The following is a 72089-nucleotide window of genomic DNA, read 5'->3' as shown; positions in this document are numbered from 1 at the left end:
TATACGAGTTCCGTGGGGAGAACTGCCTCTGCTCCATAGACTAGAGCGAAAGGTGTCTAGCCAGTGGCTCGATTTGGTGTCGTCCTGATCGACCAAAGAACCACCGGTAGCTCCTCGATCCAGTTTCTTCCGCACTTGTGCAGCCTGTCAAAAGTTCTGGTCTTGAGCCCGCGCAGCACTTCAGCATTTGCTCTCTCCGCTTGACCGTTGCTTCTCGGGTGAGCAATAGAAGCGAAGCAGACCTTGGCGCCAAGATCTTGGACGTACTGCATGAAGGTGCGGCTCGTGAATTGCGTACTGTTGTCGGTGATTATCCTGTTAGGGGTTCCGAAGCGGCAAACAATCGACCTGAAGAACTTGACTATTGACTGTGCTGTCACCTTCCTCACTGGTTCCACTTTCGGCCACTTTGTGAACTTGTCGATTGCAACGTACAAGTACTCAAAGCCCCTGACTGCTCGGGGAAAGGGGCCGAGGATGTCGATCCCCCAGACCGAAAATGGCCAGGATAAAGGGATCGTCTGGAGAGCTTGAGCTGGTTGGTGTATCTGCTTGGAATGGAACTGGCACGCTTCACACTTGGTTACTTGTGCAGTTGCATCCTGGAGGGCTGTCGGCCAAAAGAAACCTTGCCGGAATTCTTTGCCGGCAAGTGCTCTTGCGCCAATGTGGTTACCACATATGCCTCCATGTATCTCTGCCAACAGCTTTTGTCCATCTTCCCGGTGAATACACTTCAATTTCACACTGTTGAGTCTTCTTCTGTACAGTGTCTTGTCGACAAACTAGTACATACTTGACTGCCGGGCTACTCTTTCCGCTTCTTCTTGCTCTTCGGGAAGTTCTCCTGTTTGAAGGAAACGGACAATCTGCTGTGCCCACGCTGGAGCTTGTGGCTCGACAACAAGGACTAAAGGCAAATCTGCTGCTGCGGGAACATCCGCTTCTACGGCGAGAACCTGCGGTTCCGCCGGAGCTTGACGTTCCCCGACAAGCTTGCTGGAGCAAAACTTGTCGGGAGTTTCTGCTTCAACGGAACAAACCCTAGGGCTTGCCGGAGCAGATTGCTCCTCAGCGCAAGGTAAATCTGTTGCTGCGGGAACGTCCGCTTCTACGGCGAGAACTTGCGGCTCTGCCGGAGCAAAACTTGTCGGGAGCTTCTGCTTCAACGGAACAAACCCTGGGGCTTGCCGGAGCAGACTGCTCCTCAGCGCTCTTGGCGTTGATCTTGGGGACCTTCTTGGCGGCGGCTTCGGGAAGCTCTGCCGGCAAATAGTCACCAGAAATCAACTTCCTCTTCTTGCTCTGTCCAGTTGATGGCGTTACAGATGGTTGAGTCAGCTTGAGCACAAAGATCCCTGGTTCCACAGGTAACTTAAGTGCGGCGCGCTTCGATAGGCCATCGGCAATGGCGTTCTAAGCTCTTGGAACATGGTCCATCTGTAGGCCGTCAAAGTGCTCTTCTAGCTTTCTCACTTCGTCGATGTAGGCTTCCATCAACGGACTCTGATAGCTCTTGTTCACTTGGCGGACGACAAGCTGCGAGTCACCCATGACAATGAGCTTCTTGATCCCAAGGTCTGCCGCGATCCTGAGACCGGCAAGCAAGCCTTCATACTCTGCAGTATTGTTTGTTGCTTGCTCCTTGGGAAAGTGCATCTGGACTACGTATTTGAGGTGCTCTCCGGTGGGTGCGACAAGCAGCACGCCGGCGCCAGCGCCTTGCAGCGAAAAGGCACCATCAAAGTACATCAGCCACTCTTTGCTTGCTTCTTTGATGGGGATGCTCGTTTCAGGAATTTCTTCATTTGGTGTTGGCGTCCATTCTGCTATGAATTCTGCCAATGCTCTGCTTTGGATAGTTGAAGTACTCTCAAACTTGAGGCCAAAGCTTGATAGTTCCAGTGCCCACTCAACAATCCTGCCTGTCGCTTCTGGATTCTGTAGTATCCTCTTCAGCGGAAAATGAGTGACAACTGTGATCTCATGTGCTTGGAAGTAATGGCGTAGCTTTCTCGAGGCCATGAGAAGGCCGAAAAGCAATTTTTGCATGCCAGAGTACCTTGACCTAGCCCCCTGCAGAAGGGAGCTGACAAAGTAAACTGGGCGCTGCACCATTCTCTTCTGTATATCCTCGCGCGTCTGCGCAGATCCATCCTTGTCGGGGCCAGAGCTTGTCGGGGAAGCCCCCTGCTTGTCGCTGGATGCGCCTGCCGTGGCTGCTGGCTCGTCATCTGCCTCCCTCTCTGCTACTAATGCAGCACTAACCACTTGATTGGTTGCCGCTATATACAGCAGCAACTTCTCTTGTGGCTTAGGTGCGACAAGTGTTGGAGCGGAGGACAGGTATCTCTTCAAGTCTTGCAGCGCAGCCTCCGCTTCCGGAGTCCATTTCATTGGACCTGCCTTTTTCAATATTTTGAAAAACGGCAGGGCGTGCTCAGCAGACCTAGAGATAATCCTGCTGAGAGCAGCCACGCAACCGGCAAGTGTTTGTACATCCTTGACGCGCTTTGGTACTTCAATCTGCTCAATGGCCTTGATCTTGTCGGGATTGGCTTCGATTCCCCGCTGAGACACGAAGAACCCGAGAAGCTTGCCGGAAGGGACTCCAAACACGCACTTCTCGGGGTTGAGCTTGAGGCTGATCTTGCGCAGATTTGCAAAGGTCTCGTCTAAATCTTGAATCAGAGTTGCCTTGTCCTTGCTCTTGACCACTATGTCATCCATGTAGGCTTCCACATTTCTGTGTATTTGTGGCTCAAGAGCGACATGGACTACCCTTGCAAATGTTGAACCAGCATTTTTTAAACCAAAAGGCATCCGTATGAAACAGTATGTGCCACATGGAGTAATGAATGCGGTCTTCTCCTCATCCTCTTCTGCCATGAAGATCTGATGGTATCCTGAGTATGCGTCAAGAAATGAAAGTAAATCACATCCGGCCGTGGAGTCAACAATCTGGTCAATGCGCGGCAAAGGAAATGTGTCTTTGGGACAAGCTTTGTTAACATCGGTAAAGTCGATACAAAGTCTCCATTTCCCGTTCGCCTTGCGCACGACTACACGATTGGCCAACCACGTAGGATGGAGCACTCCTCTGACAAGGCCTGCTGCTTCCAACTTCTTGATCTCTTCTGCGATGAATTCTTGGCGCTCCACTACTTGCTTCCTGACCTTCTGCTTGACGGGCCACGCATGAGGACAAACGGCAAGATGGTGCTCAATTACTTTCCTGGGAACACCGGGGATGTCAGACGGTTGCCACGCAAACACGTCGACGTTCACCCGCAGGAAAGCAATGAGCGCGCTTTCCTATTTAGGGTCGAGAGTGGCACCGATGGTGAAGGTACCACCAGTGCCGTCCTCCTTGGCGGACACCTTCTTGGTCTCTGGCGGAGCTGCCATTGTCTTCTTACCCTTGCCGGTGGAGCTCGATGGTGAGTCCTCGACGGCAGCGCAGCACTCCGAAGAGGTGCGCTTGCCGGAGTGGGCATCAGAACTCTTGCCGGACTTGGTCTTCTTCTTCCCCCCGGGAGCTTCAACGGCAAGTGACTTGCGATCTGTTGCGGCTGCCGCTTCCCGGTAGATCTTATCGGCGCAGATAAGAGCATCCTTCTTGTCGCCAGGGACAGAGATGACGCTTATCGGGCCTGGCATCTTCAGCATGTTGTATGCGTAGTGAGAGGCTGCCATGAATTTGGCGAGTGCTAGACGGCCGTGTATCCCATTGTAAGGCAATGGAAAATCAGCAACGTCAAAAGTGACCCTCTCAGTCCTGAAGTTCACCTCGCTGCCAAATGTTACTGGCAATGTGACCTTCCCCTTCGGCTTGCTCCTTCCCGGGTTGATTCCTTGGAATGTGTCGGTCTCTTCAAGCTCGCTGTCAGGGATCTGGAGTTTCTGGAGTACAGCGGAGGAGATCAGGTTCAAGCCGGCCCCGCTGTCAACTAGCATCTTAGTGACCTTGAGGTTGCGGATAGTTGGTGAAACCAACATCGGCAAGCACCCGACCGTAGTTGTGCGATCAGGGTGGTCCTCAATATCAAAGATGATAGGCGTGCTGGACCATTTTAGAAGCTTGCGTGACTCGACAGGAGGTTCTGCCGCATTGACTTCCCGCACCCACTGCTTGAGTTGGCGGTGCAAAGTATGCAGAGAAGCACTGCCGTCAACGCACAAGACCTCTGTGGCTTTCTGGAACTCCTGCTCACTGGTCTCGACATCATCCATGTCTTCGTCGTCGTCGTCGTCTTCATCCTTGTCGCGGCCGCGGGGAGGTCTGTCTCCTTGCCGCTGCTTGGCCTTGCCGCGGCGTCCTCCCCGGCCGGCGCGCTTCTTGCCAGATTCTCCGGCGCCTCCTTGGGCCCTCTCTTTGTCGCGTCGCTCGTATTCAGCCTTTTGCTGCTGGACAAGCTGTTCGACCTTCTTGCAGCTCTGGAGGTCATGGCCCTTGGTGCGGTGGATCTTGCAATACTGCTTGTCGGTGCCGTCCTGCTTGTCGGCGACTGCCACAGCATGGCAGTTGGTGCATGCGGCAATCTCCTTGCCAGAGCTACCAGCTTTGGCTTTCTTGGCGCCACCTTCGTTGCCGGACTGCTCAACGACTAGCACATCTTTGCCTTTCTTCTTCCTGTTGTTCCGCAGCCGGTTTTTCTTTGCCGGGGCAGCATCCTCGCTGTCAAATCCCCCTGCTCCTGTATTCTCTCTGGGGAGTTTCCTCCCTTCCTCAGCACGTGCACACTTGTCGGCCAGGGCATACAGCTCACTGACGTCTCTGATCTTGCACATCGCCATCTCCTCCCGCATCCTGCGGTTACGCACGTTCTGATGGAACACGCTGATGACCGCGGCAGGGTGGACATCTGGGATGTTGTGCTGTACGCGGCTGAATCTCTGAATGTACTTGCGCAGGGGCTCTCCTTCCTTCTGGGCGAGCAGATGAAGGTCACTCTCTTGGCCATGAGGTTTGTGGCCGCCTGTAAAGGCGCCGACAAACTGATGGCATAGGTCTTCCCAGGAGGATATGGAGTTGTCCGGCAAGTGCATGAGCCAGGACCTGACGTTGGTCTTGAGCACCAGCGGGAAGTACTTGGCAAGGATCTTGTCGTCCCGCCCCCCGGCAGCCTGCACCGCGATGGTGTAGATGCTGAGGAACTCCGACGGATGCGACTTGCCGTCGTACTTCTCTGGTATGTCTGGCTTGAAATTCTTCATGCTGGGCCACTGGACTTGCCGCAGCTCACGAGTAAACGCAGGGCAACCTACCGCGTACGGCAAGCCGCCTGGTTCCCCTGGCGCATGCATGTCGACAGAGGGCCCAGCGCGCTGGTCCGATTGACGCCGCGCTTCTCTTTGGCGCTCGATGCGAGTACGACGTCTTCTTGCTGTCGTTCGTGAAGAACTTGGTGCTGATCGCGACGAGCTCGTGGATCTGATGACGTGGTGGAGTCGCTGTCGAGGTGGATCCGGCGAGTCGGCGATCTTGGCCTTCGGGGTGGAGAGTGCACAGTGGTCGCACCCCCACCAGTCTTGTCGGCACCGGCTCGTGCCTGCCTGACTTGCCGCGGCTGCGACGTGCTCGGCTGCCGTTGAGTGTCGCCGTTGGTGAAGCCGATGAGACTCTGAATGGTGGCCCTCCAGTCGTCGATCTTGTCTACCGTTGGAGGGTAGTCCAGGAGCAGTTGAGCTCGTGCCAAAGCTTCTGCTGGAGTGGCGGGTGGCGGTGGCGAACGGTGCGAGGAGTGGGATATGCTCGGACTTCTAACTGTGTTAGAAGGAGCAGTATCCCGTCCAGGCGACCGTGCCTCGCTCGTGCCAGCATGTTGGCGTGCATGTTGGTCTTGAGCACTCCGAGATCCACCAGCTCGATCTTGGTCCAGCAAACGCATGGTACTATGAGCACCATGACGCTGCCGGTCCCGCGCCTCCTGAGATGGGCGCGGTGCATGTACGGACGCCGAGGTCTTGGAGTGCGCCCGGTCGTTGTGGGAGCCGGCTACGCCGCCGATGGGCAGCGCAGCCTTGTCCTTGGACCTGGCAGCATCGTGAACTCCCTCGTCGACGCCCGTTCTTCCGCCGGCGTCTACCCCATCAGCCGTTTGCTCCGGCGGTGGTGGGTTCGGCGCGGACGGAGCAGCCGCCTCCGAAGCCTTCTTCTTCGGCGGCATGTCGATGAAGATGATGAAGATCTAGCTGGTGTGAACGTCGGATCTGGTTCACACAACCTCGACGCCCCCTGCCTGGCGCGCCAAAGATGTCGGGGTTCTGATCCACGAGCACCTATGGGACCGGCGGACCGAGTCCCTTTCGGTTCGGCGGGGGCGGAGGTCGCACAAAGAGCGGATCGAGGCGAAGCACACGAGCGGTTTACCCAGGTTCGGGCCGCACGGATGCGTAAAACCCTACTCCTGCTTTGTGGTTTGTATTGAGTTCTTGCTCGGGAGCGCGGAGTGCTACAGTACACTCCAGCGGCTAACGAGACCGAGCGTGAGTGTTCTCTTCCTCTTCCAGCCCACCTCCTCTACGTTGCGCATGGGCCTCCTTTTATATGCTCAAGGGGTCATCGACAGGTGGCAACGTAGACAAGGGTAAAAATGGAAAGGTGCTGCGGTAGGTACAGCTACCTGCTACAGTGTATCATACCTAACCCTGACGGCAGGGGACAAGGGCATTAAATGCCCGTCTGCGTCATCTAAATAGTGCAAAAGGGACCGTCAGGGACGCCACCGCTCGCCACGATGGCGATCTTGTCAGCACCGCTTGCCACCGCGCACCCCTGGCTGCACAGCCTCCCGCCACATACGCCTGGAAGGGTCCCAGAGCGACACGTTGGTGGATGTGCTGGAGCGCGGGCGAAGAGTGGTGGCTTGCCGCGGCAAACGCCTTGCCGCGGTCGTTGTCTTGTCGCGTCCGGGAGCTTGTCGCTCACCGGGCCTTGCTGGGACGCGTGGCGCGTTGCGGCAAGTTCCTTGAGATGCCTTGGTTGGCCTTCCCGGCAAGCTCCTCTTGCCGGGGTCTTGTCTCCTTGGCTTGGATACTTTTTTCTTGAATGGCTCCAAAGGAACCACGGAGGACCTTGGCGGTCACCCGGCAAGCCTTGCCGCGGGATGCTGCGACTGCCCGTGCACAAGTTCGGGATACTAAGGTACCCCTACTCTAGTACACTGACAAAGATCTATAGAGATAGATCAAGACGCTTAATTGGACTTTCACAAAGCACATACCTTGATAAAGTTTTGAAGAAGTTCAAAATGGATCAAGCTAAGAAAGGATTCTTGCCTATGTTACAAGGTGTGAAGTTGAGTAAGACTCAATGTCCGACCATTGTAGAAGATAGAGAGAAAATGAAAAGTGTTCCCTATGCTTCAGCCATGGGCTCTATCCTGTATGCAATGTTGTGTACCAGACCTGATGTGTGCCTTGCTATTAGCCTAGCAGGGAGGTACCAAAGTAATCCAGGAGTGGATCACTGGACAGCGGTCAAGAACATCCTGAAGTACCTGAAAAGGACCAAGGATATGTTTCTTGTTTATGGAGGTGACAAAGAGCTTATCATAAATGGTTACGTTGATGCAAGCTTTGACACTGATCCAGACGATTCTAAATCGCAAACCGGATACGTATTTGTATTAAACGGTGGAGCTGAAAGTGCGTTGTATCGAGTAGAGGGGGGTGAATAGGCGATTTTTATGAAAGTCTTCAAAACGTGGAAGTTTCGAAGACAGACGATAGAAATAAACCTATTATCATGCAGCGGAAGGTAGACTACACTAGGCAAACCATAGTCAAGTATTCAATGAAGTGAAAGCACAATGACTAATAGCAGCTAGGTAGTAAGGATCAGGTAGGAGATATTATGAAGCCAAACAGAACACACAGTCACTCAGTGAAGACAAAAGATAGTGCAATCATACAATGACTTCACAAGGATCAACAGTAAGTAAAGGGAAGGGAAAGATGAAACCAGTGACTCGTTGAAGACAATGATTTGTTGGACCAGTTCCAGTTGCTATGACAACTGTAAGTCTGGTTAGGGCGGCTAGGTATTTAAACCTGAGGACACACAGTCCCGGACACCCAGTCCTGAACATGCAGCTCAGGACACCCAGTCCTCACTGTATTCCCCTTGAGCTAAGGTCACACAGACCTCGCCCAATCACTCTGGTAAGTCTTCAAGGTAGACTCCCAAACCTTCACAGACTTCGTTCACCGGCGATCCACAATGTCTCTTGGATGCTCAGAACACGATGCCTAACCGGCTAGAGGATTCACAATCCTCAAGTGTAATAAGTCTTCAGATCACACAGACAAGAAGACTTAAGTGATGCCTAACTCTCTTTGGCTCTAGGTGGTTAGGGCTTTATCCTCGCAAGGAATTCTCTCTCAAAGGCTTCGAGGTGGGTTGCTCTCCAACGACAAAAGCCGTACACCAACTCTGAGCAGCCAACCGTTTATGGTTGTAGGGGGTGGGCTATTTATAGCCACTAGGCAACCCGACCTGATTTGTTCGAAATGACCCTGGGTCACTAAGGAACTGACACGTGTTCCAATGGTCAGATTTCAAACTCACATGGCAACTTTACTTGGGCTACAAGCAAAGCTGACTTGTCCGACTCTGGACAAGATTCGCTCTCATAGTCTTCACTCGAAGACATAGGTTTTGGTTAAGCATCACTTCAGTCATTCTGACTGGTTCTCTTGGACCCCACATAACAGTACGGTGGTTCCTATGAATCAACAAAGAAGAAAAAGAACTACGAAAGATCTAAGTCTTCGAGCTCCATAGGCTTCATGCGATGTCTTCTCTTGTCATAGTCTTCAATGTGAATATCTTCATATACCACCTTTGATATCAATGTCTTCATACATTTTTAGGGGTCATCTCTGGTAGGAAAACCGAATCAATGAGGGACTTCTACCTGTGTTATCCTACAATTCTCACAAAAACATTAGTCCCTCAACTAGGTTTGTCGTCAATACTCCAAAACCAACTAGGGGTGGCACTAGATGCACTTACAATCTCCCCCTTTTTGGTGATTGATGAAAAACTAGTTGAAGTTTTCAACGGGGAATGAGGGAGTCCTAGATTAGGGGGTGTTCGGGTAGCCGGACTATACCTTCAGCCGGATTCTAGGACTATGAAGATACAAGATTGAAGACTTCGTCCCGTGTCCGGATGGGACTTTCCTTGGCGTGGAAGGCAAGCTTGGCGATGCGGATATTCAAGATCTCCTATCATTGTAACCGACTCTATCTAACCCTAACCCTATCCGGTGTCTATATAAACCGGAGGGTTGTAGTCCATAGGCAATCAACTCCATGTACAACAATCATACCATAGGCTAGCTTCTAGGGTTTAGCCTCCTTGATCTCGTGGTAGATCTACTCTTGTACTACCCATATCATCAATATTAATCAAGCAGGACGTAGGGTTTTACCTCCATAGAGAGGGCCCGAACCTGGGTAAAACATTGTGTTCCCTGCCTCCTGTTACCATCCGGCCTAGACGCACAGTTCGGGACCCACTACCCGAGATCCGCCGGTTTTGACACCGACATTGGTGCTTTTATTGAGAGTTCCTCTGTGTCGTCGCCTTTAGGCCCGATGGCTCCTTTGATCATCAACAACGATACGGTCCAGGGTGAGACTTTTCTCCCCGGACAGATCTTCGTCTTCGGCGGCTTTGCTCTGCGGGCCAATTCGCTCGGCCACCTGGAGCAGATCGAAAACTACGCCCCTGGCCATCAAGTCAGGTTTGGAAGCTTAAACTACACGGCTGACATCCGCGGAGACTTGATCTTCGACGGGTTCGAGCCACGGCCAAGCGCGCCGCACTATCTCGAGGGGCATGACCTAGCTCTGCCTCCGGACAGTGTCCTGGAGGCCGCACACGCATCGGTTCCGACCCCTAACTCAGAGCCTATTGCACCAATTGAGGATGAGCGGTTGTACGTCACCTCGAGGGCTTCGATCTCAAAGGCGATCGAGCCGAACGCTAGCCCCGCACTCTGCATGATCCGTGACTCCGAGGATCCGGACTCCTTTCTGAACTCCAAACCCCCCGCGCCCCTGCCGACCGAATCCGATTGGGCGCCGATAATAGAGTTCACCGCCGCAGACATCTTTCAGCACCCGCCTTGTGGCGATATCCTGAACTCTCTCAAGTCTCTCTCCTTATCAGGAGAGCCCTGGCCGAACTACGGTCAGCGAGGATGGGATACAGACGATGAAGAAATTCAAAGCCCACCCACCACCCACTTGGTAGCCACTGTCGACAATTCAAACAACGTTCTCAACTTCGACTCCGGAGACATCGACAGCATGGATGACGATGCAGGAGATACCGACGAACCAACGCCCATAGGGCATTGGACAGCCACCTCATCTCACGATGTGTACATGGTGGATACCGCTAAAGGAAACGACAACGAGGAAAAAGGGGATGGGACGGGAGATCGACCCCCCGAAAAGCAATCAAAGCGTTGGCGTAAACGCCGACCCAAGCCCCGCCTCGACAAAAACCCAGCCATAGAGCAGGACGAGACGGTAGACGACGAGCAGGCCTTAGAGCAACCGTCCGAACAGGGCAACATGGATAGAGAAACCGAACATCCCTCCTTTGGCGAAAACGGCATTCCGGACGACCTCACGCCGAATAAACCCATGGAGCAGAAGAATCTCCACGAGAGGCTCGTTGCAACTGCACGCAGCCTAAAAAAGCAAAAGTGGAAACTAAAAACAGTGGAAGATGCACTCCGGATTAGATGGAGCAAAGTAATCAATACCACAGATAAGTACGGCGATAGTCGCCGCACTAAAAGCTATCCGAAAAGAAAGCTACTGCCTGAATTCGACGAAGAGGCCCTAGAGCCCTCGCATTCAAAAAATGAAAAAGCCACACGGTCAGATAGACGACCCCATAAAGCGGCAAGCGGCGCCGCACGTAAATCGGCATGCGACCCACTTAAGGACTCGCATCATGGCCCAGTCAGGTCCATTTATGGGCCGGGAAAGCAAGCTCTCGTAAGCAACGCTATGAAGCCATCATCAGAATCCGGCACACCCAAATACAGGGGCGCCGCACACCCCCTATGTTTCACCGATGAGGTCCTGGACTATGAATTCCCAGAGGGATTCAAACCCGTAAACATAGAGGCATATGATGGAACAACAGACCCTGGATTTTGGGTCGAGGATTATATCCTCCACATACACATGGCTAGAGGAGATGATCTCCACGCCATAAAATATCTACCCCTTAAGCTTAAAGGGCAAGCCCGGCATTGGCTTAAAAGCCTTCCCAAAAACACAATTGGAAGCTGGGAAGAGCTCGAGGATGCTTTCCGAGCAAACTTCCAAGGGACCTATGTCCGCCCTCCAGATGCAGACAATCTTAGTCACATAACTCAACAACCCAGAGAATCAGCTCGGCAGTTCTGGAATAGATTCCTCACTAAAAAGAATCAGATAGTCGACTGTCCGGACGCCGAAGCCTTAGCAGCTTTCAGGCATAACGTCTGAGAAGAATGGCTCGCCAGACACCTCGGCCAAGAAAAGCCTAGAACAATGGCCGCACTAACAAGCCTCATGACCCGCTTTTGTGCAGGGGAGGACAGCTGGTTGGCAAGGTGCAGCCCCAGCAACCCAAGTACATCCGAAACTAGGGATGGAAACGGAAAACCGCAATGCAACAAGGACCGTTGCTGGACTAAGGACAAACGTCCGAAGAGCATGGCAGTCAATGCCGGATTCAAAGGCTCACGACAAAATCAGGAAAAATCCCCCCCCCAGGATAACAGGGATGATCCATCCAACCTAAATAAAGTCCTGGACAGGATATGTCAGATACACAGTACTCCCGGGAAGCCTGCTAACCATACCCACAGAGACTGTTGGGTTTTCAAACAATCCGGCAGACTCAATGCCGAACACGAGGGGCTCGACACACCAAGGGAAGACGAGGACGAACCCCAAAAGCAGAGCACCAGGAAACAAAAGAACTTCCCATAAGAAGTAAAAACAGTGAACTCACTTCACATAACAAAACGTGCGGTGCCCGTAAAGGTACGCACCACACGGCCCATCCCCAAAGGGTCCTGCCACTGGTTGTCAAAACCGATCATCTTCGATCAGCTAGATTATTCTAGGAATATCAAGAATGTAGGCTGGACTGCCTTGATACTCGATCCAATAATTGGCGGACTCCAGTTTTCAAATGTCCTTATGGACAGTGGCAGTGGACTAAACCTGATATATCAGGATACAATCCAGCACATGGGGATAAACCCAACAAGAATCTGCCGTAGCAAAACCTCCTTTCAAGGGGTAATACCTGGTTCGGACACCCATTGTATGGATTTTCGCTGGCTCGAAGTCATATTCGGCTCTGCCGATAACCTCCGCCACGAAAAGCTGACCTTCCATATCGTCCCGTTCTCAAGTCGATATCAAGCACTACTGGGACGCGAAGCTTTCGCTCGCTTTAATGCAATACCGCATTATGCATCTCTTACGCTTAAGATGCTCGGTCCACGAGGCATCATCTCTTTGAAGGGAAAGCACTAAAGTGCGCCTCCCCAAGCAGAGGACTGTGCGGCCGCTTTGACAGCCCCACAGCAAAATGGCCTCACCAGCCAAAAAAACTTCGAAATAGGTCATTCAAGACCACGAACGCGGATAGACAAGTTCGGTGCAAAATCATCATTGATGCAGGCCTAGAAGCCATATACCCCCGCACTAGGGGCTCCACGCATATACAATAAGAGACAATAAAGCTCAATCTTATATAGTTTACTTTATACTTTGCTTATTTTAAACTTTTTCGGCACGACCCGTTTTCAACTCGGTTCCTCTCTTTTACAGATGAACGTCGTGCGGCGCCCGTCCAGGATACGGCACAACGGAGACACACGCGCAGACGTGCAGTAGGGACCCGTCCTAAAGGATTCTTTTCAGATTAAGACCCTGCGTAAACCTTTTTTACTGTCTCTTGTTGCTACACATCCCCTGGTTTTTTCTTTCTGATATAACCAAGGAGGAGGCTGGCGTCTTGGCATGTGGCCACGTCAGAATTTTTGCACGTACCTGGAAACTAGGGGCTTTTTTAATAAAGAGTGTTGTTTCGCCCGCACTCATAAAGACCGAACACCTTAGGGAGTGTTCGGCATCGCGAGTTTTGGCATTATATGCATCAGCTCCGAATCATGTCTTTGGTCAAATGTTGGGTTGCCCGGCTCCTGAGTTCGGCTACCTTACGTTCCGCTCTATCGGCTAAGGTAGCACCAGGAGAACTACTACGATTGTGCCCTGGTTCGGCCGGGCGAGCACCTCAGTAGAGAAAGCCGAAAACTAACTATCATGATGTAGCGTGAGACTGGTCAGCCACTCGATGACCTATCAGAATCTATCAGATTCCTCCGCTTTAACGAAGGGCCGCTTCCCGGTCAGGCACATACGCGCCCCGAACTCGGACGAGCGCAGTTACCACCAAGGGGCTACCTAAATAGTCTCACTGTCAAACTCCTATGGCTAAGTGAAAGTGTTAAAGCATTATAGTCCGGTTGCCTGGCCCGCTGCACTATCACCTCCTTTGTAGGACCAAGACGTTGGGTTAAGTGTGAAAATGCGTCTTCTGCAAGCACCCCCGCACTATGTGCGTGGGGGCTGAAGCCAACGACTGCCATCTTTCAGATTATATATATATATATATATATATATATATATATATATATATATCTTAAAACGGCCACACAGGAGGTGTTCCCAATACTTGGAGGCACAAGTATAAAAAAGGCCACTACAGTTTATCAAAATATTACTTTATAATTACATATGCTATCATAACATAGCATCTTTCGGGCACTGCGTCTCTATTACACGAGCGCCTTCAAGAACTTCCTGAAAATAGTGCTCGGAGGGTACTCGGCTTTTGTCCGAATCTCGGGACGCAACAACGGTAGTCTCCATCTCTGCCCAGTATGTCTTAACACGGGCAAGAGCCATCCTAGCGCCCTCTATGCATGCTGACCTCTTCATTGCATTTATACGCGGCACTGCGTCAAGGAATTGCTGCACCAAGCTGAAATAACTCTTCGTCTCCGTTCTCCCCGGCCACAGGTGACCCATGACGTACTTCATGGCGAGTCCAGACAACCTATTCAGTTCGGCCCATTGAGCCAAACGATCATCCACTGCCAGTGGACGCTCTGGATTGTGAAACTGCGACCAGAAAAGCTTTTCCACTTCGCGATCTTTCTGATCTCGAAAGTGTTCGGTCGCATCAGCAGCACTCGCTGCCAAGTCCAGATAGGTATCCTCCACACTCCACATCCGGTCCAACGGAGCAAACTTCGGATCACAAAATTTCCTTCGCAGCATAAAGGGCTTTCCAGCCGCAATCTGTTCGGCCTGACGCAGCTCCTCCTTCGCAGCTCTCATCGCAAAGCGCGCATCCTTGGCATTGGCAATGGCCTTCTCTAAGTCCGTCTGTTTCGCCTGGTCTTCTTTTTCAAGAAGTCTGCAACGGTCTGTAGCGCTTTTTAACTTTTCGGCCATCTCGGCCATCTCTTCTTTGCTTCGGCAATGAGCAGCATGTTCGGCTCTTAGCTCTTCAAGGGCTTTCCTGGTGGCCGCATCACTTTCGCTGGCTTGTTCTTTAGTTCGGGCAAGTTCTGCCCTAAGACTCTCCACGGCGGCCGCACCATCTGCGTCAAGCACACACATCGTAAGGCACAGGCATAAAACTGTTCTTACCTGATGCCGCCCGAGGAATTACATACCTTGAGCCTCATCAAGCCGCTTATCGACAAGTGTGATGTCGGCATCTGCCACTTCCAGTTGCCGCTTTAGTTCGGCAAAATCGTCAGTTCGGCTCAATTTCGGACACCCTTCCGCCTACATTCAAAGGCGACATCTTAGACCTGGGATTATGATCCTCCGTGTGCCGTCATTTCTTGACGACACGCAGAGTCTCAGGGGCTACTATCTACACAGGGCGCATCTTATTCATGCGCAACTGACAAAAGTATACATTATCTAATGTACCTCGAAACCTGTCAGTAAACTTTTGACGGCCTCATACAATCCGCTCTCTACGAATGAAATCCTTTCAATCACCATGCCCATCAATGCGCGGTGCTCCTCTGAGATAGAAGCTCGCCCCAGCAGAATCTTTAGCTCCTCCGGCCGAGCACCAGATGGTGCCGGGCTCGTCCCATGACCTCTTTCGAAGGCCGGACGCGGAGAACCTCGGGGGGCCGCATAGCCACCTTCCACCCCTAGCGGATTTGGAGAAACCCTCCGCGACGACACCTCAGGGTCGCCTGCCTCGCTAGGCGGCACGGCAGGGGGAGGCGTCCCGCTTTCCATCATCTCCGGAAGGAGATCCCCCGAAGACGAGCTCTGCTGAGAAGGGCTGAGGTCCGAGCTACAAGATAAAGGTTTGGTTAATCTTCTCAGATATAAATCAAGGACTTCCCTCATCCCTCAAAAGGAAAATCTTTTCTCCACTTACGGCTCGCTGGAGGGCTGATCCCCTTGAGGGCGTAGTCCGGCCGAGGAACTCCCCGGCTTCGGACCCTCTGACGAAGATTTTCTCCCCCGTTTCGAGGCTACGGTTTCCGGGTCGTCAGAGGCGGCTCTCTTCTTCCCCTTAGGAGAGGAATTGTCGGTTCCTCCCTTCGGAGAAGACTCCTTTGAGGAGGCCATAGCTTCCTTGTCCTCTCCCTCCAAAGGCATTATCTCCAGCATCCTGACCAGCATGGGATCCGGCCTGGTTTCAGGAAGGGGAGCCGGACACCTGATCAGCTTCGCCTTCGCTATCCACTCCTGTTTAAAAGGACGGCTCTTTTAGGGGCAAGTTTATGACAATTATACGGATAGAAGGTCCGGGCACAAGGTTGCTTACTTGAGTATCCGGGCGATTGCAGCTTAGGCCTGCGTCCTCGGTTAAATCCAGACACATCTCTTGTGATCCGAAGAACAGTCTATACATCTCCACGGGCGTCGCGCCCATAAAGTTCTGGAGAGCTCGCGGTCCCTCTGGATTAAACTCCCACAGACGAAGGGGCGACGTTTGCTGGGCAATATTCGGCGAATCAGCATGACCTGCGTCACCTTGACCAAGCTGAGGCCTCCTTCCAAGAGATCCTTAATTTGGCCCTGTAACAAGGGCACGTCTTTGGGCAAACCCCAATCTAACCCTCTGTTAACCCATGACACTAGCCGTGGTGGGGGACCCGAGTGAAAGGCAGGAAGCGCCACCCACTTGGTGCTCCAGGAAGCGGTGATATAAAACCACTCTCGTTGCCACAAGCCTAGCTCCTCTTGAAAAGAGCCCTCGGGCCATGGAGCATCAGCATTTTTGCTTATAGCAGCGCCTCCGCACTCTGCGTGACGTCCCTTGATCATCTTCGGCTCCACTTTGAAAGTCTTGAGCCATAATCTGAAGTGAGGGGTAACACGGAGGAACGCTTCGCATACAACGATAAACGAGGAGATATGGAGGATGGACTCCGGAGCTAAGTCGTGGAATTCCAGCCCGTAATAAAACAACAGTCCCCTCACAAAGGGGTCCGTCGGGAAGCCTAACCCCCAAAGGAAGTGAGACACGAACACTACGCTCTCACCGGGCTGGGGACTAGGGATAGCCTGCCTTTGAGCAGGCAACCTGTGCGAAATTTCGGCGGTCAAGAACTTAGCCTCTCTCAACTTTAGCACGTCCTCCTCCGTGACGGAGGAGGGCATCCATCGGCCTTGAAGGTCGGAACCGGACATTGTCGAAGGTCTGAGGCGCTCGGAATCTGGAGCCTAGGGTGTTGGAACTCGAGGCGACGGGCGAACTTGTTTTGGGATTGGAGAAAAGGAGTAAGGCCCTGGTCTCTTTATAAGAGGTTGAATACCAGGAGCCCTCCCCGTAACCGTTTGGGACTCGCCTTTAATCGAGAAAACATGCTAACGGGCATGATTGGGTTACCCACGTCCGTATTGATGAGAATCCCGTAAAAGGGGGGCACACGGTCTCTGCTTTGACAAGACGTGCCAAGGAAGCTGCCTCGCAAAACACGCTGAGGTGGAAAAGTGAAAACGATTCGAGTGAAGGACTTGGCTGTAGTGTGATGACGCACTGCGGGATATGTCAGCAGATTTGATTTGTGTTAATATTATTCTCTCTATGGCAATATGTGGAAGCTTATTTTGCAGAGCCGGACACTACTCTTGGTGTTTACAATCTTCTATGAAGGACTTGGAGGAGGAGCCCGCCTTGCAATTACGGAGACAATTTGCGCGCCGGACTCGTCGTCATTGAAGCCTGGTTCAGGGGCTACTGAGGGAGTCCTGGATTAGGGGGTGTTCGGGTAGCCGGACTATACCTTCAGCCGGACTCCAGGACTATGGAGATACAAGATTGAAGACTTCGTCCCGTGTCCGGATGGGACTTTCCTTGGCGTGGAAGGCAAGCTTGGCGATGCGGATATTCAAGATCTCCTATCATTGTAACCGACTCTATGTAACCCTAACCCTATCCGGTGTCTAAATAAATCGGAGGGTTGTAGTCCGTAGGCAATCAACTCCATATACAACAATCATACCATGGGCTAGCTTCTAGGGTTTAGCCTCCTTGATCTCGTGGTAGATCTACTCTTGTACTACCCATATCATCAATATTAATCAAGCAGGACGTAGGGTTTTACCTCCATCGAGAGGGCCCGAACCTGGGTAAAACATCGTGTTCCCTCCCTCCTGTTACCATCCGGCCTAGATGCATAGTTCGGGACCCACTACCCGAGATCCACCGGTTTTGACACCGACAGGGAATATAATATGTGAAATTGTAAAGGATAAGGAATTGTCTTCATAAGTTGCAAGGGCTCCCCCTGAAGATGTGCATATAAGTAATTTGCTTTTGGAATGCAAATGCACATGGCAGGTTGTGCTTGTGGAGATCCTCTTCAACTTATGATGACAATCTACTATACATGTGAAGGTATTCAAGATAATGACATGCATAATGGAAAATGGACGTCTGCAAAATGATCTAAGTGCGGAATTTATCGTTGCACATGCGGAATTTATCATCGCATCACAAAGTGGCAAATAAGTAGCAGACGACCATCGAGTTTAAGTGTTACAACTCAAAGAACCAAATGTATCAAAACGAGAGTTGTAAACACGAAGCAAAATATAAAGCACCCGCCCATATGGACCCGCTTGAAGACTATCAAACTCATATGCTTCTCCCCCTTTTGTCAGTAAGGACCAAAAAGGTTTGAAGACATAGAGCATCTACTCGTTCCCTTGAAGAGTAGGTGAAGCAGCAGGGTTGTCGATGATGTTCGGCGGTGCAGAAGAACTTGGGGCAGTGTCGAAGCGGGCTGAAGGAGGTGGCGGTGAAGTAGCATCGTCTTCATCCTCGATCGCTCTGGCATTCACAGTTGCAGCAGAGGAAGAGAACTCAGAGTCTTCAAGAGATGGAGTTCATCGCAGCACTGCCCTTCGAGGAGGTGTGGAGTCAAACTTGAAGCGTTCAGAGAAGCCATCCTCTTGAAGATCATCATCAGAGCACATTAGCGTCAGCCCTTTCCAGGTGCGTCGAGAGGTTTCGTGTGCAAAAAAGGCATTCTTGGTGGCAAGATTGCGAACGCGGTTAACATCCACCAAGAGGCTTTGCATTTGGCGCTTCAGCTAGTCATGATGCCTATCATGTTTCTGATGAAGAGTCACAAGAAGCTCTCGGTCATTGAGAACACGAGTGCGCTTCTTGGGTCGTTGGGCAATTATGCTATCGGTGGCTTCAGTGAGAGCAAGATGCGGTGCACGTGTAGTTCCAGCCAAAGGATACACACGAGTGACTGCTTCAACTCCTTCAATGTTTTGAGAAAACTTTGATGCTCCGCATTCTGAAGACTTAGAGGTTCCTTGGCAGGCTCAGGATAAATGGCTTCAATAGACATATCCACATCAGGCAGAAAGATCCGATGATTGCGAGCAGATGGCTGATATGAGATAGCGGAGTGGAGTTTGATCAGCCGCATTATCCATGGATCGTAGAACTTCAAGCCAAAAAGATCAGAGCCTAATGCAGCAAGTTGGTGGGTGAAGAAGTCCTGTGCATTGAAGCATTTGCCATGAAGAATATAGAAGACCAAAGTCTTCATTGCACCTTCCAGCTTGGCATGTGGAGAATGTCCTTTGATGGGCCAGAGAGTTCGCCTTATGATGTGATAAATAGTCCTTGGCAGATACTCAAGGTCTTCAACAAAGAACTCCTTGGGATATGCAGCATCTTGGGGCAATGGCTTCATCATACTGAGCATCTGACTCATGTTAGGTTCAGGCTTCTGAAAGATGCTCTCCACAGCTTCACTGTGAAGTTGACAGCCAGATTCGTAGAGATCGCCGGGACTAGGTAGACCAGTGAGCTCAATGATATCAAAGGCTTTCGCTTCATGATGAACATTTCCTGTCATCCACTCCAGGACCCAAGTCTTCGGATCTTTGTTGTACCCATGGATGTGAAGTGTGGCATAGAATTGGAGCAGCAACTCTTCATTCCAATGCTCTTAGTCGGTGACAAACGGCAGCAATCCAACTTCTTTGAAGCAATCCAGAACTTCTTCCAAACAGGGCAGACCAGCTATTGCTTCAATGTCAAGATGCTTATGTGGGAAGATGCGACCTTGATTGTATAGAATGCAGGAGTAGTAGCTTCGCTGCGGATAGCTCCAGAACCGATCAGATGATATTCTTTCCCTTGAGTAGGGGTTCCTGGAGCTATTGAAGAAAGTGTTGTCTACTTTGAAGCCATTGACATTGAAGGATCCGGGTGCTGATGCAGGACCTGGAAACCTGGGCAATCTTGGGATTGGCTTCTGTACCTGAGGCCTGTGCTCAACATGATAGTCGAACTGAGGACCAGCAGCAGGCGCAGGAATAGAAGCAGTGGGATTAGTGGCTTCGCTGACTTCTGGTGCTTGGGTTGGTGAGGACTCCACATTAGCTTCAGCCATGACAGCGTCAGTGGCTTCATTGGTGTTGGTGGTGGCAGCCTCAAGATTCTCAACCTCCACTTGACGAGCTGGAGGGTCGGTCACAGTCACGTTCTCCTCGAGAACAGCTTCTTGGTGGGACGGGGGAGTAGTAGCTTTTGGGGTTTCTTCTTCATCGGCTGATGCAACCGGAATGTCTTCAGCAGCTTTAGCTTCGGACTCAGAGACTGGAGGCCTTGGTCCTTTGCGAAGCCTGCGTAACGCTGGCGACGCCTGTGGAATTGGAGTTGGCTGGGCCTCAAAGTCTTCTTCCTCTTGTGCTTGTGGGCGATCAGCCCATGATGCATCCTAAGCGATTGGCGTCAGAGGACGACCAATGCTGATGAGTTCGCTGTGCGTTAGCACAGGCGATGATACCTGTTGGTGCTCGAGCTGAGGAAGAACTGCATCATCTTAAACATGGTCATGGTGACCAATGTCTTCAGCTTCATGAGCCTCTGTGAAAGAAGACTCATGGACAGTCAGTTGACGCTCCTGAGGTTCAGTGTCAGGGCGAACCATGGAGATGGGTTCAATAATCAAGGGCTCTGTGGGAGCAGCCCTTTCTTTCTTGGTCTTCCGCTTCTTCTTGGAGGGAGCAGTAGCAGAGGCTTCAGGATATTTCCTCTTTCTGGCTTCAGCCTCAGCAGTCCTCGTCTTCTTCAGCTCTGAAGCGGTTGACCGGGCCTTTGGCTTCGAGCCAGTCATGCTAGTTGGGAAGACAATGGGATCTTCCTCCTGCCTTGGTGTGTCGGGTTCGGCCATAGCGGGCTTCTTCTTCTTCTTTGCAGCCATCCTGGGGTCGATGCCAGGACGCCCAAGGGCCTTGCGCTTCTCAGCCTCATTGTAGGCTTGCACACACTTGTCTGCCAGGCTCTTCATGCGCTCACGAGAGCCTTGAGCTTCTTCACGCTTCTTGAGAAAGGCTTCTTTAAGCTCGTGCAGCATGAGCTTGAAGTTCTTGACCTCTTGTACACTGAGCTTGGACATATGCTTCTTGAGCTGAGCCTTTTCATAGTCAATCTTTTGCTTAAGTTCGACGATGCGCTGAGCGAGAGCTAGCTCTGAAGCAATGGCGCCATGGAAGGCGACACTGAGACCAATGGGAAGTTGCAGGTCTTCGAAGCTGAGGTTGGGCGTTTCAAACCACTCATCAATGAAGTCGTGGATGATTGCCACGTCAAAGAGAGGCAAATTGTTGAAGATTTCTGCTTCTTCTTTGCTCTTGATCAGTTGATCAAGAGCGTCATCGGCCAGATCTTCATCACTGGACAGATCAATGGCATCGTTGTGCAGAATGGCAGCAGCAGTCAGTTCTTGGCCGGTGTGTGGCAGAGGCATCTTGACCTTCTGGGGCTTGGAGATGCGTGACAAATCTTCAGACTGCACACTGTCTTCAGGAGGTGCAGTGGCCAGTGGCTTCGCCCGTGAGATTTTTGGTGCAGAGGCAGGCTCTGAAGCTTTTGGCTGCTTCAGTTTCTTTGGCTTCGGCGCTGTAGGCGCTTCATCAGATTCAGCGTCCACTGCAGGCTCATTCACGGCAGTCCCTTGAACCACGATGCGAGTGATGAGACCTTCCAAGTTGAAGAAGGGCCCAATAAGATTGGGTTCAGCTTCGCGTGTTCCATCAGCACGGGGAGCAGAGGGACCAGGGTTGAAGTTTAATCCTAGAGACTTCTTGTTCTGCTTCGCTGAGTTCTGGGCAAACTGGAAGTTGCGCTTGAACAGATTGTCGTCACGACACCATAGTAGTGACGATGAGTGTCCATCTGCAGGCTGTGGCCCACGGACCATGCAGGGATAGAAACCTTGTTCAATGGCTTCTTCTCTGGACCTGGGTTGAAGATTCTTGTATAGGATGTCTCCCCATGGTCGCTTGATGGCATTTTTCTCAGCATATTCTTGGGTCACAAACCGGTATTTGAACCATTGTTCTGTCCAATATCTTCGAATCCATTGAATTCGGGTCTTGCGCTAATTATAATCCTCTTCAGGATCTGTCTTATAAAGTTCTGAGAGGTCATCAGGCAAATCTCTTGATGTTCCCCCACGATGTTGTCTGCCTCCCTTCCTTGCAGATTTCTCTGAAGCCATGAACTTTAAACTGAAAGGCTTCAATATGTTCAAAGGCTTCAAAGGTTTTCTCTTGCTGGACAAACAGGAACTGGCTTCGGGAGAATTTATATGATGTTGTAAGAATTCTACAAATGAATGCATACTATGAGAACCAAGGGATTCTCCCACGGACATGTACCTGTGACAGCAGTAAGGTGCGAGGGAAGGGGAAGAGGTCATATGCATTCTCACAAGATTTTGAAGATAAATCAGTTTAGAAGACATTGACCTCATCGTGCGAAGACATACACTCATAGATAAGGAGTTGGTTCCAGATTTGTACGAATCCACGGATCAGTACAAGTGAGGAATCTAACTACTTTGTGAAGCATAAGTGAATATACTAGGCATGTTATGAGAGGCAGTATGAAAAAGATCCAACTTGTGTGAATAGAAACTGCTTGGGGTAGAAAGTGACAAAGCTATAGGATCAAAGGGGCCGTAAAAAGGAAGTTTTATTTACCACACGAAGAACTGCTAGACGGAGTGGAAGAGGAGGCCGAGCAGTTTGATCTTCCGTGCCCTAACTTGGCGGCGGAGGACACCTATGCGACGGCGGAGAAGACGATATCCACGGTCGGCGTGAAGACGGCTCGGAGAGGTTGCGGCAGTGAAGCGCTTCGTCGCTGGCGTCATCGAGGGCTAGCGGTGGCGCTAGGGTTCGTGCGAGAGTGGAAGAAGAGATAATGACTGTTGTGAGGCGTGTATTTATAGGTACAGGGGCGGCATTGCGTTATTACATAGGTGCCCCTGGCGATTCACATTTGAGGCACACGTGGCCGTCATGCAACATATCGGGGGTTGTTCCATGTCCCACGCACGCCTGGATTGTCGGGTGGTCGTTCCCACTTCTCCGGGTTTCAGGTGAAGGAATGAGCATTGAAAACGGACTTAATGTTTGTCTCTGTATCTTCTGCTGACAAGGACACAGAGAAGACATTCGACAGTTTCAATAGAATGCATATGATTTGGAGAGATAGAGTTTGAGATAGAAAGCATAGAGAGGTTAGGGTCCGATCACATTCACTTAGTTCAAAAGATTCAACAAGAAGACATAGCTATAAGTGAACGCTGTAGAGGACAGAACACAAGTATATATATATATATATATATATTCAACATAGTGAAGATAATCATGAAGACATGTTGAGATTGAAGCCAAACCAAATGTGAAGACATAGCAAATGCAACGCCATGAGTGAAACACTTCAACAGAACATTTGGTGGTGGCGTTACCCACCGTATAGGAAGTATTAGACCCAGACACGGCGCACAATTATCGTGGCGCTCCGAAGTCAAATTCCACATTAATGTATTCACACTTAGAATGTATGTCTTCATTGATTGAATATATACTTTACTTCGTGTGTTGCACATCTAAGTCATCAATATGCATAAGTGTTAGGATGTGTGCCTGATCACAGGACATCTGAGGATTCCAAGATATTTAGCTCACACTGTAACTTGCAAAATCTCTTCTCATCCAAGGGCTTGGTGAAGATATCTGCCAATTGCTCTTCAGTGTTGACGTGTATGATATCAATATCTTCCTTCACAACATGATCTCTGAGAAAGTGATGACGAATTTCACTGTGCTTTGTCTTCGAGTGCTGAACTGGGTTGTTGGCAATCTTGATGGCGCTTTCGTTGTCGCGGTAAAGTGGCACTTGCTTCAGATGAATGCCATAGTCCTTGAGTGTTTGCTTCATCCACAGAAGCTGAGCGCAGCAAGATCCAGCAGCAATGTATTCAGATTCAGCAGTGGAGAGAGATACACAATTCTGCTTCTTTGAAGACCAACATACAAGTGATCGTCCCAGAAAATGACATGCGCCTGATGTAGACTTGCGATCCACTTTGTCACCAGCATAATCAGCATCCGAGAATCCAACCAGATCAAACTCTGAGCCCTTTGGATACCATAATCCTAGAGTTGGGGTGTGAGCCAAATATCAAAGAATTCGCTTCACAGCTAAGTGATGCGACTCCTTTGGTGCCGCTTGAAATCCAGCACACATGCAAACACTAAGCATAATATCTGGCCTAGATGCACATAGATAAAGTAAAGAACCAATCATGGAGCGGTATACCTTTTGATCGAACTCTTTAACATTGTCGTCAGGACCCAGATGATGTTTGGCTGGCATTGGCATCGTGAAGCCTTTGCAGTCTTGCATACCGAACTTCTTCAGGCAACCTTTGAGATACTTCTCTTGAGATATGAAGATGCCATTGTGTTGCTGTCGTATTTGAAGACCGAGGAAGAACTTCAGCTCTCCCATCATGGACATCTGATATTGCTCTTGCATCATATACCCAAACTCTTCACTGTACTTCTGATTGGTGCAGCCGAAGATAATGTCATCAACATATATTTGGCACACAAACAGTTCACCATCATATGTCTTTGTGAAGAGAGTGGGGTCGAGGGAACCAGGTATGAAGCCTTTGCTCTTCAGGAAGTATTTGAGTGTGTCATACCAAGCCCGAGGGGCTTGTTTGAGGCCATATAGTGCCTTGTTGAGCTTGTATACCATGTCAGGATGTTTTGGATCTTTAAAGCCAGGCGGTTGTGCAACATACACTTCTTCAATCTTGCCATTGAGAAAAGCACTCTTCACATCCATTTGATATAGAAGTATGTTATGATGATTTGCATAGGCCAGCAGTATGCGTATGGCTTCAAGTTTAGCCACAGGAGCAAATGTTTCATCGAAGTCAATGCCTTCCACTTGAGTATATCCTTGAGCAACGAGACGAGCTTTATTTCTGACAACTTGACCATGCTCATCTTGCTTGTTGCGGTATATCCATTTGGTGCCTATTATGTTGTGCTTCCGAGGATCAGGACGCTTAACCAGTTCCCATACATTATTCAGCTCAAACTGTTGAAGCTCTTCTTGCATAGCTTGAATCCATTCAGGTTCCATGAAGGCTTCTTCAACTTTCTTGGGTTCTGTTATTGAGACGAATGCGAAGTGCCCACAGAAATTTGCTAGCTGAGTTGCCCTTGAACGAGTGAGCGAACCAGGTGCATTAATGTTATCAATTATTCTCTCAATATGCACTTCATTGGCAACACGAGGATGTACAGGGCAAAGATTTTGCTCTTGCTGATCATTGTCATTGTTAGTGGGATTGTCTTCAGGCTGAGCATTGTCTTCAGGTTGATCAGGTGCGGAGATGATAAGTTCCTCTTCAGGTTGAGCTTCAGAGGGTATGATGTCTCCAGTTCCCATTAGCTTGATTGATTCGCTGGATGGAACTTCATCTAGCACATTTGGCAGGTGTTCTCTTTGTGAATCGTTAGTCTCATCAAATCGCACATCCACTGTTTCAACCACTTTATAATGAAAGAGATTGAAGACTCTGTAGGAGTGTGAATCCTTTCCACATCCAAGCATAAAACCCTCATGTGCTTTTGGTGCAAATTTTGAAGTGTGATGTGGATCCTTGATCCAGCACCTGGCGCCAAATACTCTGAAGTAACTGACATTTGGCTTCTTGCCTGTAAGAAGCTCATAAGATGTCTTGTTCAGAAGCTAGTGAAGATAAACACGATTGATTGTATGGCATGCAGTATCAATGGCTTCAGGCCAGAATTTTCTTGGAGTCTTGTATTCATCAAGCATCGTTCGGGCCATCTCAATGAGTGTTCTGTTCTTGCGTTCGACGGCGCCATTCTGCTGTGGCGTGTACGGGGCTGAGAATTCATGTGTGATGCCCAAAGTATCAAGATATGTATCAAGGCTAGTGTTCTGGAATTCAGTGCCATTGTCACTTCTGATGTGCTTTATCTTGGCGCCATAGTTGTTCATTGCTCGATTGGCGAAGCGTCTGAAGACATCCTGCACTTCAGTCTTGTAGAGGATTATGTGCACCCAAGTATATCTAGAATAATCATCAACAATGACAAAGCCATAGAGACAAGTAGTAGTAGTAAGAGTTGAGTAATGAGTGGGACCGAAAAGATCCATGTGGAGCAGTTCGAAGGGTCGAGTAGTTGTCATGATTGTCTTCGAGGGATGTTTGGCCCTCGTCATCTTTCCTGCTTCACAGGCACCGCATAAGTGATCTTTCTTGAACATGACGCCCTCGATGCCTATGACATGCTTCTTCTTTGCAATGGTGTGGAGGTTCCTCATGCCGGCATGCCCTAGCCTCCGATGCCAGAGCCAGCATTCCGAAGCTTTTGCTAGAAGACATACGGCAAGCTGTGGTCCTGCTGAGAAATCTACCACGTACAAATCATCTTTCCGATACCCTTCAAACACTATAGACTTGTCAGATTCCATTAGAACAAGGAAACGATATTTTCCAAATATTACGATCATGTTCAAATCGCAAAGCATTGAGACAGACATTAAGTTGAAGCCAAGGGATTCAACAAGCATGACTTTATCCATGTGTTGATCCTTTGAGATTGCAACTTTACCTAGACCCAATACCTTACTTTTACCAGTGTCATCAAATGTGATGTGACTCTTGTCGGATGGACGTAAGGTTGAGTCCATAAGAAGGCTTCTTTTGCCAGTCATGTGGTTGGTACACCCACTATCAATAATCCATTCTGAAGACGCTGGTGTCGTACCCTACAGTGCAGTTAGGGGGATAGGCTTCACGAAGAGAATTGTGAAGCAAAAACATTTGACGAACCAGTGGGTTATGAAAGCTTACATCCAGATTAGGACTAATAGGGAGAGTAGCAAGCGATTCAGGAACGAAGTACATAGTAAGACCATTCGGGCATTTGATCTTGCACCCTACAAGATGTTTAAGGTCCCTAGCAATAGCGTCAGACGATTTTAGTTTTCTGCTGGAGATCTTTCCCTGCAAAAGAGAGTTAAGCTTTCTTAGCCACCCACATCTTCAAGGGTGGCTTAGAAGCAATAAGTCTAAGTGCAGCATCTGAGAACTTTGGCTTTGGAGCCCTAGCAAAAAGTCTTGCAGGCGGACAATAGTACTCATAAGAATAAGCAGAATAGTTCTTGGTCTTATGAACATGGCGGTTCGATGAACCGCGCTCATATTCATAGGCCTGAGTATGGTTTCCCTGCAAAACATTTGCGTTAGTGCGACTCAGGTGAGTCCTCTGTCTGTATGAAGCCTTTGGGCCGTATGAAGCCTGTGGTCTGGGGTTTGTCTTCTTCATCTGTGATGTCATGATGACATTCATAGGAAGACTTTCCAAACACCTTTTCGGCACCCAGATCTTCTTCGTAGGCGGTCCATTCCTGCAGTTAGTACCAATGTACCTGGCAAACACTTCACCATTCTGATTCTTAAACAGTTTATAGTTTGCATCAAAGGATTCATCAATGACAATGGGGTTAGCACAAGTGAAGCCAGATAGATTGGATGGATCTGCTGAAGGTTCCTTTGTAGCAACCCATGTGGTTTTGGGGTACTGCTCAGGTTTCCAGTAAGAGCCATCAGCATTCATTTTCCTTACGAACCCAACACCCTCTTTCCTAGGGTTTTGGTTCAGGATCTGCCTTTTGAGGACATCACATAGTGTCTGATGCCCTTTGAGATTTTCGTACATCCCTGTTTCAAGCAATGTCTTCAACCTAGCATTCTCATCAGCAACAGCAGTGGTATCCTCAACAGAGGGGTTAGTTACCACATCAACGGTTGAAGATATTGCAATAGTAGCAGCAGTAGAACACTCAGCAACAGAAGTAGCATTGTCACGGTCGATGCATTTAAGACATGGTGGTTCAAATCCTTCCTGAGCGGAACTGATCTGTTTGGCGCGAAGTGACTCATTTTCCTTTTGAAGATCTTCATGAGCCGCTCTCAATTTCTCAAGATCTTGCTTCCTTTGAAGATAATCATAGGAAATCTTTTCATGAGTTGTTGAGAGCGTTTCATGACGACTTTCAAGTTCCTCATACTTAACGTGAAGATTTTTTATGTCTTCAATTAAGGACTCAGATCGAGTCATTTCAGCGCCTAACAGATCATCGCTTTTGTCTAACAGTTTTTGAATATGTTCCATGGCTTTCTGTTGTTCAGTTGCAATTTTAGCAAGTGTTTTGTAGCTGGGTCTTGAACCACAATCAGAGTCATCGTCACTAGATGTTTGATAGTGAGTAGTGTGTGTGTTTACCTTGACACCTCGTGCCATGAAGCAGTAGGTAGGAGCGGAGTAGTCCTTGTCATTTGCATCGGTGTCGGTGGTGAAGTCATTGTCTTCATTGTTGAAGATGGACTTGGCAACATATGCTGTAGCCAGACTTGCAACGCCAGAATCGGACTCCTCAGACTCCACCTCCGCCTCCTCAGAAGCGGACTCCTCCTCTGAATCCATTTCCTTGCCAACAAATGCACGTGCCTTGCCAGATGAGCTCTTCTTGTGTGATGAAGACTTTGAGGAAGACTTGGAAGAAGACTTTGAGTATTTGTTCTTCTTCTTGTCGTCAGAGTCATATTCCTTGCTCTTCTTCTTCTTTTTGTTCTCATTGTCCCACTATGGACACTCAGAGATGAAGTGGCCAGTTTTCTTGCACTTGTGGCATGTTTTCTTCTTGGTGAATTTTTGGAACTTCTTCACAAGCATAGCAAGTTCCTTTCCAATGTCTTCAGGGTCATCAGAACTGCTGTCAGATTCTTCTTCAGATGAGCAGACAGCTTTTGCCTTCAAGGCACGAGTTCGCCCATAGTTTGGACCGTAGATATCTCTTTTCTCAGAAAGTTGAAACTCATGTGTTTTGAGCATCTCAAGTATGTCGGACGGATCGAGTGTCTTGAAATCAAGACGTTCTTGAATCATCAGGGCTAGGGTGTCAAATGAACTGTCAAGTGATCTCAGTAGTGTCTTGACGACTTCATGCTTGGTGATCTCAGTAGCGCCGAGGGCTTGAAGCTCATTTGTGATGTTAGTGAGTCGATTAAACGTGAGCTGGACATTCTCATTGTCATTTCGCTTGAAGCGGTTGAAGAGGTTGTGAAGGACACTGATTCTCTGATCTCTCTGGGTTGAGACGCCTTCGTTGACCTTGGAGAGCCAGTCCCAGACTAGTTTAGATGTTTCCAAAGCACTCACACGGCCATACTGTCCTTTGGTCAGATGACCACAGATGATATTCTTGGCAGTAGAGTCCAATTGAATGAACTTCTTGACATCAGCAGTAGTGACACCTTCTCCAGGCTTGGGAATGCCGTTCTTGACGACATACCATAGGTCGACGTCAATGGCTTCAAGATGCATGCGCATCTTATTCTTCCAGTAGGGATATTCAGTTCCTTCTAAGACGGGGCACGCAGCGGAGACTTTAATTATCCCTGCAGTCAACATAGCTAAAACTCCAGGTGGTTAAAGCGGATCACATAGAACAAGGGAGTACCTTGCTCTGATACCAATTGAAAGTGCGTTATATGGACTAGAGGGGGGTGAATAGGCGATTTTTATGAAAGTCTTCAAACGTGGAAGTTTCGAAGACAGACGATAGAAATAAACCTATTACCATACAGCGGAAGGTAGACTACACTAGGCAAACCACAGTCAAGTATTCAATGAAGTGAAAGCACAATGACTAATAGCTGCTAGGTAGTAAGGATCAGGTAGGAAGATATTATGAAGCCAAACAGAACACGCAGTTACTCAGTGAAGACAAAAGATAGTGCAATCATACAATGATTTCACAAGGATCAACAGTAAGTAAAGGGAAGGGAAAGATGACACCAGTGACTCGTTGAAGACAATGATTTGTTGGACTAGTTCCAGTTGCTGTGACAACTGTATGTCTGGTTAGGGCGGCTAGGTATTTAAACCTGAGGACACACAGTCCCGGACACCCAGTCCTGAACACGCAGCTCAGGACACCCAGTCCTCACCGTATTCCCCTTGAGCTAAGGTCACACAGACCTCGCCCAATCACTCTAGTAAGTCTTCAAGGCAGACTCCCAAACCTTCACAGACTTCATTCACCGACGATCCATAATGTCTCCTGGATGCTCAGAACGCGACGCCTAACCGGCTGGAGGATTCACAATCCTCAAGTGTAATAAGTCTTCAGATCACACAGACAAGAAGACTTAAGTGATGCCTAACTCTCTTTGGCTCTAGGTGGTTAGGGCTTTATCCTCGCAAGGAATTCTCTTTCAAAGGCTTCAAGGTGGGTTGCTCTCAAACAACAAAAGCCGTACACTAACTCTGAGCAGCCAACCGTTTATGTTTGTAGGGGGTGGGCTATTTATAGCCACTAGGCAACCCGACCTGATTTGTCCGAAATGACCCTGGGTCACTAAGGAACAGACACGTGTTCCAACGGTCAGATTTCAAACTCACACGGCAACTTTACTTGGGCTACGAGCAAAGCTGACTTGTCCGACTCTGGACAAGATTCGCTCTCATAGTCTTCACTCGAAGACATAGGTTTTGGTTAAGCATCACTTCAGTCATTCTGACTGGTTCTCTTGGACCCCACTTAATAGTACGGTGGTTCCTATGACTCAACAAAGAATAAAAAGAACTACGAAAGATCTAAGTCTTCGAGCTCCATAGGCTTCATGCGATGTCTTCTCTTGTCATAGTCTTCAATGTGAATATCTTCATATACCACCTTTGACATCAATGTTTTCATACATTTTTAGGGGTCATCTCTGGTAGGAAAACCGAATCAATGAGGGACGTCTACCTGTGTTATCCTGCAATTCTCACAAACACATTAGCCCCTCAACTAGGTTTGTCGTCAATACTCCAAAACCAACTAGGGGTGGCACTAGATGCACTTACAGGAGCTGTCAGTTGGAGCAGTTCTAAACAGAGCATCGTGGCGGGATCTACATGTGAAGCGAAGTACATTGCTACTTTGGAAGCAGCGAATGAAGGAGTCTGGATGAAGGAGTTCATATCCGATCTAGGTTTCATACCTAGTGCATCGGGTCCAATGAAAATCTTTTGTGACAATACTGGTGCCATTGCCTTGGCAAAGGAATTCAGATTTCACAAGAGAACCAAGCACATCAAGAGACTCTTCAACTCCATCCGGGATCAAGTCCAGGAGGGAGACATAGAGATTTGCAAGATACATACGGATCTAAATGTTGCAGATCCATTGACTAAGCCTCTTCCACGAGCAAAACATGATCAGCACCAAGGCTCCATGGGTGTTAAAATCATTACTGTGTAATCTAGATTATTGACACTAGTGCAAGTGGGAGACTGAAGGAAATATACCCTAGAGACAATAATAAAGTTATTATTTATTTCCTTATTTTATGATAAATGTTTATTATTCATGCTAGAATTGTATTAACCGGAAACATAATACATGTGTGAATACATAGACAAACATAGTGTCACTAGTATGCCTCTACTTGACTAGCTCATTGATCAAAGATGGTTAAGCTTCCTAACCATAGACATGAGTTGTTATTTGATCAATGAGATCACATCATTAGGAGAATGATGTGATTGACTTGACCCATTCCGTTAGCTTAGCACTTGATCGTTTGTTTACTGCTATTGCTTTCTTCATGACTTATACATGTTCTTATGACTATGAGATTATGCAACTCCCGAATACCGGAGGAACACTTTGTGTGCTACCAAACATCACAACATAACTGGGTGATTATAAAGGTGCTCTACAGGTGTCTCCGATGGTACTTGTTGAGTTGGCATAGATCAAGATTAGGATTTGTCACTTTGATCGTCAGAGAGGTATCTCTGGGCCCTCTCGGTAATACACATCACTATAAGCCTTGCAAGCATGATAACTAATGAGTTAGTTACAGGATGATGTATTACGGAACGACTAAAGAGACTCGCCGGTAACGAGATTGAACTAGGTATTGGGATACCGACGATCAAATCTCGGGCAAGTAACATATCGATAACAAAGAGAACAGCGTATAGTGTTGTGCGGTTTGACCGATAAAGATCTTCGTAGAATATGTAGGAACCAATATGAGCATCCATGTTCTGGTATTGGTTATTGACCGGAAACGTGTCTCGGACATGTCTACATAGTTCTCGAACCCGTAGGGTCCGCACACTTAAAGTTCTGTGACGATCGGTTTTATGAGCTTATATGTTTTGATGTACCGAAGGTAGTTCAGAGTCCCGGATGTGATCACGGACATGACGAGGAGTCTTGAAATGGTCGAGACATAAAGATTTATATATTGGAAGCCTATATTTGGATATCAGAAGTGTTCTGGGTGAAATCGGGATTTTACCGAAGTACCGGGGGTTACCGGAACCCCCCCCCCCAGGGGGGGGGGGTTAATGGGCGATGATTGGCCTTAGTGGAAGAGAGGAGGGGCTGCCAGGGAAGGCCGCGCGCCCCCTCTCCTTCTAGTACGAATTGGACAAGGAGGGGGCGGCGCCCCCCTTTCCTTCCTCTCTCCCTCCTCCTTCCCCCTTCTCCTACTCCAACTAGGAAAGGAGGGAGTCCTACTCCCGGTGGGAGTAGGACTCCTCCTGGCGCGCCTCCTCCTGCCGGTCGCCTCTCCCCCCTTTCTCCTTTATATACGGGGGCAGGGGGGCCTCTAGAGACACAAGTTGATCATCGAGATCTCTCCAGCCGTGTGCAGTGCCCCCCTCCACCATAATCCACCTCGGTCATACTATAGCGGTGTTTAGGCGAAGCCCTGCTGCGGTAGCTTCATCAACATCGTCACCACGCCGTTGTGCTGACAAAACTCTTCCCCGAGCTCTACTGGATCGTGAGTTCGCGGGACGTCACTGAGCTGAATGTGTGCTGAACGCGGAGGTGTCGTACGTTCGGTACTGAGGATCGGTCGATCGTGAAGACGTACGACTACATCAACCACGTTGTCATAACGCTTCCGCTTAACGGTCTACGTGAAGGAAATATGCCCTAGAGGCAATAATAAAGTTATTATTTATTTCCTTATATCATGATAAATGTTTATTATTCATGCTAGAATTGTATTAACCGGAAACATAATACATATGTGAATACATAGACAAACAGAGTGTCACTAGTATGCCTCTACTTGACTAGCTCGTTAATCAAAGATGGTTATGTTTCCTAACCATGAACAAGGAGTTGTTATTTGATTAACGGGATCACATCATTAAGTGAATGATCTGATTGACATGACCCATTCCATTAGCTTAGCACCCGATCGTTTAGTATGTTGCTATTGCTTTCTTCATGACTTATACATGTTCCTATGACTATGAGATTATGCAACTCCCGTTTACCAGAGGAACACTTTGTGTGCTACCAAACGTCACAACGTAACTGGGTGATTATAAAGGAGCTCTATAGGTGTCTCCAAAGGTACATGTTGGGTTGGCGTATTTCGAGATTAGGATTTGTCACTCCGATTGTCGGAGAGGTATCTCTGGGCCCTCTCGGTAATGCACATCACATAAAGCCTTGCAAGCATTGCAACTAATGAGTTAGTTGTGAGATGATGTATTACGGAACGAGTAAAGAGACTTGCCGGTAACGAGATTGAACTAGGTATTGAGATACCGACGATCGAACGGGCAAGTAACATACCGATGACAAAGGGAACAACGTATGTTGTTATGCGATCTGACCGATAAAGATCTTCGTAGAATATGTAGGAGCCAATATGAGCATCCAGGTTCCGCTATTGGTTATTGACCGGAGACATGTCTCGGTCATGTCTACATTGTTCTCGAACCCGTAGGGTCCGCACGCTTAAGGTTGCGATGACAGTTATATTATGAGTTTATGCATTTTGATGTACCGAAGGTTGTTCGGAGTCCCGGATGTCATCACGGACATGACGAGGAGTCTCGAAATGGTCGAGACATAAAGATTGATATATTGGAAGCCTATGTTTGGATATCGGAAGTGTCCTGGGTGAAATCGGGATTTTATCGGAGTACCGGGAGGTTACCGGAATCCCCCGGGAGCTAGATGGGCCTTAGTGGGCCTTAGTGGAGAAGAGAAGGGGCATCCCAAAGTGGGCCGCGCACCCCTCCCCTCCCTTGGTCCGAATAGGACAAGGAGAGGGGGCCGGACCCCCTCTCTCTTTTCCCCCCTCCGCGAATCCTATTCCAGCTAGGATTGGGGGGGGATCCTACTCCCAGAGGGAGTAGGACTCCTCCTGGCATGCCTCTCCTAGGCCGGCCGCAACCCCCCCCCCCTTGAACCTTTATATACGGAGGCAGGGGCACCCCAGAGGACACAAGTTGATCCACGTGATCTTATTCTTAGCCGTATGCGGCGCCCCCTGCCACCATAGTCCTAGATAATATTGTAGCGGTGCTTAGGCGAAGCCCTGCGACAGTTGCACACGCGGAATACTCAGGTTATACTTGACGAGCCAAGCATATACAGATATGGCCTCGGAACACGGAGACCGAAAGGTTGAGTGTGAATCATATAGTAGATATGATCAACATAGTGATGTTCACCAATGAAACTACTCCATCTCACGTGATGATCGGACATGGTTTAGTTGATTTGGATCACGTAATCACTTAGAGGATTAGAGGGATGTCTATCTAAGTGGGAGTTCTTTAAGTAAATTAACTGAACTTAAATTTATCATGAAACTTAGTACCTGATAAGTATCTTGCTTGTTTATGCTTGATTGTAGATAGATGGCTCGTGCTGTTGTTCCGTTGAATTTTAATGCGTTCCTTGAGAAAGCAAAGTTGAAAGATGATGGTAGCAATTACACGGACTGGGTCCGTAACTTGAGAATTATCCTCATTGCTGCACAGAAGAATTACGTCCTGGAAGCACCGCTGGGTGCCAGGCCTGCTGCTGGAGCAACGCCGGATGTTATGAACGTCTGGTAGAGCAAAGCTGATGACTACTCAATAGTTCAGTGTGCCATGCTTTACGGCTTAGAAACGGGACTTCAACGACGTTTTGAACGTCATGGAGCATATGAGATGTTCCAGGAGTTGAAGTTAATATTTCAAGCAAATGCCCGGATTGAGAGATATGAAGTCTCCAATAAGTTCTATAGCTGTAAGATGGAGGAGAACAGTTCTGTCAGTGAGCATATACTCAAAATGTCTGGGTATAATAATCACTTGATTCAATTGGGAGTTAATCTTCCAGATGATTGCGTCATTGACAGAATTCTCCAATCACTGCCACCAAGCTACAAGAGCTTCGTGATGAACTATAATATGCAAGGGATGAATAAGACTATTCCCGAGCTCTTCGCGATGCTGGAAGCTGCGGAGGTAGAAATCAAGAAGGAGCATCAAGTGTTGATGGTCAACAAGACCACTAGTTTCAAGAAAAAGGGCAAAGGGAAGAAGAAGGGGAACTTCAAAAAGAACGGCAAGCAAGTTGCTACTCAAGAGAAGAAACCCAAACCTGGACCTAAGCCTGAAACTGAGTGCTTCTACTGCAAGCAGACTGGTCACTGGAAGCGGAACTGCCCCAAGTATTTGGCGGATAAGAAGGATGGCAAAGTGAACAAAGGTATATGTGATATACATGTTATTGATGTGTACCTTACTAATGCTCGCAGTAGCACCTGGGTATTTGATACTGGTTCTGTTGCTAATATTTGCAACTCGAAACAGGGACTACGGATTAAGCGAAGATTGGCTAAGGACGAGGTGACGATGCGCGTGGGAAACGGTTCCAAAGTCGATGTGATCGCAGTCGGCATGCTACCTCTACATCTACCTTCGGTATTAATATTAGACCTAAATAATTGTTATTTGGTGCCAGCGTTAAGCATGAACATTATATCTGGATCTTGTTTGATGCGAGACGGTTATTCATTTAAATCAGAGAATAATGGTTGTTCTATTTATATGAGTAATATCTTTTATGGCCATGCACCCTTGAAGAGTGGTCTATTCTTATTGATTCTCGATAGTAGTAACACACATATTCATAATGTTGAAGCCAAAAGATGCAGAGTTGATAATGATAGTGCAACCCATTTGTGGCACTGCCGTTTAGGTCATATCGGTGTAAAGCGCATGAAGAAACTCCATACTAATGGACTTTTGGAACCACTTGATTATGAATCACTTGGTACTTGCGAACCGTGCCTCATGGGAAAGATGACTAAAACACCATTCTCCGGTACTATGGAGAGAGCAACAGATTTGTTGGAAATCATACATACAGATGTATGTGGTCTGATGAATATTGAGGCTCGTGGCGGATATCGTTATTTTCTCACCTTCACAGATGACTTAAGAAGATATGGGTATATCTACTTAATGAAACACAAGTCTGAAACATTTGAAAAGTTCAAAGAATTTCAGAGTGAAGTAGAAAATCATCGTAACAAGAAAATAAAATTCCTACGATCTGATCGTGGAGGAGAATATTTGAGTTACGAGTTTGGTGTACATTTGAAAAATTGTGGAATAGTTTCGCAACTCACGCCACCCGGAACACCATAGCATAATGGTGTGTCCGAACGTCGTAATCGTACTTTACTAGATATGGTGCAATCTATGATGTCTCTTACTGATTTACCGCTATCGTTTTGGGGATACGCTCTAGAGACGGCCGCATTCATGTTAAATAGGACACCATCAAAATCCGTTGAGACGACGCCTTATGAACTGTGGTTTGGCAAGAAACCAAAGTTGTCGTTTCTGAAAGTTTGGGGCTGCGATGCTTATGTGAAAAAACTTCAACCTGATAAGCTCGAACCCAAATCGGAGAAATGTGTCTTCATAGGATATCCAAAGGAGACTATTGGATACACCTTCTATCACAGATCCGAAGGCAAGACTTTTGTTGCTAAGTTCAGAAACTTTCTAGAGAAGGAGTTTCTCTCGAAAGAAGTGAGTGGGAGGAAAGTAGAACTTGATGAGGTAACTGTACCTGCTCCCTTATTGGAAAGTAGTGCATCACAGAAAACTGTTTCTGTGACACCTACACCAGTTAGTGAGGAAGCTAATGATGATGATCATGAAACTTCAGAACAAGATACTACTGAACCTCGTAGGTCAACCAGAGTAAGATCCGCGCCAGAGTGGTACGGTAATCCTGTTCTGTAAGTCATGCAACTAGATCATGATGAACCTACGAACTGTGAAGAAGCGATGGTGAGCCCAGATTCTGCAAAATGGCTTGAAGCCATGAAATCTGAGATGGGATCCATGTATGAGAACAAAGTGTGGACTTTGGTTGACTTGCCCGATGATCGGCAAGCAATTGAGAATAAATGGATCTTCAAGAAGAAGATTGACGTTGACGGTAATATTACTGTCTACAAAGCTCGACTTGTCGCAAAAGGTTTTCGGCAAGTTCAAGGTATTGACTACGATGAGACCTTCTCACCCGTAGTGATGCTTAAGTCTGTCCAAATCATGTTAGCAATTGCCGCATTTTATGATTATGAAATTTGGCAGATGGATGTCAAAACTGCATTCCTGAATGGATTTCTAGAAGAAGAGTTGTATATGATGCAACCAGAAGGTTTTGTCGATCCAAAGGGAGCTAACAAAGTGTGCAAGCTCTAGCGATCCATTTATGGACTGGTGCAAGCCTCTCGGAGTTGGAATAAATGCTTTGATAGTGTGATCAACGCATTTGGTTTTATACAGACTTTTGGAGAAGCCTGTATTTACAAGAAAGTGAGTGGGAGCTCTATAGCATTTCTGATATTATATGTAGATGACATATTACTAATTGGAAATAATATAGAATTTCTGGATAGCATAAAGGGATACTTGAATAAGAGTTTTTCAATGAAAGACCTCAGTGAAGCTGCTTACATATTAGGCATTAAGATCTATAGAGATAGATCAAGACGCTTAATTGGACTTTCACAAAGCACATACCTTGACAAAATTTTGAAGAAGTTCAAAATGGATCAAGCAAAGAAAGGGTTCTTGCCTATGTTACAAGGTGTGAAGTTGAGTAAGACTCAATGCCCGACCACTCCAGAAGATAGAGAGAAAATGAAAGATGTTCCCTATGCTTCAGCCATAGGCTCTATCATGTATGCAATGCTGTGTACCAGACCTAATGTGTGCCTTGCTATAAGTTTAGCAGGGAGGTACCAAAGTAATCCAGGAGTGGATCACTGGACAGCGGTCAAGAACATCCTGAAATACATGAAAAGGACTAAGGATATGTTTCTCGTATATGGATGTGACAAAGAGCTCATCGTAAACGGTTACGTTGATGCAAGCTTTGACACTGATCCGGACGATTCCAAATCGCAAACCGGATACGTGTTTACATTAAACGGTGGAGCTGTCAGTTGGTGCAGTTCCAAACAAAGCGTCGTGGCGGGATCTACATTTGAAGCAGAGTACATAGCTGCTTCGGAAGTAGCGAACGAAGGAGTCTGGATGAAGGAGTTCATATCCGATCTAGGTGTCATACCTAGTGCATCGGGTCCAATGAAAATCTTTTGTGACAATACTGGTGCAATTGCCTTGGCAAAGGAATCCAGATTTCACAAGAGAACCAAACACATCAAGAGACGCTTCAATTCCATCCGGGATCTAGTCCAGGTGGGAGACATAGAGATTTGCAAGATACATACGGATCTGAATGTTGCAGACCCACTGACTAAGCCTCTTCCACGAGCAAAACATGATCAGAACCAAGGCTCCATGGGTGTTAGAATCATTACTGTGTAATCTAGATTATTGACTCTAGTGCAAGTGGGAGACTGAAGGAAATATGCCCTAGAGGCAATAATAAAGTTATTATTTATTTCCTTATATCATGATAAATGTTTATTATTCATGCTAGAATTATATTAACCGGAAACATAATACATATGTGAATACATAGACAAACAGAGTGTCACTAGTATGCCTCTACTTGACTAGCTCGTTAATCAAAGATGGTTATGTTTCCTAACCATGAACAAGGAGTTGTTATTTGATTAACAGGATCACATCATTAAGTGAATGATCTGATTGACATGACCCATTCCATTAGCTTAGCACCCGATCATTTAGTATGTTGCTATTGCTTTCTTCATGACTTATACATGTTCCTATGACTATGAGATTATGCAACTCCCGTTTACCAGAGGAACACTCTGTGTGCTACCAAACGTCACAACGTAACTGGGTGATTATAAAGGAGCTCTACAGGTGTCTCCAAAGGTACATGTTGGGTTGGCGTATTTCGAGATTAGGATTTGTCACTCTGATTGTCGGAGAGGTATCTCTGGGCCCTCTCGGTAATGCACATCACATAAAGCCTTGCAAGCATTGCAACTAGTGAGTTAGTTGTGAGATGATGTATTACGGAACGAGTAAAGAGACTTGCTGGTAACGAGATTGAACTAGGTATTGAGATACCGACGATCGAATCTCGGGCAAGTAACATACCGATGACAAAGGGAACAACGTATGTTGTTATGCGGTCTGACCGATAAAGATCTTCATAGAATATGTAGGAGCCAATATGAGCATCCAGGTTCCGCTATTGGTTACTGACCGGAGACATGTCTCGGTCATGTCTACATTGTTCTAGAACCCGTAGGGTCCGCACGCTTAAGGTTACGATGACAGTTATATTATGAGTTTATGCATTTTGATGTACCGAAGGTTGTTAGGAGTCCCAGATGTGATCACGGACATGACGAGGAGTCTCGAAATGGTTGAGACATAAAGATTGATATATTGGAAGCCTATGTTTGGATATCGGAAGTGTTTCGGGTGAAATCGGGATTTTACCGGAGTACCGGGAGGTTACCTGAACCCCCCGGGAGCTAGATGAGCCTTAGTGGGCCTTAGTGTAAAAGAGAAGGGGCAGCCCAAAGTGGGCCGCGCGCCCCTCCCCTCCCTTGGTCCGAATAGGACAAGGAGAGGGGGCCGTCCCCCCTCTCTCTTTTCCCCCCTCCGCGAATCCTATTCCAACTAGGATTGGGGGGATCCTACTCCCAGAGGGAGTAGGACTCCTCCTGGCGTGCCTCTCCTAGGCTGGCCGCAACCCCCCCCCCCCTTGAACCTTTATATACGGAGGCAGGGGCACCCCAGAGGACACAAGTTGATCCACGTGATCTTATTCTTAGCCGTGTGCGGCGCCCCCTGCCACCATAGTCCTCGATAATATTGTAGCGGTGCTTAGGCGAAGCCCTGCGACAGTGGTACATCAAGATCGTCACCACGCCGTTGTGCTGACGAAACTCTTCCCCGACACTTTGCTGGATCAGAGTTCGGGGATCGTCATCGAGCTGAACGTGTGCTAGAACTCGGAGGTGACGTAGTTTCGGTGCTTGATCGGTCGGGCCGTGAAGACGTACGACTACATCAACCAAACGCTTCCGTTGTCGATCTACAAGGGTACGTAGATCACACTCTTCCCTCGTTGCTATGCATCACCATGATCTTGTGTGTGCGTAGGAAATTTTTTGAAATTACTACGTTCCCCAACACTACGAGGGTACGTGGACGACACTCTCCCCTCTCATTGCTATGTATCATCATGATCTTGCGTGTGCGTAGGAAATTTTTTGAAATTACTACGTTCCCCAATACCTTTTTGGATGTAAATAATTATTTGGAAATATGCATGGGTATCAGGTCTTACTCTCACATCCTTGTACATGTGCATGATATCTCATCTTATAATAAACATAGTCCTGGAAGACACCCGTTACGATATGCTCACAACACGATGAAGTGGAAGATGTTTACAAAGTACGTCAAGACTAGTCATGACCTGCATCAAGAGTCAGTTGTCCAATCGATGGCTGTTACCGTCACATGGAGTTACCTCGGTTATTAAGAAATACGTGACATAAGAACATTGGGTGTTCAATGACTACACCTCATTTGTCCCCAAGGAATTGCTTTCCGCTACCGCACTAATCATTTCTTTCACCAGTGTTTATAATAGTGTTCTATGCATCCTCACTTCTTACGTCCTCCTTGAACGATCTACGGGTTCCTGGGTACCTGCAGGGCCTTAGAACGAGAAGAATACAAAAGACGACTCCATTGTGAAGCGCGCGTACAAATAACTATGATCAAGCAAAGTCAGTCCAACAACTCTGTGCACAAATACATAGGGTTGCGAGGCCTTGCCTCAACTCATTGCCTTAAGGACTTACTCACACATCATGATCGGATCACAAGAACAAATCATTGAAGATGACATAAAGATGAATGATTGATTGGATAATTTGTCTTATAATAGTTGTCGATTGCGATGGACCGATTACAAGTATGACTAACTTGGAGAGAATGGCTCTAGTGATGAAGGTGGTGATGGCTATGGATATGAGATGAGAAATTGCGGTGATTAGGGTTTGTAGATGGCTTCTGGTTCTCCGTTTCATCGATGGGCGGCTCTCTGTTGCGAATGAGACTTGACATTTTATGCCTGGTTGGATGTCAGGGTGTCGATGGAAAATGGTACGACCATGGGTATGAGCACATCAACTTCATATTACTTCATTTATATGGGCCTAGAGGAAAGCATTGTGTTATAAAAAAATTATAGTGGGAGGCCGGGGTGACAGAAATGACTGTTCCCTAAGTCAACGAATTACAACATAAGGATTGAATAGGGACCCTAGAGAAAGTTCTGTCTGTGGTTAGATTTGATGCCTTAATAAATGTTAGTGGCTGCGGATGGTTGCAGAGAGCACTATCATAAGTATGTGTAAGTATATGATTTTGCGGCACATAGTAGACTCTATCCACATGTTCGGGCTCAAAACCTAGGCCCATGCCTGGCTGGGTCGGGCTTTTCCGGGCCAGGTTTCCCATGGCGAGTTATACATGCAATGATCTGCCTTCTCTCTCTCTAGTTAGTACACGAAATATTTTCATAGCACCCAAAGGCCGCCTGGTCTCTGATATAGATTAGTCCTGGACGACAAAGCGCCATTGGATAGGTGACACCATATGTGTGCAACCCGGTACAGAGATTGTATGTTCGATCTTTCGTTAGAGCGACTGTATGAGAGAGAAAATCGTCGTAGTTGGGAGGTTGTAAATTCCTAGTTGTGGGGATCTACGCCAACGGTCTTCACCAACTCTACTTCCTATGGACTACGAGTTGATAACGATCAGATCAAACCTTGTATGCATCCTCATAGTGGTCCTAGGCTGGTGCGTAGGATGGAATTCTTTTATTTTCTGCTGCATTACCCTACACACACAACATAGGTCAAGCAACAATAATCAATGCAAGTCATTATGGAATTAACAACTATGAGATATCCTCGCCATCCTTAAGAACATTTAATCATCATAAGTAACACCACCAGCTTGCTCTTGACCTTACAAAGGAATGGGTCATTTGCTGCACTTTTTTACTTTTTATTTTTATTGGGTTACCTCTCCACCGTCACAGGTCACAACACAGCTACATCTTTCAGCATTTATAGTAAACCTTTACTATTTATGCACTTACCAATTCCTTCAGCTCCATGTGGGATCCGTATTCTTACTTATCGAAAATATCTACAATTGATCCCCTACACTTGTGGAATATTAGGCGGGTAAAGATAGAAAGTTGCGGAACATTATCTGGAAAGTGAATGTGTATCAAAAGATTATAACTTTCTCTTGGAGTGTGGCGACAAATAGTCTGACGGTTCAAGTAAACAGAGTGACACACTACAAGCCCGTTTAGGTACGTGTGCTATTTGTGGTGATGAAGATGGGGATACCTTGCATGCCCTTATGTCTTGTACAAAGGCACGCACGGGAGATACTTGGGTTCTCCCAGAGGAGGATATTTTCTGGATTAGCTCTTTATTTTGCTTGATGATGTGAGCACCCACATGCAGTCTCTTTTGGAGACTTTGGTACTTAAGAAATGGTGTGATTTTTGAAAAGGAAAGGGGGCTCATCCACTTTGTGGTTGTTTTATGGAGAGATATTTGTCTTCCTATGCTGGCTGCCAAGGCATTTCAACCATGAAAATCATGGAGAAGGGCAAGGTTGTGTGGCCTGACTACGGTTTTGATCCCTCTAAGATGATTAAGCATGAAGCATGGGTGCCTCCTTCGCCTGATTCTTTAAAATTAGGACCTTGATAAGTGTCACAACTGTGGCACAAACACATGCAACTTCAAACGTTTTTCAAGGCAAGTATAGTGACGCGAGGATGACAGCTTTAGTTGTCAAGCATGTCAACCTTCTTTTCGAATGGTAAATTTCAGTTTATTTTTTCTTTTCGAATGGAAACTTCAGTTGTAAAAAACATCAGGTCTGGAGTGCTTTGTGCCACACGTGTGACACTTATCATTTGGGTAAAATTAATGTGGTTGTCGCTTTTCTATGGGATTGTGGTATCGTGGCTAGAGAATCTGTCGGCAAGGTGCCCTTATCGGCTTGGGATTTTATTCTTAAGTGCTTAAGTGTGAGAAAATAGAGCTTTGTGAGTGGATGGCAGGGCTCTACATCAGTATCACTTGTATCAACCATTTTTCTAGAAACTGATGGCTTATTTGTGTATTCTATCCTTTCAAATTAAACTTCAGACAAGTTGGCCCTTATTGATTTGAAGATAGTGATGCTGGCGATCACAAAGCTTTTTCAGAGTTTCAATTTGATCAAGATTAGCATGCAAGCAAACACGTATTTAGAAGGGAGAGAGAGGATTGGTGGAATAGTTCGTTGTATTGCTTGAGCCTCGTGGGCATATATATAGGAGTACAATGATCTACTTGGAGTACAAGACAAGCCAGAACAAATCCTAGTCTATCTCGTCTTTCCTAATAATCATGATACTCAACATCCCCTCGCAATCACAACGGTAGCGACGCAGACGGTGAGATTGGAGAAGAATCCGGAGGCAAGTCGACGGACACACCCCCCCACAGTCGTAACGGGCGATGCATCACGGAGTCGTGGCTGGAGTGGAAACCGACGAGGTTGCTCAAGCAAGGCAGTAGCCCTTTGTGTCATTGTCGAGGTAGCCGAGAGCGTGGGTGGTGGAGCCATGGTCGAGGTAGCCGTGCGAAGAATGTCGTGGTCGATGTCAAGTCGGGGTGGCCGGTGTCAAGGAAGTCGTCGTGGAGCTGCGGGCACAAGGGGCATCGAGTTAGCATGGGCGCAGTGGTGTTGAAGTAGTGGTGCGCCAGGAAGAAGATGTCGTTGACGACGCATCGCAGCGGGTTTGCCAAGCCCGGGGAAACATCATGGATGAAGGCACGCATCGGTGTTGCTAGCACCGCGCATGCGTAGACGGACGAAGACGAAGTTGACGAAGCGCCGACCAGGCTTGCCAGGCCCAGGGACACATCGTGGATGAAGGCACGCATCGGTGTTGCCAGCACCGGGCATGCATAGACGAGGGACCTGCATGAGCTGTACGCCAAGTCGGAGAAGTCGGAGAGGCCAGCAGAGAAGAACTCGACGACGATTGCGGCATCCATCGGCACGGGGCCAATGTTACCAACGGTGGTCGGAGTAGACGAAGTGGTCGGGGTAAATGATGGCGACGCTGACAACAGGCTGGTGATGTACGAAGACGAAGGAGGTGGACGGGCGGCTGCGGCGGCTATGGGGGTAGCGGCGGCGGCGACCAAAGAAGAGCGACGGTGGCCTGACGGCAGCGGCGGCTAGGTTAGGAGCGTTGGGCGGTGCTCGAAGTAGGCGAAGAATCCTGACAACGTCATGAAGACCGGCGCGGACGATGGCGTCCCCGCGCCAAGAGAGACGGCGCGGCGCATACCACGGGAGGTCGACGTGCGGTGAAGGCGGAGTGGACCGCGGGCCGCGGTGCTATGGCCTGAAGGGGCGACCCAGCGCCGGCGGGTAGGTTGGGGCGACGGCAGGAAGACCTCGGGGCGGCGGCGGGACCGCGGGTTGCGGCGCTATGGCCCGAAGGGGCGGTGCAGCGGCGGAGCGCGGGTCGGTGTAACCGCACGGACGGCCTCGGGGGCGGCGGCTGCAACCGCATATCGCGGCACTACGACCCGTAGGGGCGACGTAGCGGCGACGCACGAGTCGATGCAGCCGCGAGGAGAACCACGGGGTGGCGGCGCTGCGGCCCGATGGGGCGACACAACGGCAGCCTGATGCTCGATCGGCGGAGAGGCACGCTGTACTTGGGACGATCTTCACGGGACCTGCGGAGGCGCGCATAACTGATGGGCCAGGTAGGTCGCACGGCGTAGGTGAGGCGGATTGCGGCGGTGAACGGGTGATCAAGCCGATCACGCGCGAGGTCGGGGACGCCGCTTGGTGGAGGCGGGGTGGCGGCGGAGTCCGAGATGAAGCCGGCGGTGGCAGACGGCGTGGGACGTCGTGTGGACGAGCGCGTCAGCACTAGCACCCAGGCTGCCAAAGCAGCACCGGTGCCCGGGCAGCGAGGCCCGAGTGACCAACGTAGCAGCGGGGGCCGAGCTGAGGCACCCGATGAGCCTGATGCAGTCGGCGCGACGCAGCCGGGGACGAGGCCGGCAAGGTAGACCGCCGGACCGTCGTGCAGACACGATGGAGGCGGGTGACATGGATCGATGGGCGGGCGACGGCTATGATTGGCCGTCGCATGGCGCGAGGCTGCCGGGTCGGGATGATGCAGGTTTCCCGGACGGAGTAGGGCGGTGACGGCTGGCGCAGGTCGACGAGCGGACCGACGCGCGGACAGCGGCTGGCCTTGACGGGCCGCCTTGGCGCACGTGGATGCCAGGTCGGAGGAAAGGCCGACTGGTCGCGCTAGTGTTGGAGTAGAGGCACTCGGGGGTCGACGGCGGCGATGGGCGACGCAAACCAATCAAGATTAGATTGGAAAACCAAAAAGAAAAACGCCGATCAAAACGACCGGCAAGAGAGCGAAAAAACCCGAAGCAAGAGCTCGGGAAAAAGACTCTCTAGGACAGCCGGCCAACACGGCCGGCGGACAAACCCTAGGTACGGGCGGGGCGGCCCCCGGCGGCGGTCATCGAGGCCGGCCGCCCAGGGGCGGCGCGCAGGTGCAGAAGCAGCGGCGGCTAGGGTTTAGGATCAACTTGCGATATATACCAAGTTAGAAGGGAGAGAGAGGATTGGCGGAATAGTTCGTTGTATTGCTTGAGTCTCGTGGGCATCTCTACTCCTAATGGAGCAGTTGGTAGTCTCGCTTCCAGGTTTTTTTTCGTCCCACCACTTTCGTCCGGGTTTTTTCGTAGGTTAACCGTCGTAGATTTTTTTTATGCTGGTTTCTTATTCACCGGTTTATTTACCCCTCAGCTCTTTCCTTGCAAATCAGCACTTTCCATACGTGCACGCAATCACGGATCTAAATTTACTAACTTATCCAAATCAACCGATACCTTCCATTATTGCAAATTTCTTTAGGAAACAAATAATAGATTTTAAGGAAACAAATAAAAGATTTTAAAGACGCATCATACTTTACTAACAATCACTAAAAATCAAATCTAAATTAATTAACCTTACCTTAAATCACTCAATCACTTTAATTAGAAAACATTTTCTCTACTTCTAATGGAGCAGTTGGTAGTCTCCGCCGGTCAATTTTCGTCCCACCTTCCACGTTTTTTTTTCGTCGGCTGTTTTTCGTTTCACCTCGCATCGCAGCACCCGCTGCAAAACGAGAAAAAAAACCGTACGCCTCCGCTCCTCTCTCAATCCACCCCTCGCAATGCCACCTCTCTCTCCCTCTTAGGGTGCCCTCAAGCGAGGTCTCCAGATCCCTTCGCCGCCAGCCTCCGATCTCCTCCCCGGCTCCCAGCGCCGCCCGCCCCCATCTCCTCCCCCGATCCCGGCGCCACCCGCCCCCACCCTTTCCCTCACTCCCGGCGCCGCCCCGCGATCCATTGCATCACAGTGGGACGAGTCATGGCAATGGTGACGGCGGCCGACATGGTGTCCCGGCCGCCGCATGTCTCCCTCCTCCCGCGATCCCGGCCGTTGCATGTCTCCCTCCTTCCCCGATCTTGGTCGCCGCATGTCTCCCTCCACCTGCGGCCGCACCTCTGCCCCTCGCCTCCCGCATCAGCGCCAAAAGCCTTTTACGTCACGGATCCGAGAGACTGGAGGCCGATCTTGCCGGTGAGGAGACGGTGGCGGCGCCGACGAGCCGCCCCCCTTGGCGCCGTTGCCGCTGGGCACCGAGACAAAGGAGTGGTGGATGCCAATGCCTCGAGGCCTGCCTCAAGTACAGATCATCAGCGGCAAATATTCAATCAACATACAACCACTGAGGGGATCCATCGGTGGTATTCCTATTGCTCTCGCAGTCTCTACATTTCATCCTTTTTTTTGGATTTTGCGATATTTTCAAATAGGAGATGGGCAACAATGCTTTTTCTCCATGCTAGCAATATGAATGATGAAGGAGAAGAGCAACGAACACAAATCTTCCCCACGGCTATTGATTTTATGCACATCGGCTGCATCATGTGATATGGTAAACCAACAGAGGTATATGGATAATCCAAACTGCTTATTTTTCGTCCGACACCGCCCCACCTTCAGTGACCTGATTGCTAGCAAAATGTCACAACAGGTTTGTTTCGAAGTATCAGTTCAAAATATGACGATTGAATAAAAAAACACTATCTTATTTTTGTCTCACGGATCATACTTTAAAGTTAATAATTTTTATAATGCTCTGTAATAGAGTCGTGTTGGTTGTGTAATTCTTGAGTGAGTTACATGTTCTCTCCATCACCCCCTTTATTTTTTGCAAATCAATTGCCTTCTTCATGTGTTTCAGCTGCTAGGACTGAAGGCCGAAGTAATGTATGTTTAATCTCAACAATTTAATTATAAGTGTAATTAATTCATACCATCTCTGAAACATTCAGTTCTAATTGGTTGCATACTTGCCAAAGATCATATGACACAGTAGCCATGGACACCACATCAGCTTGGGAACATGGCCACAACAGATTGGTATCTTCTCTTCTGAAATTGGTTGCATACTTGCCAAAGGTCGCATGACTCAGCAGCCATGGACGCCACATCTGCTTGGGAATGTGGCCGCAACAGATTGGTATCTTCTCTTCTGAAATCCAATAGCAGCCGTCCATTTGTTTGCTGATATGCCTGACTGAATTTGCAAAGAGTTATCAAGTCTGTATTTGCGAGAGTTTCTCATTGTCTGATTGATGTGACTATCAGGTATTTGTTGGATGGCAACTCTAAGCTGCATGCATGTTCATTGGGAGAATCATGATGAATCTTTGATGAACACTGTCAAAGATGAAAAGGCGAATTCTTCGATTCCCTGGGTTGTCAGGGATTTTGTACTTCCAGCAGGTTTTCTAGGTGAATGTTGGCATCCCCATGTGGTTTGGTTATGCATCTATGCATTGCTTTTGCTCTGTCATGGAGTACTAACTGTGGAGGTTCAGGTTTACAATCTTAGAAATGCAGTGATTGATGTGTTTTCTAATCGTAATGCAGCAAACAAATTGTTTTGCAAGTTATGTACTTTAATTATCTGTATCTTACCATTCTTACCAAGTACTGTCAAATGTACAGCTTGATTTTGTATATGTATTTCCCTCAGTTTCTTGTAGGTTCCTGCATAAGAGGTCATTATTGCAGAGTTGGAGACTGACACTATGTTTATCAGGTAATCGTTTGAAACTATATACCACTTCAACCTATAACTCTTTGTTGTCCCTCTTTATATTCCAGAATTTATTTTGGATGATTACCTGCAGTACATGCTATTGGAATTCCCAACAAACTTGACAGGATGGATCAGTCACACGTTGGTTACATCAAGTCTTCTAAAGGTATCCCGTAATCTATTAATCAAGATGTTTGCATAACTAAATAATGTTGTAGTGACTGAACGATTACCTGATAAATTAAGTTCAGTAAGTATATCATTTACAGTAGCATCTTATTCTTATGTGATGTAATATATGATCATATGGATTGCAGTATTTGATAGCTCCAAAATAACTTCAAGATTTTGCCACGTGCTCTCAAACAATCGTAGTCCGAAAATTTGGTGGCCAGTTGCTGCTATCTCTACTCTGCTTCGTCCTTTCGTAATGGCAATAAGAAATCTTGATTGCTGCCGACATGAAATTCTAACTGAATTTCTTATTCAGCGGGCAAATCCAACATCTTTTTGTACTGTATTTGCATGTTCCAGGATAATTTGGTGGCAAAAGAGCTACGTCGTTTCTCACTAGACCAACAGACAATAGTAGTGATACCTTTGCATTTATATAGTACCATATTTACTCATCTGTATACACTGTTCATTTCATTCCTCACACCACAAGTATCTAACGGCCGGATAGGTCCAGTCCAGCCGAGACACATATATTCCAGTCCAACATACTCCCTCCATCCAAAAAAGCTTGTCCCAAGCTTTTTCGGATGGAGGGAATATATAGTCCAGTCACACATGCTCTAACGTGATTTCACGAGAGACAGTTAGGCCAGCAACGGTATCCGTAAAGAATAGCGACAGCTAAAGGAAACCATTCAGCAGGTAAGAATGAGATAGACTTTTCAGTGCCAGGCAACCATTGCGCTGTAGAGAAGTGGAACAACATTCATGGTACTGCTATTGTTAATCGAAAGAACTTTCTTTTGTTAACATGGTACCCACTAACGTGTGCATATGCATTTTTCTCCTGTAGTCCTAGAGGGATAAAGACACATATAATTACGATGGAGGTGACAGGCCTGAAAATGTGAGAATTGAAGCAATATATTCCCTTGTATATATGTTTTCTCTTTTGAAATATCTCAATAGTTTTCCAATTTGTTTCCTGTAAATCTCATATTTTAATACTCCTTAGACCTTAGTAATGCATAGGTGTAATATTTGTTGATATTGCAATTTTGAAGGATCTGCTTTTCTTGTATAGATCTATTTTTTTAATCTTGAAGGCAGTACGAGAGGCCCTAATGACATATATACAGTACTAACAAGAATATGGGGGCTTTCATAACTTGAGGTAGCTTCCATCTTCTTGTTGTGTATTTATTTTTCTTAGATGAAAATCTTACACCAAGAAGTGGGGTCTCTCAGAAAATTATCATTGTTATTCTCCTTTTCATTGTTTGGGCTTTTTTTTCTCAATATATGCTTCTACAAAAAAAAGTAGGTCGGCCCCATGTTGCCACCGTGGCCGGTGACTCGGGTGGATCCAATACCCCCGGCCTCCAGGGTCACCGTGTCCTCTCTCCGTTACCTCCTTCGTCGCCGGAGGATGCTGACGGGCTAAGCCTAGGCGGTCGACGATGATGGCGGAGGCTCCTGCCTTCACTGCATCGGTGGATCACGCGGAATCTCTGGGCACATGGAGCATTGCCAAAACCAGCGCCAGGGTGGCGCTCGGCTGACTCCCGACGTTGGTTCCACACAAACACCTGGGGAGGGGAACTATATGTTACAATCTGAAAATGGCTAAGGAGACATCAGATCTACCTTCTTGGCTCGGAGGGTGTCATGGGTGGCGCACAACTCCCCCCATCGACAGAAACACATGGGGAGGGGAACAGAACAGAGAGCGGGGCGGTTGGCGGGGGACTCCTCGGCGGTCCGTGGGGAAATACAATGTGAAGAAGAGAGTGCGACATGACGAAGGTGAGATGGGCGTTATCTGGTTTCAATGGAGAAGGCTCCAGTGAAAAATGTCTCGTTATGACGGGAAACGAGCGGGGAGGTGAGGGTTCGGCAGGGAAAGAGAAGGGTGCGTCGTGGGTGTGGTTTTTTTTTAATTTGTTCGGCCCGCACTTGTTAGAGATAACATGGCAGATAGTCTGGATAACCATATTTCTTCCTCACATATGGATATGCATGGATTTGAAGATACCCTATTCTCCAGACGGTTGAATTTTGGGGATCCTGCTAGATGTCCGTTTGATGTACGTTCACACTTGAACGTAGGAGGAAGAAATGAGCTTCCACTTTAGAATTTAATTATTTTTTGATTTATTTATATGCATTGTAGCCCGTAGCAACGCACGGGCGTTCTACTGGACTGACATAAAATAGTGAGTTCAAAATTTCCATGTTTAGTTTTGACTGATGTTATGGTTCTTCATTGAGTTTTGTTCCAGGTATTTACCTAGATCCTTGAGATGCTATTCGTATTGGCCTGAATGCAGTTGAATTCTGAATCATAAACAAGCTGGGAGATTTGTCTTCCACATAGTAGGTGCTGATGCTTATGATTTTCTTCAAAAAAGATATGGGAAAGGCTAACCCAATATTTTAGTTTTCACTATGAGGACCATGTACATAATTGACCATATAGTTCAAAAAAGATCTATTGATGAAGGTTTGTTTGAGTTCCACTATTTCAGTTCACACATGTACATGTTCTGTATTTTTTGCAGTTTTTAGTGCATGCTCGGAGAACAAGATAAGAGGAGAGGCTTGAATCTTGAGATGACAAGGGTAGTCACCTTCTGCGACTAAAGGTTCAGTTTCATACTTCTGATGATATTGTTCGGATGATTGCCCTTGTACTATTCTTTTTAGTACGTACTAAAATATCTTGTTGTACGAAAATCTGATTTCTACTAAAACTTTGTCAAGTGGCTCATTTTTCTTGTACTAATATCTGAATTTTTTTTACTGATTACTGAAATGTACCTTGTTACTAAAACTTCATAGGAAGGAGGTCAATGAAGCAAAAGGCACGAAAAGGAAGGAGCAGCGCCACAGGGACGATGTTGTCGGCAGCGCTTTGGAAGGATTCGCTCCAGAGAAGTTACGGTAGTCGGCCATCGCCCAGGGGAAGCGGGGAGGATGTCGTTCGAAACGCCTGGGTCTAGAGGAGTGTGTTCAGGTGGTGCCCGAGGATGGCGACGAGCAATTGGGTTGGGCATTTGTCAACGTGATGGTGTCGTTGCTCAAGGTACCAACACCCTTGTTTTGACCCAATGTTTCTCGGCTAGCTGTGCATGGCTGGAACTGTTTGGTGCATATAGGGGACGGCTCATGCCATTCACTTCCAAAGCAATAAGGTAGCCATCCATGTCACTGTGGCTTGCTGTTAGTTTTTTTTTTGGATTCCATAGGTGTTTCTTAATGCATCAATCATTTTCAATTAGGACGGGAGTCTGAAAAATGTTGTAAGATTATCGCCATTTTTTTAAACTACAAAAGTCCAAAGATTAGAAGCATGATCTTTTATTTTTCATGTTGCTCTACCTCTGTAGTGTCAAATCATAGGAACTTTTATCACACATGCTAATTTATCCTTGATGGCAAATAATCCGAACAAAATATTCGGAAGTAATGGAGGCCTCGCCATAGTAAGGGGGAAAATTGTGGGAGTGGACGCACATCATGTAGGCGAGACGGCAGAGTTCGTGGTTGTACTGGCCATGAGTGGGCATAAACCACTTTACACTAATTACTTTACATTAATATTATTGTTTGCAGACTTGAAAGGAGAAAATATTGGCAAAAAGTCCCTCAAAGTTCGTAGTCTGGGTGTAGAAGGTTTGGGGATTTTGAGCCGGATGGGCCATTGATAGTTGCGGTTGGCTTGGATAGGGAATGTAGAGATAGTAAGTGAAGAGGAGCAGGAGAACGAAGACGAAGAAGAATAATGGTTTATAGGCAGAAAAAAATTAAGAATGTTGCTTAATGTGCATGAGGATCCAAACAATGTATATTTGACACGATTAAAATTGACTCATGTCGAGCCTCAGGGTGGTGGTGGAGCGGTCATGGTGGACGGTTATTGTGCAAGAATTTGTTAAACGCATCAAATAGATATTAATTTGTAACAAATTTTTAGTTCGATCATCGCACTATATGTATGCATTGTCAAATTGCCTTTTATTAACAGTTTACAATGTAAGTTAAGTGGACTTAAATTATTACTCGATTATACCTGTGCTATCTTTTTTTACATGCATTATGTTTACATAATTCCAGCAAAATATTTCAAGAGCTCGTGGCAACGCACGGGCATTATACTAGTATATATAGGAGTACAATGATCTACTTGAAGTACAAGACAAGTCGGAACAAATCCTAGTCTATCTCGTCTTTCCTAATAATCACCATACTCAACACACGTGGCTCGTGAAATTGCAAAGTCTTTGGTAGTGGTTCTGATGGTTTTCTTTTTGACGAAAAAGCTGCAGGAGCTGAATTTCATTGATGAAGAAGGAAAGTAGGTCTATGTTGTTACAAGTAGATGGCACCGGCAGCCATCCTGTACAAGCCAGTTAAGAGCTACTCAAGGGCGGTCAAAGAACTTCGACATCGGCTTAAGCCCAGCATACAGCCAACATCTGGCCTCGTCTAGTATCCTGTGATGAACTTGTGTTATAGAGCTTGCTATGGCATTGAAAATCCTTGCGTTGTGTTCCTTCTAGAGGCACCAGGCGACCAGCAGGCACATGACCCTCCAGGTGGGTCTGTTGGCCTTCGGCAATGAGGAGGTCTGCCTTCGGAATCGCTGCCGCAGGCGCCCCCGGTCGTGCAATTGAATGTCATCGTCTGGAGGCCCCAGCGTAGCCGCCGTTCTTGTCCAGACCATGGTGGAGAAAGGGCAGTTGGCGATGAGATGCATTGCCGTCTCTGGAGCTTGCTGACAAAATGGGCAGAGGGGGTCATGTGGGATTTGCCGCTTCGCCAGGTTGTCCGCCGTGAGGCACTTTCCCCTGAGCAGTAGCCAAGAAAACGCCTTTGCTCGCGGCGCCGCCTTGGCCTTCCAGATGATTTCGTTATCTGTGGACTGGATGGATCCCTGGAACAACATGTGGTAAGCCGACGTCACCGTGTACTCCCCAGAAGCAGTCCATTTCCATCTTATCGAGTCTGGTATGCCCTCTCGGAAGACGATCGTCTTTGTTGCATCCCAGAGCTAACAGAGTTCTCGTAGGGCAGCCGGCGGGGGGTTGGCCTTGACGTATTGCATCCATCTGTCGTCCGTGATCGCCTGGCGTAGCGATAGGCGGCGCCCATTGCAGTGCCGGAAGAGGTTAGGCCAGCGGTCAGCTGGACGACATCCGTCCGCCTAGTGGGAGCGCCAGAAGTTAGCCCTGGAGCCGTCGCCAACATCGATCGCCGTGGAGGCTCTGAAAACACACTCGGCCATGGGGTCAGTGGGTAGGGTGAGCTCACGCCATGGCCTACCATCGTCAGTCCAGGTCCTCCAGTGCCAGCGCGCTCGAAGGGCCGCTCCATGCAGCTGCAGCTCGCTGATCCCCAAGCCACCGAAAGCCCTCAGTTTGCAGACGTCTCGCCAGCGCACAAGGCACCTGCCAGCCGGAGAAGTCTCGTCTGCCGCCCACATGAATCCTGGACGCAGCCTATCCACCATCTTGAGAAACCACTTTGGCGGAGCAAGGGCCATGACTCTATAGATGGCCATGGCTGACAAAGCAGTCCGCACTAACTCAATTCTGACAGGCAGGGCGATCAATTTTGCTTTCCATCCTCGCAGTTGCTTTGCCAGGGAGTCAAGTACGGGTTGCAAGTCATCTTTCCTGAGCCGGCCGTCCGATAATGACAGTCCCAGGTAGGTGACTGGGAATGCCTTAGTCACACATTATGTATCTTGCATGGAGCATCAATGTGCACGTCCTCACATCTGATGGGCGTGACAGCGCTCTTGGCCCAGTTCGTTCGCAAGCCTGTCGCCGAATGGAAGGTGCCGAGTAGGCTAATCGCAGCATGGAGTTCTTTCCTTGAGGGATTGATGAAAGCTATCATGTCGTCAGCGTACATGGACACTCGGAAAGGCATGACCTGCTTCCCAATATCTGCCAGGACCTTGCTTCTGCAGGCCGCATCGAAAAGGGCAGCTAGGGCATCCATGGCAAGGACTGTTAAAGTATTCCTTTTGTCTGTATTTTATGTAATAGGAAACTAGCACAATATCCCACCGAATATCGTTTTATGATTTGGTTGAGGATTTTCTTTGATTCACCTTGATTAGCCAGGCATGTAATCCTATATATTGTGAATACAAGAACCGCCCCAAGTGTGGTGTGAATCACAGAATCCTATTCTGTTTCTTGATATCAGACTAACACACGATCCTCCTAATCGCCTAGCTTGCTCCAGCCATGTCCACCGAACCCAACACCAGCTCCTCCCTCACCTCCACAACCCTCCCGGCCTCCATGAAGTCCACCAACGGCGCCCTGGTCACTGCCGTCATGCCCGCCGCTGCGTCCCTAGTGGTCAACATCACGAGTGTCCGTAACCATGTCCTTGTGATGCTGGACCTCCACGCCTCCAACTTCACCAAGTGGAGGATGCTCATTTGCGTGCTTCTCGGCAAGTACGATCTGCTTTCCCACATCAATACCGTCACTGCCGAGGCGGACCGCACCACGGACTGGGTTTGCGAGGACTACATCGTCCGCTCGTGGCTCTATGGGTCCATCTCGGACGAGATCCTTGACATAATCATGGTAGAGGACCAGACGACGCACGACGCTTGGACTCTCATCACCAACTTGTTTCTTGATAATCAGATGACCCGCGCTGTTTATCTCGAGGCGGAGTTCCGCAGCCTCGTCCAGGGCAAGCTCTCCATCACCGCCTACTGCCACCGTCTGAAGGCGCTCTCTGACGCCCTCAGTGACGTTGGCACCCCCATATCCGACCATACGCTTGTCCTCAATTGCCTCTGTGGTCTCAATCCGTGTTTCTCGGACATCACGACGATAGTCACCATGCAGAACCCTCTTCTTTCGTTCAGCCAGACGAGGTCGCTGCTTACTCTCTGTGAGACTCAGCTCGCGAATTCCATGGCAATAGGGCACCAGACGGCCCTCTATGGAGGCGCGCCTCCTCATGGCGCCAGTGGCTCCACCTCCTCTGGTTCCCACCGCGGACCTGACCGTGGCGACAACACTCGGAATGGCGGCGATGGCCCTCGCAACGGCAACACCTCCGGGGGTGGCTCCTTGATACGTCCATTTTGCATCATGCTTTTATATCGATATTTATTGCATTATGGGCTGTTATTTTACTTTATGTCACAATAGTTATGGCTATTCTCTCTTATTTTACAAGGTTTACATAACGAGGGAGAATGCCGACAGCTGGAATTCTGGGCTGGAAAAGGAGCAAATATTAGAGACCTATTCTGCGCAACTCCAGAAGTCCTGAAACTCCACGGAACATCTTAAAATAAATAAAGAAAAATCCTCGCCAAAGATGAAGGCCAGGGGGCCTACACCCTTCTCACGAGGGTGGGGGGCGCGCCCCCCCCTCCTAGGGCGCGCCCCCTACCTCGTGGGCCCCCTGGTGGGTCTCCGACGTCCATCTTCTCCTATATGAAGTCTTTCGATGAGAAAAAATAAAAAGCAACCTTTCGGGACGAAACTCCGCCGCCATGAGGCGGAACCTTGGCGGAACCAATCTAGAGCTCCGGCAGAGCTGTTCTGCCGGGGATACTTCCCTTTGGGAGGGGGAAATCTTCACCATCGTCATCACCAACGCTCCTCTCATCAGGAGAGGGCAATCTCCATCAACATCTTCACCAGCACCATCTCATCTCCAAACCCTAGTTCATCTCTTGTATCCAATTCTTGTCTCAAAGCCCGGGATTGGTGCTAGTAGGTTGCTAGTAGTGTTGATTACTCCTTGTAGTTGATGCTAGTTGGTTTATTTGGTGGAAGATCATATGTTTAGATCCTATATGCATATTATTACCCCTCTGATTATGAACATGAATATGCTTTGTGAGTAATTACGTTTGTTCTTGAGGACAAGGGAGAAGTCTTGCTATTAGTAGTCATGTGAATTTGGTATTCGTTTGATATTTTGATAAGATGTATGTTGTCTAGCCTTTAGTGGTGTTATGTGAACGTCGACTACATAACACTTCACCATTATTTGGGCCTAGAGGAAGGCATTGGGAAGTAATAAGTAGATGATGGGTTGCTAGAGTGACAGAAGCTTAAACCCTAGTTTATGCGTTGCTTCGTAAGGGGCTGATTTGGATCCATATGTTTCATGCTATGGTTAGGTTTACCTTAATACTTTTGTTGTAGTTGCGGATGCTTGCAATAGAGGTTAATCATAAGTGGGATGCTTGTTCAAGTAAGAACAGCACCCAAGCACCGGTCCACCCACATATCAAATTATCAAAGTACCGAACGCGAATCATATGAACGTGATGAAAACTAGCCTGATGATATTCCCATGTGTCCTCAGGAGCGCTTTTCCTATTATAAGAGTTTATTCCGGCTTGTCCTTTGCTACAAAAGGATTGGTCCATCTTGCTGCACTTTATTTACTTTTGTTACTTGTTGCTCGTTACCATTTATCTTGTCACAAAACTATCTGTTACCACTTATTTCAGTACTTGCAGAGAATACCTTGCTGAAAACCGCTTATCATTTCCTTCTGCTCCTCGTTGGGTTCGACACTCTTACTTATCGAAAGGACTACGATAGATCCCCTATACTTGTGGGTCATCAATACTCTTTTCTGGCGCCGTTGCCGGGGAGTGTAGCGCCTTTGGTAGGTGGAATTTGGTAAGGAAAAATTTATATAGTGTGCTGAAATTTACTATCACTTGTTACTATGAAAAGTAATTTTCTGAGGGGCTTGTTCGGGGTATCTTCACCCCGTCCAGTAGAGCAAAGAGTTGCTCCTCAACCTACTGAACCTATTGAAAATGAAACTCCTTTTGAATTTCCTTCGGGTATGATGGAAAAACTGCTAGCTAACCCTTTTACAGGAGATGGAACAAAGCATCCTGATGAGCACTTAATATATGTGGATGAAGTTTGTGGATTATTTAAGCTTGCAGGTATACCCGATGATGTTGCTAAGAAGAAGGTCTTCCCTTTATCTTTGAAGCGAGACGCATTGATATGGTATAGGCTATGTGATGATATGAGATCATGGAACTATAAAAGATTGAAGTTGGAATTTCATCAAAAGTATTACCCTATGCATCTTGTTTATCGTGATCGCAATTATATATATAATTTCTGGCCTCGTGAAGGAGAAAGCATCGCTCAGGCTTGGGGGAGGCTTAAATCAATGTTATATTCATGCCCCAATCATGAGCTCTCGAGAGAAATAATTATGCAAAGTTTTTATGCCCGGCTTTCTGAAAACAATCGCACCATGCTCGATACTTCTTGTGCTGGCTCTTTTATGATGAAGACTACTGAATTTAAATGGAATTTATTGGATAGAATTAAACGCAACTCTGAAGATTGGGACCTCGACGAAGGTAAGGAGTCAGGTATGACACCTAAGTTTGATTGTGTTAAATCTTTTATGGACACCGATATTTTTCGTAAGTTTAGCACTAAATATGGACTTGACTCTAAGATAGTAGCTTCTTTCTGTGAATCTTTTGCTGCTTATGTTGATCTCCCTAAGGAGAAGTGGTTTAAATATCATCCTCCCATAGAAGTAAAAGTAGTTGCACCTTTTAAAGTTGAAGAAAAGACTGTCACTTATAATGATCATATTGTTCCTACTTCTTATGTTGAGAAACCACCTTTCCCTGTTAAAGTAAAGGATCATGCCAAAGCTTCAACTGTTGTTTGTAAAAGCAATATTAGAACTTATACACCTCCTGAGCAAGTTAAAGTAGAACCTAATATTGTTATTGTTAAAGATCTCTTGTCTGATAATATTGATGGGCACGTTATTCAGTTTGATGGTGAAACTACTAGAATTGCTAAGCCTTGTGATAAAGATAAACATAGACCTGTGGTAGGCGTGCCTGTTATTTCTGTTAAAATAGGAGATCATTGTTATCATGGCTTATGTGATATGGGTGCTAGTGCTAGTGTTATACCTTATGACTTGTATAAAGAAATCAAGCATGAAATTGCACCTGCTGAGTTAGAAGATATTGATGTCACAATTAAACTTGCCAATAGAGATACTATTTCAGCGATGGGAATTGTTAGAGATGTTGAAGTCTTGTGTGGGAAAACTAAATATCCTGCTGATTTTCTTGTTCTTACTTCTCCGCAAGATAGCTTTTGTCCCATTATATTTGGTAGACCCTTCTTGAACACTGTTAATGCTCGGATAGATTGTGAAAAGAATGTTGTTACTATTGGCTTGGATGATATGGTTCATGAGTTTAATTTCTCTAAATTTAGTAAACAACATCGTGAGGAAGAATTACCTAGTAAGGATGAAATTATTGGTCTTGCTTCTATTGTCGTACCTCCTAGTGATCCTTTAGAACACTATTTGCTAGACCATGAAAATGATATGTTCATGAATGAAAGAAGGGAAATAGATGAAGTATTCTTTAAACAGGAACCTATTCTGCAACACAATTTGCCTATTGAAATTTTAGGGGATCCTCCTCCACCCAAGGGTGATCCCGTGTTTGAGCTTAAACTGTTGCCTGATAATCTTAAATATGCTTATCTTGATGACAAGAAGATATATCCTGTTATTATTAGTGCTAACCTTTCAGAGCATGAAGAAGAAAGATTGCTGAAAACTCTGAAGAAGCACCGTGCTGCTATTGGATATACTCTTGATGATCTTAGGGGCATTAGTCCCACTCTATGTCAACATAAAATAAATTTGGAGGCGGACGCCAAACCAGTTCGTGATCCTCAATGACGTCTGAATCCTAAAATGAAAGAAGTGGTAAGAAAAGAAATACTCAAGCTTCTGGAGGCAGGTATAATCTATCCCGTTGCTGATAGTCAGTGGGTAAGTCCTGTCCATTGTGTCCCTAAGAAGGGAGGTACACTGTTGTTCCTAATGATAGACATGAATTGATTCCACAAAGAATTATCACAGGTTATAGGATGGTAATTAATTTCCGCAAATTAAATAAGGCTACTAAGAAAGATCATTACCCCTTACCTTTTATTGATCAAATGATAGAAAGATTATGCAAACATACACATTACTGCTTTCTAGATGGTTATTCTGATTTCTCTCAAATACCTGTGTCGGCTAGAGATCAATCAAAGACTACTTTTACATGCCCTTTTGGTACTTTTGCTTATAGACGTATGCCTTTTGGTTTATGTAATGCACCTGCTACCTTTCAAAGATGCATGATGGCTGTATTCTCTGACTTTTGTGAAAAGATTTGTGAGGTTTTCATGGACGACTTTTCCGTCTATGGTTCCTCGTTTGATGATTGTTGAGCGATCTTGATCGAGTTTTGCAGAGATGTGAAGAAACTAATCTTGTCTTGAATTGGGAAAAGTGCCACTTTATGGTTAATGAAGGTATTGTCTTGGGGCACAAAGTTTCTGAAAGAGGTATTGAAGTTGATAAAGCCAAGGTTGATGCTATTGAAAAGATGCCATGTCCCAAGGACATCAAAGGTATAAGAAGTTTCCTTGGTCACGCTGGATTTTATAGGAGGTTCATTAAGGACTTCTCAAAAAATTCTCGGCCTCTGACTAATTTATTACAAAAAGATATACCATTTGTCTTTGATGATGATTGTGTAGAAGCATTTGAAATACTTAAGAAAGCATTAGTCTTTGCACCTATTGTTCAGCCACCTGATTGGAACCTACCCTTTGAAATTATGTGTGGTGCTAGTGATTATGCTGTAGGTGATGTCCTAGGGCAAAGAGTTGATAAGAAATTAAATGTTATTCACTATGCTAGTAAGACTCTAGACAATGCTCAAAGAAATTATGCTACTACTGAAAAAGAACTCTTAGCAGTTGTATTCGCTTGTGATAAGTTCAGACCTTATATTGTTGATTCTAAAGTAACTATTCACACTGATCATGTTGCTATTAAATATCTTATGGAAAAGAAAGATGCTAACCTAGACTCATCAGATGGGTTCTCCTGCTACAAGAATTTGATTTGCATATTGTTGATAGAAAGGGAGCTGAGAACCCCGTTGCAAACAACTTGTCTAGGTTAGAGAATGTTCTTGATGACCCACTACCTATTAATGATAGCTTTCCTGATGAACAATTAAATGTTATAAGTACTTCTCGTAGTACTCCATGGTATGCTGATTATGCTAATTATATTGTTGCTAAGTTTATACCACCTAGCTTCACATACCAGCAAAAGAAAAAGGTTTTCTATGATTTAAGACATTACTTTTGGGATGACCCACATCTTTATAAAGAAGGAGTAGATGGTGTTATTAGATGTTGTGTACCTGAGCATGAACAGGAACAGATCCTACGCAAGTGTCACTCCGAGGCTTATGGAGGACACCACGCTGGAGATAGAACTGCACATAAGGTATTGCAATCTGGTTTTTATTGGCCTACTCTCTTCAAGGATGCCCGTAAGTTTGTCTTGTCTTGTGATGAATGTCAAAGAATTGGTAATATTAGTAGACGTCAAGAAATGCCTATGAATTATTCACTTGTTATTGAACCATTTGATGTTTGGGGCTTTGATTATATGGGACCTTTTCCTGCCTCTAATGGATATACTCATATTTTAGTTGCTGTTGATTACGTTACTAAGTGGGTAGAAGCTATTCCAACTAGTAGTGCTGATCATGACACTTCTATTAAAATGCTTAAGGAAGTTATTTTCCCGAGGTTTGGAGTCCCTAGATATTTAATGACTGATGGTGGTTCACACTTTATTCATGGTGCTTTCTGTAAAATGCTTGCTAAATATGATGTTAATCATAGAATTGCATCTCCTTATTACCCTCAGTCTAGTGGTCAAGTAGAGTTGAGCAATAGAGAGCTCAAATTAATTTTGCAAAAGACTGTCAATAGGTCTAGAAAGAATTGGTCCAAGAAACTTGATGATGCATTATGGGCCTATAGAACTGCATATAAAAATCCTATGGGTATGTCACCGTATAAAATGGTTTATGGAAAAGCATGTCACTTACCTCTCGAACTAGAACATAAGGCGTATTGGGCTATTAAAGAGCTCAACTATGATTTTAAACTTGACGGTGAGAAGAGGTTATTTGATATTAGCTCACTTGATGAATGGAGAACCCAAGCTTATGAAAATACCAAGTTGTTTAAAGAAAAAGTTAAAAGATGGCATGACAAAAGGATACAAAAGCGTGAGTTTAATGTAGGTGATTATGTATTGCTATACAACTCTCGTTTAAGATTTTTTGCAGGAAAACTTCTCTCTAAATGGGAAGGCCCCTACGTTATCGAGGAGGTCTATCGTTCTGGTGCCATAAAATCAACAACTTTGAAGGCACAAATCCGAAGGTGGTAAACGGTCAAAGAATCAAACATTATATCTCAGGTAATCCCATAAATGTTGAAACCAATATTGTTGAAACCATAACCCCGGAGGAATACATAAGGGACACTTTCCGGAACGTTTCAGACTCCAAAAAGGAATAGGTATGTGGTACGGTATGTAAACCGACTCCAAAACAAATTTTAAGGCAATATTTCTCCGTTTTGGAATATTTAGAAAAATAGAAAAATAAGTAGCAGTCCGGGAAGGACACAAGGGCCCCACGAGGGTGGTGGGCGCGCCCTACCCCTTTGGGCGCGCCCCCTACCTCGTGAGCACCTCGTGTGCCTTCCAGACTCTGTTTTCTTGCAAGATACGTATTTTGGTCGGTAAAAATTCATTATATAACCTCCCAAAGGTTTTTACTCCTGTATCACGCAAATATCCTCTATTTTTGTTTCGAGCTGTTGCTGCTGCAGATTAGAGCAAGATGTCTTCTCCAGAGTCAATCGGGGAGAGCCGGGTATCTAATCCGGCACCGGAACCAAGGGCAAACAGCGACGCTGACCACTTTGGGCCAGCAACGGAGGAGGAGATGGAGGACGACTTGATGAGGGTAGATGCCATGGAGGACAAGAAGTCACCTCTCGCTTCCGAGCTGGATTCACGATGGGGGAACTACAGAGCTCACCCATTCCAAACTCGGTTATCCCTTCCAATGTTAGATTTCTTTCTTATGAAAATATGAAGAGGAGTGTCACTTGTTCTCCCGCAGCTATGCAACACCCTTGGGTGCAAGGAGCTTTAGCTGTCACACCAAAGCTTCGTAAGGAAATAATGGACCTCAAGCAGCAAGTCAATAAGCTCGAGGAGGAGAACCGCATACTGAGGGGAATAATCGCCAAGAATATTACACCAACAACAAAGAAGGAGACATAATCACTTGGGTATGGGCACTCCCCTTGGTAACTGCCAAGCTTGGGGGAGGTGCCCTACTATCGTATCACAATCACAACCCCTACCTTTACCCGTTTTCTTAGTTCGATCCTATTAGTAGTATCTTGATCTAGTAGAATAAAGTTTATGGCATGATCTAGTTTTGAGTTTTGCTTTTTGACCTCTCTATGTAATCAACTCCGTGAGTTATATATAATAAATATTAGTGTTGAGTAAAGGGCTTGATTATTTTGCCATGATCTTGGGTTAATAAAAGAAAAGAGAAAAATAATAAAAAGAGACAAAGAGTTCATATTGATCTTATTGAGAGTAATGACTTCACATAGAAAGAGTATGATGATTAAAAGTTGTTGGGAGTTGGTAGACATAGCCTTGGTCATCGTTGCAATTAATAGGAAGTAATAAGGAAAGAGAGGTTTCACATATAGATATATTATCATTGACATCTTTTATGATTGGGAGCACTCATTAAAATATGACATGCTAAAGAGTTGATGTTGGACAAGGAAGACAACATAATGAGTTATGTCTTTCTTATATCTGAGATAAAGTATGTTGTCATGGATCCTCTAACTTGTTGAGCTTGCCTTTCCCCCTCATGCTAGCCAAATTCTCAGCGCCAAGTAGAAATACTACTTGTGCTTCCAAATACCCTTAAACCAGTTTTGCCATGAGAGTCCACCATATCTACCTATGGATTGAGTAAGATCCTTCAAGTAAGTTGTCATCGGTGCAAAGCAATAAAAATTGCTCTAAATATGTATGATTGATTGGTGTGGGAGAAATAAGCTTTATACGATCTTGTGATGTGGAAGTAATAAAAGCGACGGACTGCATAATAAAGGTTCATATCACAAGGGGCAATATAAAGTGACGTTCTTTCGCATTGAGATTTTGTGCATCCAACCATAAAAGCGCATGGCAACCTCTGCTTCCCTCTGCGAAGGGCCTATCTTTTATTATTATCTTCTACCTTATGCAAGAGTCATGGTGATCTTCACCTTTTCTTTTTCATTTTATCCTTTGGCAAGCTCGGCATGTTGGAAAGAACATGATATATATATATATATATATATATATATATATATATATATATATATATATATCTAATTGGATGTAGGGGAGCATGAACCATTATTGTTGACATTACCTTTGAGGTAAAAGGTTGTGGAGCAAAACTATAAGCCCCTATCTTTCTCTGTGTCCGATTAAAACTCCGTAACCACAAGTATTGCGTGAGTGTTAGCAATTATGAAGGACTAAATGATAGTTGAGTATGTGGACTTGCTTTTAAGCTCTAACATAGACTCTTTCCGATGTTATGATAAATTGCAATTGCTTCAATGACTGAGATTATAGTTTGTTGGAGCCCAATAAGGTTTATGATTTATACTCTTGCATTGTGAATAGATCATCACTTGAACATAAGTAATCATATGACAAAATCTATATATGTTGCTGTTATGAGAACAATCATGATGCCTTCATGTCCGTATTTTATTTTTATCGACGCCTCTACCTCTAAACATGAGGACATATTTATTGTTATCGGCTTTTCGCTTGAGGACAAGAGAGGTCTAAGCTTGGGGGAGTTGATACATCCATTTTGCATCATGCTTTTATATCAATATTTATTGCATTATGGGCTGTTATTTCACTGTATGTCACAATACTTATGGCTATTCTCTCTTATTTTACAAGGTTTACATAAGGAGGGAGAATGCCGACAGCTGGAATTCTGGGCTGGAAAAGGAGCAAATATTAGAGACCTATTCTGCGCACCTCCAAAAGTCCTGAAACTCCGTGGAACATCTTAAAATAAATAAAGAAAAATCCTCGCCAAAGATGAAGGCCAGGGGGCCCACACCCTGCTCACGAGGGTGGGGGGCGTGCCCCCCTCCTAGGGTGCGCACCCCTACCTTGTGGGCCCCCTGGTGGGTCTCCGACGTCCATCTTCTCCTATATGAAGTCTTTCGATGAGAAAAAAATAAGAAGCAACCTTTCGGGGCGAAACTCCGCCGCCACGAGGCGGAACCTTGGCGGAACCAATCTAGAGCTCCGGCAGAGCTGTTCTGCCGGGGATACTTCCCTCCGGGAGGGGGAAATCATCACCATCGTCATCTCCAACGCTCCTCTCATAGGGAGAGGGCAATCTCCATCAACATCTTCACCAGCACCATCTCATCTCCAAACCCTAGTTCATCTCTTGTATCCAATTCTTGTCTCAAAGCCCGGGATTGGTGCTAGTAGGTTGCTAGTAGTGTTGATTACTCCTTGTAGTTGATGCTAGTTGGTTTATTTGGTGGAAGATCATATCTTCAGATCCTATATGCATATTATTACCCCTCTGATTATGAACATGAATATGCTTTGTGATTAATTACGTTTGTTCTTGAGGACAAGGGAGAAGTCTTGCTATTAGTAGTCATGTGAATTTGGTATTCATTTAATATTTTGATAAGATGTATGTTGTCTAGCCTCTAGTGGTGTTATGTGAACGTCGACTACATAACACTTCACCATTATTTGGGCCTAGAGGAAGGCATTGGGAAGTAATAAGTAGATGATGGGTTGCTAGAGTGACAGAAGCTTAAACCCTAGTTTATGCGTTGCTTCGTAAGGGGCTGATTTGGATCCATATGTTTCATGCTATGGTTAGGTTTACCTTAATACCTTTGTTGTTGTTGCGGATGCTTGCAATAGAGGTTAATCATAAGTGGGATGCTTGTTCAAGTAAGAATAGCACCCAAGCACCGGTCCACCCACATGTCAAATTATCAAAGTACTGAACGCGAATCACATGAACGTGATGAAAACTAGCTTGACGATATTCCCATATGTCCTCGGGAGCGCTTTTCCTTATATAAGAGTTTGTCCAGGCTTGTCCTTTTGCTACAAAAAGGATTGGGCCACCTTGATACACTTTATTTACTTTTGTTACTTGTTGCTCGTTACAAATTATCTTATCACAAAACTATCTGTTACCACTTATTTCAGTACTTGCAGAGAATACCTTGCTGAAAACCGCTTATCATTTCCTTCTGCTCCTCGTTGGGTTCGACACTCTTACTTATCGAAAGGACTACGATAGATCCCCTATACTTGTGGGTCATCACTCCTCCGGCGGATAGTGCAACAACGGCAACTGGAAGAAGAAGAAGAAGGGCTCCGGCGGCGGGAACGGCGGCCGCTCCAACTACAATGACGAAACATCCAGCGTGGGGCGCCCTCGTCTGTTGGCCCCTAGGTCTGCTTCAATCCCTACACGGGGCAGGCCTGGCAGCTGTTTCAGGCGCCCCCAATGGCACGGCCCAACGCTGGCGCTGGACTCCTCGGGCCGCGACCCCCCGTCCTTCTGCCGGCTCAGGCGTTTACCTCTCTCGCGCCGCTACACGGCCAGGCTTTCGGCGCCAACCCACTGCCAACTCCTGCCTACGGCGGCACTCCGGCGTGGGACTGCTCCGCCCTCCTCGCTGCACTGAACAACACCGCGACTCCTTCGACAGTGGGTGAATGGGTAATGGACTCCGGAGCCACAGCACACATGGCCTCCGACCCAAGTATGCTAAAACATCTCACACCCTCTCCTTCCTCCTCTGTCGTCACCATGGGCAATGGCTACACCTTGCCCATTGATGACCCACAAGTATAGGGGATCTATCGTAGTCCTTTCGATAAGTAAGAGTGTCGAACCCAACGAGGAGCAGAAGGAAATGATAAGCGGTTTTCAGCAAGGTATTCTCTGCAAGTACTGAAATAAGTGGTAACAGATAGTTTTGTGACAAGATAAATGGTAACGAGCAACAAGTAACAAAAGTAAATAAAGTGCAGCAAGATGGACCAATCCTTTTGTAGCAAAGGACAAGCCGGAACAAACTCTTATAATAGGAAAAGCGCTCCTGAGGAAACATGGGAATATCATCAAGCTAGTTTTCATCACGTTCATATGATTCGCGTTCGGTACTTTGATAATTTGACATGTGGGTGGACCGGTGCTTGGGTGTTGTTCTTACTTGAACAAGCATCCCACTTATGATTAACCTCTATTGCAAGCATCCGCAACTACAACGAATATATTAAGGTAAACCTAACCATAGCATGAAACATATGGATCCAAATCAGCCCCTTACGAAGCAACGCATAAACTAGGGTTTAAGCTTCTGTCACTCTAGCAACCCATCATCTACTTATTACTTCCCAATGCCTTCCTCTAGGCCCAAATAATGGTGAAGTGTTATGTAGTTGACGTTCACATAACACCACTAGAGGCTAGACAACATACATCTCATCAAAATATCGAACGAATACCAAATTCACATGACTACTAATAGCAAGACTTTTCCCTTGTCCTCAGGAACAAACGTAACTACTCACAAAGCATATTCATATTCATAATCAGAGGGGTAATAATATGCATAAAGGATCTGAACATATGATCTTCCACCAATTAAACCAACTAGCATCAACTACAACGAGTAATTAACACTACTAGCAACCTACTAGCACAAATCCCGGACTTGGAGACAAGAATTGGATACAAGAGATGAACTAGGGTTTTGAGATGAGATGGTGCTAATGAAGATGTTGATGGAGATTGCCCTCTCGCGATGAGAGGAGCGTTGGTGATGGTGATAGCGATGATTTCCCCCTCCGGGAGAGAAGTTTCCCCGGTAGAACAGCTGTGCCGGAGCCCTAGATTGGTTTCGCCAAGGTTCCGCCTCGTGGCGGCGGAGTTTGGTCCCGAAAGGTTTCTTTTGGTTTTTTTCTCGACGAAAGACCTCATATAGCAGAAGATGGTCATCGGAGAGCCACCAGGGGGCCCACGAGGTAGGGGGCGCGCCCTAGGGGGGCGCGCCCCCCTCTCTCATGGAAAGGGTGTGGGCCCCCGGTCTTCATCTTTGGCGAGGATTTTTCATTATTTATTATAAGGTATTCCATGGAGTTTCAGTACTTTTGGAGTTGTGCAGAATAGGTCTCTAATATTTGCTCCTTTTCCAGCCCAGAATTCCAGCTGTCGGCATTCTCCCTCCTTATGTAAACCTAGTAAAATAAGAGAGGATAGCCATAAGTATTGTGACATAATGTGAAATAACAGCCCATAATGCAATAAATATCGATATAAAAGCATGATGCAAAATGGACGTATCAACTCCCTCAAGCTTAGACCTCGCTTGTCGTCAAGCGAAAGCCGATAACAATAAATATGTCCCCATGTTTAGAGGTAGAGGCGTCGATAAAAATAAATTACGGACATGAGGGCATCATGATTATTCTCATAACAGCAACATACATAGATATTGTCATATGATTACTTATGTTCAAGTGACGATCTATTCACAATGCAAAAGTATGAATCAGAAACCTTATTGAGAACCAACAAACTATAACCTCAGTCATTGAAGCAATTGCAATTTATCATGACATCAGAAAGAGTCTATGTCAGAGCTAAAAAGCAAGTGCACATACTCAACTATCATCTAGTCCTTCATAATTGCTAACGCTCGCGCAATACTTGTGGTTACGGAATTTTAGTCGGACACAGAGAAAGATAGGGGCTTATTGTTTTGCCACACAACCTTTTACCTCGAGGGTAGTGTCAACAATAATAACTCGTGCCCCCCTATATCCAATTATATATATATATATATATATATATATATATCAGGTTCTTTCCAACATGCTGGGCTTGCTAAAGGATAAAATGAAAAAGGGAGAGGTGAAGATCACCATGACACTTGCATAAGGTAGAAGATAATAATAAAAGATAGGCCCTTCGCAGAGGGAAGCAGAGGTTGCCATGTGCTTTTATGTTGGATGCACAAAATCTTAATGCGAAAGAACGTCACTTTATATTGCCCCTTGTGATATGAACCTTTATTATGCAGTCCGTCGCTTTTATTACTTCCACATCACAAGATCGTATAAAGCTTATTTCTCCCACACTAATCATACATATTTAGAGCAATTTTTATTGCTTTGCACCGATGATAACTTACTTGAAGGATCTTACTCAATCCATAGGTAGATATGGTGGACTCTCATGGCAAAACTGGTTTAAGGGTATTTGGAAGCACAAGTAGTATCTCTACTTGGTGCTGAGAATTTGGCTAGCATGAGGGGGAAAGGCAAGCTCAACATGTTGGATGATCCATGACAACATACTTTATCTCAGATATAAGAAAACATAACCCATTACGTTGTCTTCCTTGTCCAACATCAACTCTTTAGCATGTCATATTTTGATGAGTGCTCCCAATCATAAAAGATGTCAATAATAGTATATTTATATGTGAAACCTCTCTTTCGTGATTACTTCCTATTAATTGCAACAATGACCAAAGCTATGTCTGCCAACTCCCAACAACTTTTAATCATCACACTCTTTCTATGTGAAGTCATTACTATCAATATGAACTTGTGTTTCTTCTTATTATTTTTCTCTTTTCTTTTATTCACCCAAGATCATAGCAAGAAAATCAAGCCCTTGACTCAACACTAATCTTTATTATATAGCTCACGGACTCGATTACATAGAGAGATCATAAAGCAAAACTTAAAACTAGATCATGCCATAAACTTTATTCTACTAGATCAAAATACTACTAACAGGATCGAACTAAGGAAAACGGTAAAGATAGGAGTTGTGATTGTGATACGATACCGGGGCACCTCCCCCAAGCTTGGCAGTTGCCAAGGGGAGTGCCCATACCCATGTGATTGTGTCTCCTTCTTTGTTGTTGGTGAAATATTCTTGGCGGTGATTCCTCTCAGGATACGATTCTCCTCCTCGAGCTTGTTGACTTGCTGCTTGAGGTCCATTGTTTCCTTACGAAGCTTTCCTGTGACGGCTAAAGCTCCTTGCACCAAAGGGTGTTTCATAGCTGCGGGAGAACAAGTGACACTCCTCTTCATATTTTCATAAGAAAGAAATCTAACATTGGAAGGGATAACCGAGTTTGGAATAGCTGAGCTCTGTAGTTCCCCCATCGTGAACCCATCTCAGAAGCGAGAGGTGACTTCTTGATCCTCCATGGCATCTACCCTCATTAAGTCAGCCTCCATCTCTTCCTCCGTTGCTGGCCCAAAGTGGTCAGGGTCGCTGTTTGCCCTTGGTTCCGGTGCCGGATTAGATACCCAGCTCTCCCCGACTGACTCTTGAGAAGAAATCTTGCTCTAATCTGCAGTAGAAACAGCTCGAAACAAAAACAGAGGATATTTTCGTGATACGGGAGTCAAAACCTTTGGGAGAATATAAAGTGAATTTTTACCGACCAAAATATGTATCGTGCAAGAAAACGGAGTCTGGAAGGCACACGAGGTGCTCACGAGGTAGGGGCGCGCCCAGGGGGTAGGGCGCGCCCTCCACCCTCGTGGGGCCCTCGTGTCCTTCCCGGACTGCTGCTTAATTTTCTATTTTTCTAAATATTCCAAAACGGAGAAATATTGCCTTAAAAACTGTTTTGGAATCGGTTTACTTACCGTACCACATACCTATTCCTTTTCGGAGTCTGAAACATTCTGGAAAGTGTCCCTTATGTATTCCTTCGGGGTTACGGTTTCAATAATATTGGTTTCAACATTTATGGGATTACCTGAGATATAATGTTTAATTCTCTGACCGTTTACCACCTTCGGATTTGTGCCTTCGAAGTTGTTTATTTTTATGGCACCGGAACGATAGACCTCCTCGATAACATAGGGGCCTTCCCATTTAGAGAGAAGTTTTCCTGCAAAAAATCTTAAACAAGAGTTGTATAGCAATACATAATCACCTGCATTAAACTCATGCTTTTGTATCCTTTTGTCATGCCATCTTTTAACCTTTTCTTTAAACAACTTGGCATTTTCATAAGCTTGGGTTCTCCATTCATCAAGTGAGCTAATATCAAATAACCTCTTTTCACCGGCAAGTTTGAAATCATAGTTGAGCTCTTTAATAGCCCAATATGCCTTATGTTCTAGTTCGAGAGGTAAGTGACATGCTTTTCCATATACCATTTTATACGGAGACATACCCATAGGATTTTTATATGCAGTTCTATAGGCCCATAATGAATCATCAAGTTTCTTGCACCAATTCTTTCTAGACCTATTGACAGTCTTTTGCAAAATTAATTTGAGTTCTCTATTACTCAATTCTACTTGACCACTAGACTGTGGGTGATACGGAGATGCAATTCTATGACTAACATCATATTTAGCAAGCATTTTACGGAAAGCACCATGAATAAAATGTGAACCACCATCAGTCATTAAATATCTAGGGACTCCAAAACTTGGAAAGATAACTTCTTTAAGCATTTTAATAGAAGTGTTATGATCAGCACTACTAGTTGGAATAGCTTCTACCCACTTAGTAATGTAATCAACAGAAACTAAAATATGTGTATAACCATTAGAGGAAGGGAAAGGTCCCATATAGTCAAAGCCCCAAACATCAAATGGTTCAATAACAAGTGAATAATTCATAGGCATTTCTTGACGTCTACTAATATTACCAATTCTTTGACATTCATCACAAGATAGGACAAACTTACGGGAATCCTTGAAGAGAGTATGACAATAAAAACTGGATTGCAATACCTTATGTGCAGTTCTATCTCCCGCGTGGTGTCCTCCATAAGTTTCGGAGTGGCACTTGCGTAGGATCTGTTGTTGTTCATGCTCGGGTACACAATGTCTAATAACACCATCCACTCCTTCTTTATAAAGATGTGGGTCATCCCAAAAGTAATGTCTCAAATCATAGAAGAACTTTTTCTTTTGACCTAGATAAGTTGTCTGCAACGGGGTTCTCAGCTCCTTTTCTATCAACAATATGCAAATCAAATTCTTGTAGCAAGAGAACCCATCTAATAAGTCTAGGTTTTGCATCTTTCTTCTCCATAAGATATTTAATAGCAGCATGATCAGTGTGGATAGTTACTTTAGAATCAACAATATAAGGTCTGAACTTATCACAAGCAAATACAACAGCTAAAAGTTCTTTTTCAGTAGTAGCATAATTTCTTTGAGCATTGTCTAGAGTCTTACTAGCATAATGGATGACATTTAATTTCTTATCAACTCTTTGCCCTAGAACAGCACCTAC

At 46.5% G+C, this 72089-nt stretch overlaps 1 long non-coding RNA gene across 14 annotated transcripts; it reads left to right on the top strand.

Annotated features, from left to right (window-relative positions):
- The first annotated feature begins 46584 nt into the window (after window positions 1-46584).
- On the top strand, window positions 46585-54929 carry LOC123086693 (uncharacterized). 14 transcript variants are annotated; one of them, XR_006441078.1, is made up of 11 exons: window positions 46597-47195; window positions 47298-47400; window positions 47696-47721; window positions 47814-47974; window positions 48103-48559; window positions 48651-48725; window positions 49821-49910; window positions 51019-51116; window positions 51298-51381; window positions 51578-51930; window positions 53059-54928. It is a non-coding gene; the product is annotated as an uncharacterized lncRNA (long non-coding RNA). The 14 variants fall into 14 exon arrangements; XR_006441074.1 differs by having other exon boundaries at window positions 46585-47721; window positions 53059-54446; window positions 54535-54928; XR_006441073.1 differs by having other exon boundaries at window positions 46592-47721; window positions 53059-53687; window positions 53813-54927.
- Window positions 54930-72089: the final 17160 nt, after the last annotated feature.

Source organism: Triticum aestivum, chromosome 4A (assembly GCF_018294505.1).
Source record: "Triticum aestivum cultivar Chinese Spring chromosome 4A, IWGSC CS RefSeq v2.1, whole genome shotgun sequence".
Lineage (NCBI taxonomy): Eukaryota > Viridiplantae > Streptophyta > Magnoliopsida > Poales > Poaceae > Triticum > Triticum aestivum.
The sequence above is the reverse complement of the archived record's forward strand: the minus strand, read 5'-3'. Positions and strand labels throughout refer to the sequence as shown.